Source organism: Peromyscus eremicus, chromosome 15 (assembly GCF_949786415.1).
Source record: "Peromyscus eremicus chromosome 15, PerEre_H2_v1, whole genome shotgun sequence".
NCBI classification, from domain to species: domain Eukaryota; kingdom Metazoa; phylum Chordata; class Mammalia; order Rodentia; family Cricetidae; genus Peromyscus; species Peromyscus eremicus.
In genome coordinates, this window is record NC_081431.1 from 5,581,178 (window position 1) to 5,642,598 (window position 61,421).

Here is a 61,421-nt window from a genome sequence, read left to right on the forward strand (position 1 = left end):
TTATACAAGATGATCAAGTATTTTACCCTAAATTATTTCTTTTTTTTTCCTTTTTTTTCTTTTAAAATTAGTTTTTGTTTTGTTGTTGTTTCGAGACAGGGTTTCTCTGTGCAGCCCTGGCTGTCCTGAAATTCACTCTGTAGACTAGGCTGGCCTCAAACTCAAATCCACCTGCCTCTGCCTCCCAAGTGCTGGGATTAAAGGCAAGTGCTACCATATCTGGTTTGTAAATTATTTCTAAATTGTGTGTGTGTGTGTGTGTGTGTGTGTGTGTGTGTTCCATGCCATGAACATGTACAGGTCAAAGGACATCTTTTAGGAGTCATCTCTCCTTCTACTTAAGTGAGATAGGTTGTCCGTTCTGCTGCATACTTCAGGCTACTTGGCCTGTGAGCTTCCAGCAGACTCCCTGTCTCTGCCTCTCTGGCAGGGATTATGAACGAGTGCCACCAAAGCCAGCTTTCTGTGTGGGCTTCAGGGACTGGACTCTGGTCAACAGATTGCATAGGTGATTCATTCACTCACTGAGCCATCTTCCTGACCCAATTCCTTTATCTGAAAGGTGGGTTCAACATGGGTTTCTCTACTGATACCTCAGCTCATGTCTATCTGGCCAGATTGTCTGCCACTGTTATACAGTCCACTTTAGGGGTAGAACCCCCCTGAGTTTGCTCAGTTTGTCATTAGCCATAATAAGAGCATTGAAATAGTCCGGCAGGAAATTCAAATATTACTGACAAAATGCATTCACTGTGTGGATTTAGTTTCAGTTGATAGAACTCTCAACTCCCAGCAAGCACATCTACTCACTGAGCCATTTCACTGGCCCTGTTTTGGCTTTTGTTACAGAATATCACAGGATATCCCTGACTATTCTGGTTCTCATTACGTAGCTAAGGCTGGCCTTGAATTTATGACAATCCTCCTGCTTCAGCTTCAGGGCTGGATGGCTCAGCTGCTGCTCTTCAACATAATAGGGAATGTGTACAATGTGTCTTCACCTGAGGAGAACACTTTTTCTTTTCTAATCCTGCGTTAATAGGAACTCTGCTTACGCACAACTTCTAAAATGTTACTTTTAAGAAAATGTGTGTGTGTGTGTGTGTGTGTGTGTGTGTGTGTGTGTGTATATATATACATATATGCATATACATACACAGAGATGAACATATATGCATATACATATATACACATATGCATGTATCATATGCATGTATCTATATTATAGACATTATAATATATTATATTATATATTATAATTATATATTATAATATACTATATTATAGATACATGCATATACAGACACACATATATATGGCCGTGGGCACACAGATGCCCGAGGAGGTCAGAAATGAGCTTGGCGACACTGGAACTGGAGTCGCAGGCAGTTGTGGGCTGTCTGATGTGGGCGCTGGGAACTGAACTCAGTCCTCTGCAGGAGCAGTCAGTGCTCTTAACTGCTGAGCTGTCTCTCCAGCCCACACACCTAACCTAAAAGCCACTCATTCTGTCATCAAAGAGACCCCGCAAGTCACAAACTTTAGAGAAAGAGGAAAGAATTTTCATATTACAACAACAAATTTGGTTTTTGTTTCAGAAAGCCAACATAGATGAGGATCGCTCCCGTAGAGAGTCTCTTAACTGCATTCTTGCACTTTGCAGTACAAAAGGTTAATAAATATATTATTGATTAATAACAGAATAATAATGCAACTCAAAATGTGGCCATCCCAGTGCCAAATAATGCAGACATTTGTAGAAGAGCAGACCAGATCGCTGAGGAAAATTAACATACCCTGCAAATGTAGTCATTTGATTGGTGATCTGGAGTACTTTAGATAACTATCAATTTCCTATTTCAGACAGGTAGTGATTTCCTAAACAAAATGAGAAGCAATGCACGGAATATGTGCACAGTGCGGGCCTTCACCGTCTCCCCTCCCCCATCTGCATCCACCGCCTTGGTCATCTGAGGTCATGGCTTCTATAGAGGCTTGAGACTTCTCTCTCCAACTGCCTTTGTGACAACTTTCTCTGGATGGCCCATAGACAGCTCACACTATGCATGTGCAAGGGCCAGCTCCACTCATCTCCCTCAGACCTGTTCTATTCTCACTGGACGGCAACTCCATCTTTCTAGGTGTTCAGGACAAAATGTGGAGCCAGCCTGGACTCAGCTCTCAGTCTCCTGCTGGGTCTGCCATCAAAGCACACATGGTCACAGCAACATCATTGTCACCTCCTGCTTAGATTGTTGCAGCCATCTCAAATGGGAGACCTGTTCCCATATTTGTCCCTTTTACAAATTCATTCCACACCTGCACTTATGTGAACTTGTATGCGCCACTTGTATACAGGTGCCCATAGAGCAGCAGTTCTCAACCTGTGGGTCTTGACCCCTTTGGGGACCACATATCAGATATTTACATTATGATTCATAACAGTAGCAAAATTACAGTTATGAAGTAGCAACAAAATAATTTTATGGTTGGGGGTCACCACAACATGAGGAACTGTATTAAAGGGTCGCAGCATCAGGAAGGTTGAGAACCACTTCCATAGAAGATTGGATCTCCTGGAACTAGAATTATAGGCAGTTGTGAACCACCACATGGGTGCTGGGAACCAAACCTGGGTCCTCTGTGGAGAGCAAATGAAGGCCTGAGTTAATGTGTATTGTTGACACTAACATGGCCATGTCAAGGATACCAATACATCAGACTCATGGGAATGACAAGGGCTTCCCAGGTCGGAATGTGGATGTTGACCAACAGTTGATCATTAAAACAGAACATGCAGATAGTCCCAGACGACTGCATGATTACAGCCCACCCCAGACTGCTCCTCCATAGAGACCCCTTACCTAAATTAGCTAACCTGCTTCCTTGTTCATGCTGTATAGAATAAACACACTGAGAATCTAGGCTGCTGCTGTGTCTCCATGGGAGTGCACTACTCACCCAATCCCAGCTTTGTGCTGCTGGTGCCTGTCTTTCTTAATCTCCAATCACCCCCCCACTCCCCCACCCCCCCCACCCCCCCACCCCCCCACCCCCCCACCCCGGTCAGGTTTCCAAGACCCAGCTCTCTAGTCTGTGGCAGTCCTGTGCAGGAGCAATAAGTGCTCTTAACCACCGAGTCACCTTTCCAGCCCTTATTTAAACCAAAGCTTTCATAGCAACCTCTGCAAGTTCACCCTGTTTTCTCTGTTTCCTGTCACTCTACACCAGCCCCTCTGAGCTTTCTTCACCCTTCTCTTTCAATTTCCTTGGTACCAGGTCAATATCAGGAAATCATATTGAACAAAGCATGAAAAATTGGTGTCTTAGTCAGAGTTTCTGTGGCTGTGAAGAGACACCATGACCTTGGCAACTCTTATAAGGAAAACATTTAATTAGGGTGGCTCACTTACAGTTCAGAGGTTCAGTCCATTATTATCATGGTGGCATGCAGGCAGACAGGTGCTGGAGAAGGAACTGAGAGTCCTACATCTTGACCCACAGGCAACAGGAAGTGGTCTAAGTCACTGGGTGTGGCTCAAGCATATATGAGACCTCAAAGCCCACCTCCACAATGACACACTTCCTCCAGTAAGACCACACCTACTCCAACAAGGCCACACCTCCCATTAGTGACACTCCTTCTTTTAAACCACCACACCTGGGGACCCTGCTTGGAACTGTAGAGTCCAAACCTCAGCTTGGATGATGAATTTTTCTACTTTTCCTTCGCAATCATACTTCCTTCTTTTAGTGTGTGTGTCTGGGCTTACGGCTTGTCACGGCAGGCATGTGGAAGACAGAGAACAGCTTTGAGGGGTTGCTTCTCATTTACTTTCTCTTTTCTAAGACATACTTTTTCCCAGAGGCTGGAGAGATGGCTCAGCGGTTAAGAGCACCTGTTGTTTTGTAGAGGACCCAGGTTCAATTCCAGCACACCCCTGGAGGCTCACAGTGGTCCTTAACTCTAAATCCAGGACAAACAGACTTACATATAAGCATCACACCAATACAGTCATAAGTATTTTTCTTAGACTGTCTGGTAATAATTTAGGGATGTCATCATGATTTTACCCTAAAACACTTTGCTGACTGTCAATTAGGAATAAAGACATTCTCCTGTACAACCACAAAGAAAAGACCACACTTAAGGAAGTGTGTATTCATATTAACAAGTATATGATTCATAAGCAATTTCCTCAAATTCCCAAGTCTCTTTTTGTATCTAGAGACTGTAACTGTGGACAGTGGAACATATTCTGTAGAATCATTCTCTTCCTCTCTTTCCCTTCTTTTTCTCCTCTTCTCCCTCCTTGTCTTTAATATCACTGACATATTTTAAGTATCTTAGCCAACTTCTTCATCATCAAATTAAAGACTTTTGCAAATTATTTTCTTTTTTTGTTGTTTTTTGTTTTTGTTTTTCGAGACCGAATTTTTCTGTGTAGCTTTGTGCTTTTCCTGGATCTTGCTCTGTAGCCCAGGCTGGCCTTGAACTCACAGAGATGTGCCTGCTTCTGCCTCCCGGGTGCTGGGATTAAAGGCGTGCGCCACCACTGCCCGGCGCAAATTATTTTCTTAAAAATTAAAGTTTTAATGCATGACTTCATGCCTATAAAGAGGCAAGTACCATGACATGACTCTAAGCCTGGCCTAGACATGACCTGTGTGAGTTCAAGTCAAGCTATAGAGCTCATGAGCTGTGAGAAAGGCCTGGCTGCTCCCTGGCTCTTTTTCAGCCCCTGACAGAACAGGACAATTGTGCAAACAGATGAACATGAGTGATGCATATAAGAGTACCTGGTACGTGGTGGGTGCTCTGTGAGGGTTGGCTTTCTTTATATTGTAGACAACCATTTCTATTGGATGGCTGAGCTGGAGTGGGACAAATGTAAGGCAGCTTTACATCTTCCCCGAGTACACCCACCCTATGGTGGCCAGGTTTCTGCGTTGGGAAGTGCAGTGTTTCTGTCTCATCTCCTCTTGATACATGACAATCATTGGGGACTCAGAGGTGACATGCCTGTAGGGAGCAGCAGAGGCACCAACAGCTCCAGCCTTGTGGGAGACACTGCGGGGTATTTCTGTCCCCCATTCATGTATACCATTCTCTCCTCTCACAGGTCATGAGCACACACGTTCCTTGAGGCTCTTGGGGGCCTGTCAATCACACGCTGTGCAGCAGAATGGAAGCCACACTCTCTTTCCAGGCCTACACCAGAGCCACCCTACAAGACCAGGGCAAAGCTGTCTCCCTGAGGACTTGGCTTGAAGTACACTCCTGATCGGCTGCCTCCCCTTCCCCATCTAGTCCCCACTGTGACACCACTGGTCTGTCCTGGGTCCACCACATCTCATCATCTGCTTCTGGGGACCTGGGACTGAACCCTTAACTGTGAAAGAGTTTGAGAAGATAGATTATGGCCACACATCTACAAAACCTGGAGGTAAGTGCTTAGTAAATGTGGTTATAGTTGGAGGAGGGACCCACAGCACTGAGGACAAGCCAGGGGGCTCCCCAGGAGATTCAGACAAACACAGATGCAGGCACACAAACTCTTGAAAAGTATTGACGGCTCAGCCTCATCCACATAATTGCTTCCCATCACATCACTGGCTGGCCCCTTGCCCTTAATTACAAGGGAATGAAGGCTCTGGCTGAGTTGTAATACAAAGAGCCTGGTGCCATGTGCCCCCATGAGACCCACCACAGGCATTCAATTTAGCTAATAAGTATGGCTACTGGGAGACTTGAATGTTCTCTCTCCTGTGGACAGCTTCTTCTTCTTCTTCTTTATTTTATTTTTTTTAAATAAGTGAAACTCTTTGGTTCATCCTTTCACCCGGTTTCACAGAGGAGTTTCAAGGTGGCTTGTTTGAAGGTGAGCAGCAGGAGTCTTAAGAACTTAATTTTAAGAAATTCAAAGAGCAAAGAACACACTTTGTTCTCTGCCTTTCTTAAACCTATATTGCCAGCCTTTCATAGTAATTTGTCTTTTATGGATAAAATATACACAAAATCACTGAGAGGGAAAGGCGGCTGATGTGACCTTGGCCAACCAAGTCCTTCTGTTTTTAAACGGCATGCACCGAATGTATTATTAAGATTTCTACATGGTGGCATTCCCAGCGAGTAGGTCGGCTCAGAGGAAGAATTTACCGTTTCTTTATTTTTCAGTTCAAAAAAATAAGGGCAAAGAAACTTACATGGGATTTTTTTTTTTTTTTTTTTTAGTTTTCATTTATCGGCTCAAAAAAAAAAAAAAAAAAAAACTAATATAGGCAGAATCCCAACGTGCTGCAACCAGAACTAAAGTAACAGTGCCTGGGGAACCTGCGAGTGAATTATTGTGATCCTAGGTGCTGAAAAATTGATTCTTCCCGCTTCTCTCATCTGACCCCACTGCAGACCGGCTTTTGTCCACTTCGCAGCACTTGAGCCGGTAATGATCTCCTCCAGGCCAGACTGAACGGTCTCCGCTCCCCGGCCGGCTTTCATCCGTCTGTGTCTTTGTTCCTCTCCTCCACGGCCTTCCTCCTCCTCCATAAGCCCCTCTTCTAATTTTGTCTGATCCTTTAGTGTGTCTGTTCTTTTCTAGTCCATATTTTAAAAATAAAAATGAAAACGACAATTAGAGAAGGGAGGCAAAAAAAAAAAAAGAACCCAACTCAAGCAGTATTATTTTATTGTATTTTCCTTCTTTTTTAGGTTGGTTTCTATGTGTCATGAATAGAATTTTTGTATCTTTCTCTATTCTACCAAGCATTTTCCTTTAATTATTTTATGTATTTATAACCCCTCAAATTTCTCTTAATTTCTGCTCCCTCCCTGACTCTCTTCCTTGGTCTGTTTTCTTCCCCTGTGGGCACTCAGTGCTTGGCCCTCTTCCCCAAAATCCATCAGAGAGCCCCAGCTAGAGCCCATGTTCTCTTTTTCTGTTCATTCAGGTTTTCCTTTTGTTCTCAGAGATGCATAGAGGGTTTTTTAAATTACACTTATTTATTTATTATCTGTGCCAGGCACATGCCATGGTGTTGGGGTAACTGTTGGAGGACAACATGGAGTCAATTCCCTCTGGGGGTCCAGATAGCTGACTCAGATCATCAGGCTTGGTAGCAAGCACCTTTGCCCGATGAACCATGTCTCTGTCCTGAGATGAATCGCATTTAAAAGAAAGATTGAAAAGCCCTTCAGTATAACCACCAAAACCATCCAAACTTTAGAGAGCACTGCTTTCCCTGGACTCTAACCTGGCAATGTACACCACAGACATATTATCTAAAATATCCATCTTTCCTCTAAATAATTCTCAAGATTTTTCTGGAGTGCCTAGAACAGCGGCAGCTCTCCAGATATGCCATTTTGCCCATTCTTGTCTAGATTGGAGAACGATTAACCGCTGATCTTTTTTAAAGGGGGCTATTGCCAGGACTCAAAAAAGTTTGAAAACATTAAACGCAAATTTTCTGTAAGAATTTAAAATATCCATCCTAGCATGCCGCTCTCTGGGTTGGTGTCCTTTCCCTGTTCTGTGACTGTGCTATGAAGCATGAATCTAATTAGTCATATTAATAAAAACCAGGAGTCAGATTTGGGAAGCGGCTGCTGGATATTTGGGAGTTGCTGGCAGGACAGAAACTTCTGATTACAGTGCCATGAGTCTCCAGAGGCACTGTCTGCGACATCTCCCAAATGGAAAGTGACTCCTTTAAAAGATCATTGTTTGAACTAGTTTATTATTTTTTTAATTCCGAATGTTAGCCAGGTGTAGAGTCTCACACCTTTATTCCCAGAACTCAGGAGGCAGAGGCAGGTGGATCTCTGTTTACCACTCTAATTGGCAGTGGAACCTGGGAGGATGGAGCCCAAAAATGAGGCAGACTAAAGTCCCCTGCAGTAGCCAACTTCATTCATAGCCTCAGGAAATTTATACTCTGAGGGTTAAGAAGAGTCACATGTAAGGTACCAATCACAGGGCAAGCCATATGTGACAAACCATGTTTTCCCATAGAGGCACAGGAATAATGACAGCTGAAGTCAAGTCACTCCTACCGGCCACACCTGGGAGGAGCTTGAAACCATCCCGAGAACAGCTCCATGCTCTGAAGAAACTGAGGCACAAGACTTTCGTCTGTGTTCTTGGAGTTTTCTAACAAGCACTCAGAATTCCCCTCACATGTCTTTATTTTTGGATCGTGTTCCAACAGATCTGAGTTAGAGACCAGCCTGGTCTACATCATAAGTTGTAGGCCAGCCAAGTCTACCCAGTGAGACCCTGTCTTAAAAACAAACAAAATCCCAAATGCTTTTCATGTCTATAATCTAGAGGTTGGTTGATTAAACGACAGTATAACAAAAGAGCATGCAGCCATTATAAATAATGATGCAGGCCAACGTTTCCCGACAATAGAAGTCGGTTTGGGGCAGTCAAGGGCACTTGCTGTTCTTTCAAAAGACCTGAGACTAGTTCCAAGCACCCAGGTAGGGCAGTTTACAACCCTCTGTAACTCCAGCTCCAGGAGATCCAATTCCTGCTTCTGGCCTCCTTGGGAGCCTGCACACACATGTGGCACACACACCTATAATCCCAGCACTCAAGAGACTAAGGCAGGAGGATTGTGAATTGGAGATTAGCACGTTATGTAGTGACACTCTGCAAATAAATAAATACTTGAGCACATACAGAGAAATAAAAATTGTAATAAAAGTTATGACCCCATTCAATTGCATGTGGCCTCATGTTTCTTGACCTACAATAATCTAGTGTGTTAAATACCATGGGATGCACAGCAATGTCCTTGACCAGAGCCTGAAAGAAATTAAGATATTTAATATTTAACAATTAAATTAAGGTTTGTTTAAAGTTCAGAGACCTTTTGCTAACAGTTCTGAAGAGTGGAAATGACACTGTGACGCCATTGTACCATCCATGCCTCTAAATTCAAAGACTAATTCTGCGGGATCCGCAGAAGATGGACAACTTTTGTTTTCCCTGGAGCATTTAGTACTGCTCTCTGTACCTACCACCATCAAAAAAGCCATGAGGAGGCTGCAAGACCGCTCAGTAGTTAAGAGTGAGTACTGTTCTTGTAAAGGACCCAAGTTCAGTTCCCAGCACCTGTGACAGGCAGCTCACAACTGTGACTCCAGTTCAGTGTCTTTGACCTCAGTGGGCACTGCACTCATATGTAAACACACACACACACACACACACACACACACACACACACACACACACAATTCAAAATGTATTTAAAAAGCACTCTGCTTTGAAAATGTCCTCATCTCAGATTCCTTTGTCTTTAAGATTAGGGCACTGCCTAGAAGTCCAAGCCTGGACCTCATCCGACTCTGCCTCTGCCTCACCCAGTGCTGCCCCGGGCTGAGACTGCAGACGTAGAGCACCAGGCCCAGCTCTGGGAAATGAGTCAGTTTATATAGTTATGAATAGAAGTGATACATTGAATTATTTTTGGTTTTGTTTTTTTTCCAGCAGACTGGTGCAAATGTAGGCAGCACTGGAGCCTTTTCCTTATTTTTGTTTCTTTTTCTTGGGGGGCACATAGCATTTTTATTTTCATGTATTTTTATTAGCACGTACTAATTATGCAATGTAATAGTTTTTCTTATGACATTTTCATACATGTATATTATGTACTCTGAATATATTCAACACACACACACACACACACACACACACACACACACACACACACACACCATTTTCACATGCCATGGCTAGGAGAAAAGGGGTCCCTTTAGCAATGCGTTCCATCAGAAGCAGAAACCATGTGCATTTGGTCAAGTATCCCAAAAGTTGTTGCTAAACAGTGAAAGATTTAAAAATGTTGAAAAGGCCTAATTGTTTCCCCGGAGCACAGGCATTTTGTTGTTGTTGTTGCAGCCAATTTAAATAATAAAACATTAAAACTAAACTGACTTGAATGAGGTTCCTTTCCACATTTCCCCAACTTGCCATTCAAGTTTTGTCAAGTTTACGGAAGTCTCTTCTATTACGTATTTGATATTTTTCCTTGAAGTCCCGTTTAAATGTAGGAAACTCTCTGAAGTCTGCCTGGAGGGCCAGGAGCACATATTGATCATTCTGCTATGGTTGAAATGCCCCCGTTAGGCTCCTGTGTTTGAACACTGGGTCCCCATCTGCTGCCACTGTTTTGGGAGGTTGAGGAATCCTCAGAGGTGTGGTCTGGGGTTGCCAGGAAGTCGGCTATGACCATCTACGACTCAGCACTAGATACAATCCAAAGTCTGATGTCACCTGAGGCTCTTGCTGCCAACAGCCCAGAATGCCTCCCCTGCCATACTTCCCCCGATAAACTTCCTTCCTCAAAGCAACTGCCTAAAAGAATCCTCCATGTTTGCCCCTGTCTCTACAAGTGCTCTTCTAGTGTGAATCTCTCATTTTCCTGAGGTCCAGGGTGTTAAGCACTGTGTTTACAATCTTTCCCCAAAGAAGTCGAGCAGCTAATGGGTTTGAAAAACAACAGCATGTCCATGAGAGTGTGCTGGTTGGCTGAGCTTCATCTTTCTATGGTAAAAATAGAATTTCAGTGTGCTGGAAAGCCGCCTGCCTCTGTGATAGCCAGTATTTGTTTATAATCCCCAAACGGCTGAATACCATCTGTGTTGTATTTTCCATTCCTTCAAGTAGTGTTTATTGAGCACCTACATTCTGTCTGGCACTGCCCGGGGCTACAGCAGTGATCAAAACTGACGCCCCTGAGAGCCCGAGGCTGAACGGCTAGTGGTTTTTATAGCTTTCTAATGATATGTTTCCTCTCCTAGATTCTAAACTCCTGGAGAACAAGGTCTGGCTTTAACTTAATTTCCAGTCCTCCACAGCATCCGAAGGAGACATTTGGCACTGATGAATCTGGAGACGATGAAGGCCACACAACTTGCGTGTTTATCCCTTACACAGCTCTTCAGTGTTCACCCTCTCTGACTTAGCTAAAAGCTGCTCCGAACTCGTCTTTATCAATTTCTCTGATTTCACTGCATAAAATGTTGATGAAACAAGGCAGGATGGTGCAGGAAAGAAGAGTAGCAATCAATGCAAGAAATTAAAAAGAAGTTTCAGCTGATGCTTTCAAAGTACCGTGCTTTAGAAATACAAGCGAGGAAATGCTTCATTCTTCTGGAGTTCTTTCTTTAAAATGTCTTATTGCATTTGGGTGTGTGTGAGTGTATATGTGTGTGTGAGTATGTGTATATGTGTTGTGAGTGTGTATATGTGTGGGAGTATATATGTGTGTGCCTGTATGTATGTGCATATGTGTGTGTGAGTGTATGCACACATACACCACAGCATGCATGTGGAGGTCAGAATTGGTTCTCTCATTCTAGTGTGTGGGTCTCAGGGATGGAACTTGTCAGCAGGCACCTTTCTGAGTCATTTCTCCCTAGATTTCATAAAATGTAGTCTTTACAGTTTGTGAGATAAAAGTACTTACTTTCCAAAAAGATTCAAATAATCATTTAGTTCTATGCTGTATTTAAGCATAATACACAAGCTTATGAGTTAGCAAGCAAACGAGAAATGCTCTTTCCCAGCTTAGGAAAAAACAAACAACCCTTATATGTTCACCTTTATCTTAATTTGCCAAGTAACAAGTGTTTAGTCTACAGACAGGCTTTCTGAGGATTGCAGTCCCCATCAAGAGGAAACCTGAGCATCTGCTCTGGGGAGGTTGGTGACATTCTGCCACATTCAGTCCCTCAGTGGATTCTTCAACACATAGCAATTAATACTTTTATTTCTGTTTTTTTTTTCTTCCCTCGGACAAAAGAAATCAACAATTGTATTCAAATTCTACGTAAAGATTGAGCCTAGAAGGCAGATAGCCAGCGCTCTGAGACCGAAAGTGTGGGGCTCACAACTGCCTCTTCTTTGTGGGGTTCTTTGCTCTCACATGAGATCCACCAGGATTTCCTGGAGGGCTGAGGAGAAGCTCCCTGAGAGTAGATGGAGGTCATGGCCTCTGGGAACAGTGTAGTTCTGATCCAGCCCCCTCCTGCGGCCACTAGATGACACTGCCACCCCAAAAATAACCAAGTGTTCATGGCTCATAGCAGAGCATGTTACAGGGCTCTGAACTTTGGTGCACTGTGTACACTGTTGTTGTTGTTGTTGTTGTTGATTCTATTATTATTACTAAATGGATAAGAAAGTGGTGAGATTTCCAAGAGAGAGGAAAAAGTTAAAGTTCATGAATCTTGTTCAGGAACAACCATTTTAGTAGCAGGGCCTTTGCTTGGATCTTTGTGGCCTTTTTCTTCAATTTTCAGTATCTGTTTAAAAGTATTATAGTGCCTGAATCTTGGCAGCAAAATCAGCTTAAGCCCCATAGGAGAGCTGAGCACAGCTGGTCACTCAAGAATCAGATAGCTAGGGGCTGGCAAGATGGCTTAGTGCTCAAAGCACTTGCTGCCAAGCCTTATAGCCCAAGTTCGATCCCCAGGACCTGCAGAGTGGAAGTAGAAAACAGCCTCCTGCAGGGTGTCTCTGACCACACATGCCATGGCATGCGGCGCGCACACACACACACACACACACACACACACACACACACACACGAAAGAAAAAAAAAGAAAGATATTTAAGAAGCAAACATATCAGATTCTTGTGTGCACGATTGCGCTGGCTCCCTGCCCCCCAATATGAACAGTTTCTTCTGGGGTACCATGCCTGACAGAAATGCTGTAATGCAGCTGGGCTCAGGTGTCACATTGTGAATTATGCATGAGGGGACTCAGCTCTCACTACAGGTGAGCTCAGAAGCAAGGGCTATTTCTGTTCCTGTCTGCATCTTTGCTAGCTAGCAAGATAACATCACAGGGCAGGGGCAGGGGCAGGGGCAGGGGCAGGGGCAGGGGCAGGGATGGGGCTTTGGCCCTCGGAATGGAATCCACAGACATTCCAACTTGACAGCTACACCCTTCTCACCATTCATGGAAACTTTCTTTATACAGGTGATGGCCTTAAATATTATGATCAACAGTGGCATTGCACTCTCTGTACTCTTCCTAGCTTTGCCTAATTAGAAGTATTTATTGTTTGGTTATGGTATAACAAAAATCTAGGAACTAATTAAAAAACACCACTGGTAAAAAGTGCTTGTGTGATCAGCGTTATCAATGTCATAGATAGATAGAGAGACAGATAGATAGATAGATAAAAATGGATGGATGGAGATAGATTAGATAGATAGATAGATAGATAGATAGATAGATAGATAGATAGATATGGATGGAGATAGACAGATAGATAGATGATAGAGGTAGATCATATATATATGTATATACACATAAATTATAAGCTGATGATTAGATGACAACACAGCACAGAAAAGACTTACCTTAAGCAGAGAGTTTGAGGTGGAGGGTGTTGTGGAATATTCCTTTACACCGTGTGAAGATGTGTCACTGTGATTGGTTTAATAAAGAGCTGAATGCCTTAGTGACTAGGCAGGGGAGAATAGGCTGGGTTTCCAGGAAGAGAGAACTCTGGGAAGAAGAGAGGAGGGGAGATGGCAGTGAGACTCGACCAAGTCAGACACACAGAATGGAGGAGAGGTAAAAAAGCCACACGGCAGGATGTAGACTTAAAAATATGGGCTAACTGAGTTATCAGAGGTAGCTGGGGACAAACCCAAGCGAACGGCCAAGCTTTTGTAACTCAGAAGGAGTCTCCACGTGGTTGTGAGCTGGTGGTCTCAACAGAAAATCAAACCGTGGGAGGATGGTACCAGCTGCTCCTCAAAACAGCAGGGCTTCTGTATGCTTGGTGTTTTGAGACAAGGTTTCTTTGTGTAGCCCTGGCTGACCTGGAACTTATAATGTAGCCCAGGCTAGCCCCAAACTCACAGGGATACACCAGCTTCACCTCCCAAGTGTTGAGATTAAATGTGTGCTACCACACCCAGCTTTTTGTTTGATTTTTTTAAAGATTTATTTAGCTGCCTATCTGTCTGTCTGCCAGATGAGTGCAGGCGTCCACAGAGATCACTTGCTGCAAGGTACTTTTGTTGTCTCGCCTGCCCCGCCCCACCCCCACCCCAAGTCATTGTCCACTAAGTCATGAAAACAGCCTTTCTGAACCAAAATCTGACCCCCCAGCCCACATTCTTCCTTGACACCACAGTGCCCACACAGCACCGTGTACTCTGGTTCCTACACACAGTCACGTCATGCTCTACCCTGCCACATTTATGGGGATGTCCCTGGCCTAGGGCTGGGGCTCTGGGTCATTGGGAAACATCACAGTGAAGCTGTCCAGGGCATGGACTCATTGCTAAGTACACTAGCTTTGGGTAGACAAGTAACTTTTAAATTTTGCAGTCATTCACGCCAGACCCAAGGCCTTGTACATGTCAAACAGGCACAGTACCACTGGGTTACCTCCACAGCCTTGAACACATAATTTTAAGCTCAGGCCTTCATCTACAACATGCCAGTTGTAGATGACTAAAGGAGACTTTTAAAATTTTTATTTGTGTGTTGGGGAGTGGGGGTTGCCTGTGTGTATGTGCACCACATGCCTGTAGAGCCCTAGGTTGCCAGAAGAGGACATTGTATTCCTTGAGACTGAAATTAGAGATGGCTGTGAGCTGCCATGTGGGTGCTTGGAATCCAATCCTGGTCCTCTGCAAGAGCAGCCACTGTTCTAGACCACTGAAGTCATGTCTCCAGCCCCCTAAATGAGAATGTTTTACACAGGTACCTAACACACAGTCAGAGCTCTGTAAATATCTGTTAAATAAAATTATCCCCTGGGTGTCCAATGCTCTCCTACTTACAGAATTTTCAGCCAGTGTCTTTTTAAACCCTCTCTACTCCATCAGTCATAAAAACATCAGGTTCTTCCTGGGGGTTTTCAAGGCAACTTTGTATTGTTTTGTACTTTATATTGCTTTCCTGTGGTTGCTGTGACAAGTGACCACAGGTGCAACAGTTTAAAAAGCAAAAATGTAACTCTCATGGTTCTGCAGGCCAGCCATCTGGACATAGCATACCTGAGCTGAGCTCAGGATCTCACAGGCCGTGTCCCCGCAGGGGCTCTGAGGGAAGACAGGCTTCTCTGCTAAAAGACTGCACTGTAGGGTCACATTAGTCAGCCTGTGTCGCTACAGGATGTGCTGGTTCCTCTTTGGGCCATGTCAACTCTCCTGCCTCGCTGTCAACAGGCCTTGGGACGGAATTGAGAGTCAGGAGGCCCTCACCAGCTCTGGTCTTCAACATATTTAACCATAGAAGGCAGTGTTTACACGCTCTAGGCATGAGGCCCTAATAATATCTTTGAGCGTCGTTACCCGGGTCCTTCAGAACGGTCTTGTACCTTCCTGCAACAGTGTGAGCACCCGATTAGATCTCAGCTGTCTACGGCTGTAGCACCCCGGAATGTGCTGGATCTCTTCCGCACATGCGCAGCAGATAAAGGCCGTACAGAAGAACAATAGCGGGCCGCGGGCCTTGGTCTGTGTTCCTTTCTGGTTGGTCCCTTCTCTGCTAGGGCTTTATTTCCTAGTCCTGAGCTGTTTCTTCCACGTGTTAATCTGCAGCTGGAAGGATGCTTTACAAATGGATTAGATGATCTTCTAGGCTTGGGCGGTTAAGCGAAGGGGGCCTTCATCCTGTGCCATGTCTGCATTTCAGTGTGAGGCAAAGAAGCTCCAAACGTCCTTTCCAACACGCTTTTCCCAAATCATGGGACAAACAGGAGAGGCGACGGTAGACGGGCCCTGGCAGCCATACAGTTTCCTTCACGGAACGTGAGACCGCTGAGTGGCAGAGTGACAAGCCTGAGCTGCATGGAGGGTGCTGTCATCGGTCTGTCCCGGCTGGCTGGGAGCCATGCCCTGGCCATTTATTTTAAGCACGGTTTTTATCATAGCCGAGGCTCCTAACTTTATGGCTCTTGCTTCACTGCCCGTTTCCCCATCTCGAGTCACTCAAGTTCATGCGGATTTTTCTGAAATGAAGCTGCTTGTTTTCCAGTGTTCTCCTGTGACAGCCACCTCTGCCCCACGATGCCCTGGATTTAGTCCTTCGTGCCCCTACGACCCCAGGTGTGGTGGTGCACACCTGGAATACCGTCACCAGGGAGACAGAGGCAGGAGGATACAAAGTTCAAGGTCATTCTCCAGCATATAGGGAGGTTGAGGGCAGCCTGACTCAAAATAAAACACAGAGGGAGAAAGGGGGCAGAGGAGTTACTCAATCGCTTTGCACAGTGAGTTCTCAAAACAATCCATTGTGTACCATTTTACAAACGTGTTGTTTATTTACTTCTGTGTAAATCTTTTCTTCTTTGTACTGGTAAGACACCCACCCCACCCCTAGCCAAAACCAGAATGCTAAAAAGCAAAACAAAATGACCGTCCAAAAACACATTGAAGATCTGCATAGGTGGGTATGTTCAGAAAGTTCCAAGATTTGAGAAAATGCTTAGGCATCCAGAACTGTGAGCTAAACCAACCTCTCTTCTCCATAAACCAGTCAGCCTCAGGTACCCTGTTACAGCAACACAGAACAGGCCAAGGCACTGGGACAAGCATTCTTTCTGAGCAGGTGGCGGACTGTGTCAGAGGAGTGTTACTGCACACCTGACACTCTGAGAATGCTGTTCATCGCAGGGGAGTAGAATGTGTAAAAAGCTTCTCAACTCTTACACCTGTTTTAAGGTAAGTAAGATGTGTTTAATAAATACATTGACTCTATGGTTGGACCATTATACCCAGTAACTAAGAGTAATTGCTACTGAGCTCAAATACGTGGGATTCGATGACCCAGGGCTAAACTTTGCCCAAGTTTCTAGTCCACCCGCAGTCAGTTCACGCTTACTAAAATGGATCAACGGTGCCTGCAAGATGGTTCAGAGTATAAAGGCCACCAAGCCTGACAGAAGACCTGAGTTTGAATCCCAGGCCACATGTGGCAGAAGGAGAGAACCCACTCTTACAAGCTGCCTTCTGACCCCTTCCACACATGTACATAGTGTACATGACATGGGGTATGCTCACACACATAAACTCACATCAGAATATAAACTATTATCATAATGTAATAATAGAAAATAAAATGGAGAAAAGAGCCCATTCCCGTGCTGTTCTGTCTTTGGAAGATTTATTCATTTTTATCATTAAAGGAATTCTATGCAAGCACCACCAATTTCGGATGTTATGATTTACCCTGCGAACAAAAGCCTGGGAATGAACCACAGCTGGCACTGAACCTCTGTCAAACTGATGAAACTGTTGTGGAGGTTGGCATGTTGCCGGTCTGGAGCTTAACGGCAGTTTTTCTTGGGCACTCTTCAGCTCCTTTGATAGCCACTCCTTACCTACCCCGTGTCTAACCTAACATCTTTGTGACTAACAGGGAAAACCTCTTGGAACATTTATCCCGTCTCTAAGAATGCAGTCAGACCGCATCCGAGGCCTACAGCGAGGCTGCCTCTCTTCTCTAGCCAGCCTACCTGATGGCCTAACAGTTGTATTTTTGGTGTCTTGATTTATGACTTTGTTGTGTTATTACGGACATTTTATCAAACTGTTATAACCTTGGAACATGGAATTTGGGGTAACCCAAACCTGGCCATGGTCCCTCATACTGGCTCCAGAATGAACTCTCTCTAGCCCCGCCAGCGGGTGAGATCTGTGTTTTTTGCACCCACAGCTCAACAACTACAAATCACATTCATTTAAGCCCTGCTGAAGCAGCCTGGATCTTAAGGGGGGGGGAGGGGGCGGGTGTGACACCATCTGCTGGCACAGCGGGTGGTGGCCTGGACGGCTTCGGACTGGTGTCTTTCCCACGGAGCAATCGCGTGGGATCAGCCTGGTGGGTGCACGCGGATTCCCCCGCGCGCGCCCTGCGCACCCAGGCACAGCCCTCCCGCCCGCCCGCCCGCCCGCGGCTCCGGGGCGCGGCCAGGGCAGAGCACCCGCCCCGAGCCGAGCCAGCGAGCGCCCAAGTTCCTTGAAGGCCGGCGGCGGCGGCCGCAGAGCGGCCCTCCTCCCACCTTCCCGTGACGCGCGGGCCCCGCAGCGCGCAGCCGCAGCGCCGCCAGCATGCGCGCCGAGGCCCGCGGCGGCCTGGAGCGCTTCTGCAGCGCGGGCAAGGGCCGGGGGCTCCGCGCGCTGCGACCCTTCCACGTAGGCGACCTCCTCTTCTCCTGCCCGGCCTACGCCTGCGTGCTCACCGTGGGCGAGCGCGGCCACCACTGCGAGTGCTGCTTCGCCAGGTACGCGGCGACCGTGCGGGGACCGTGCGGGAGGGAGGGGCCACGCGGGGCCACGTGCGCCGCGCTCCGCACAGCCACGGCCTGCCCCGCAGCCCGGCCCACGCCGCCCCACGCGTGTCCGCTTTAAACTTAGGCGCCCTGCCTGCCCCAGGCCGTCCGGAGATGGGCGGCTCCCCCTTACCCTCCCTCCCCCAAGGAGTGATGACAGGATCAGCCAAGGACCCTTCCGGTCACTCTTTAGGAGGGAAGGGGTGGGGCACGCCCATGAGACTGTGCTCCTTGGATAGGGGCGAGGGGGACACGGTTGCTAGGAGAATATTTGATTGTAGTACATCATATATGACGTGTGTGTGCAGAAGCTGTATCCATAGCCATATGCTAAGCCTTGAGGTAGCTTGGACGCAGAAGGGTACGTTTTCACCCTGTCTCTTCCTTTTAGAAGACACACTTTATCTTAAAGGCCCAGATGAGATCATTTTTACAGTTGGGAAACTAAAGCCCAGAGAAGAAGGATGACTGTGTATACACAAGGCACTAATTAGGGAGCTGAAACCTGGCCTGGCTCAGGGCTACCACTTCCACCCACTTCCGTGCTCAGCGAAGTTTGCTGAGGTAGGAGGTCTGGCTTTGGAGTTCAGCCTGTTCCAGGCCCACCATGGATGCCCGAGGAAGGGACCCTGCCTTCCTTGCTTTGAAAGTCAATGTCTTCATCTTTGAAATGGAGATGCTGCTGGGTTAGATGAAGCTAACCCGAGGTTCTGCAGGTACCTCTTGAGGGCTGGTCTGAGTCCAGCACTCAACGAAGCCCTCAGCCTCCCAGACCCGTGCGCCTCATTCTACAATAAGACAACAAAAGAATGGGCAAAGGCTGAATATTAGAGTAATATCGGCCCGGACTCCCTGCCAGAACTGTCTTCCGCTTGGGGGGACCTGGAAAGGAACTAGACGCAGAACCATGCCGTGGGCAGCGGAAGGGCTGTATGTGATGTGCCTCTTTGAATTGGTGAGCCAAGAGCTAAAGGGTCATGGCACCACTTTGCGACGTTTGAGTGAAGTGAGCATTGGGTTTTCCCAAAGTTAAAAAGGCTGCTGCGACTGGTCCCTTGATCTTCTGAGCCTCGCTGTGGCTGGGAGTCTGCTGCAGTGTGGGTGTCTGCAGTACGGGAGCAGAGCGGGTCACCCTGCACAGAAGGGGCCTCCATCAGGGGTCCCGGTGCTTGCTGGAAGCCACGGAGTGCAGTGCGGTGGTGTGGGCCTTGCTGAGTGCAGAGTAGGGACTCGGGGTGCCTGCCAGTTCTCTCCTGAAATTAAATATCCTTGTTGACAGCTGAGACGTGCTTCTCTTCTGTTGGGAGTGTCCTGATTGTACACACAGGCACACAGGAGTACCCTCCAATCCGTCAGCCTCCCGAATCCTGCCATGTGTACAAACGTTTGTTCTCTCTCGACTTTAATTTTTCTGATTGATGTTTGTTAATGTCCCTAGTTGTTGCTGTTTCCTCTCCCGGGCTGCCCCAGGCAGTCAGGTCATTCCACAACCTCTTCCTGTTTGGCTTACGTAAATGTCTCTCAGCAGCCAGAGTCCTTGGAAATCAACTAAAATTTTACACAAGAACTGAGACCCATACATCTAGAGAAATCTTTGTACCTCATCCAAAGATGGCTATGAAGTGTGATTAGTTTTGCTAGATCGTTCTAATAGACAACATAACTTGGTCTCCTATTTGTAAATGACTGAGACCTAACCTGTTGTTATTAGACGCATGTAGGCCTCTGTGGAGTCTGGGGGTGTAGGTAGGTCCATGCTAACCCCCAGGTTAAAGCTACCTCCATCCTTTCTTGTGCTGGAAGTATAGTGAGAACATCATCACTTAAGAGAAGTGAGCTACCTCTACTATGTCAGAATTTAACTCACTTGGGAGGAAAAACATAATTTCTTCAGGAGTGAGGATATTGTATTAACCAAGAAGTATTGATAATTTTGATCTCTACAAAATAGGATTTTTAGTGCCAAGGGAAATTTTTTTTTTTTTCTGAGAGTTTTAAATTAGTATCACATTTTCTCAGCTTGGTAGGTGACATTTGGGAAGATGCAGCTCTTGCCTCAGCTACTGGGAGACAACTCCCAAAAACATAAATACCTTCCAGGTGAGAGCTGTCACACACACACACACACACACACACACACACACACACACACTTATGTTTGTGTACGTGTTTTGGTCACTAGTTAGCTTTCTGCCAGGCTCTTCAAAGAGACACACATACCTACATGTATATGTACCTTTTTTAAAATATGTATTTCAAACTGAAAATTGGACATTCTGACTCTTGATTTAATTGGCTACAGAGAGAAAGGCCCAGCTGTGACCAGGTGTTGACTAGAATGTACTAGAATATTCATTCTGCCTCTGGGGACAGCGGTCTCTCTCTCTCTTGATCTTTATTCTCTTGCTCCTGGGACACCATGTGACAGGGACGGTGTCTGTTCTGAGCGTGTGGGAGAGCCCGAAGGCCCTCTTGGCCTTTGCAGGAGAGCTTCATGGGCTTCGTCTGGCTCACACACTTTCAGAACTGACGTGATAAAGAATGTCCTGTCATGAGTGGTTAGACTTCTGCCCTCATGTCCCCAGCTTTATTCCTAGTTCTGACCTGGCACAATAGGCTTTAGTGGATTTAATTTTATTAAGGACCGTGAAATCCTGGAGCTGTTTTCTTCAAGTTCTCTGAAAGAGATCCTGCCTCAAACCATGGCATTGGAAGACAGTACGGTGCTCCATACTGCTCTGACTCCAGCTGTTCTTCAAATGGTCTAAAATCATCATGATTCCTAAATGAGGAATTGCGCATATGCACTAATGAGGATTCACACTCATCTGTGAAGTCCTCGCTTATTAAATAAGTAGTCAGATAAGACACACTGGCAAAAGACATGCTCCTAGAGTGACACTCAAGAGTACAGACGGCGGGTGAGTGTGACAGGCTTGCAATCCCAGCTGCTTGGGAGGCTGAGGCAGAAAGACTACAAGCTACAGAGCAAGCTCAAAGCTAGCAGAAAGAAGGCTGAGAATTCAGCTCCATGGGGATCTGCTCCGGGGTTGGGTATGTGTGCAGAGCCCTGGTATGGGGTGGGTTCGGGAGTTGTCCATCTGTTTATCAGGTGAGGAATTCTTGTGTGACCATTCCCGTTGTTTTTAGAGCTAGCAGAGCAGGGGCTTGGCTCTAGATAGAATGGGGTTGGATGCTGGCTGCATGTCATCCCTGGCAGCAGTCTGTGGGCAGTGGGTGCTCAGCCTCTGAGCCACTGGGTTCCTCTGCCTGTAAACTTAGCCTTCAAATGCCCACCCTGCTGAGCTAGCGAAGGTGAGAGGACAAGTCAGGTCCCCTGTACCCTGCAGGCTGAGGACGCTGTCACACTGTAGCCTGGGTTGTTGTGTGATGAGCTCGGTCACTCAGGTTTTCTGACTCCATTGACTTGTATATAAAATACCATAATGCCAAGGACATGCTTTGAAAGGTTAGAGGGGACCCTGGGATGTGTGTGCGAACTCTACTCACTGTCCAAGGGCTAAACCAGCATTTCTCCTGAGTACCTTGGAGTGATAATGGTCTCTGGGGTGAGTTTTCACCATTTCCTGAAACAGTGTCAACACTACTACATCTACATAGGCAGGGCTCTTCCGGAGAGTACCTTACAACTCCAGAGTGCTCAGGCACCTGATTCCTTCAGCACGAGATTAAACAAATATTTAAGGGGAAGGAGAGAGAACAGAATTTTCCATCTAGTGAGGCCACTGGGACTCCCATTTCCTCCCTCCACTGTGATTCTTCCCGGAATGGCTGTTACAGTCAAAGCCTCTGTGTGTGTGTGTGTGTGTGTGTGTGTGTGTGTGTGTGTGTGTGTGTGTAAGTGTACATGTGTGTGTGTGTGAGTGTATACGATAGTGTGCGTGTATACACGTGTGTGTGCCACGCGCTCACACAAGCTCTGAAGCCGAGCCTGCCTGTTCTCATCTTTCACTTCCCTTGATAGGTAGCAACCTAATGTATCTCTCCCCAAGCCGGAGGTTGATCTTAGGTGCCAGGTAAGCACACCACTAAGCTGTGTCTCCAGTCCTTTCCCTAATTTGCTGTGTCTTGTTTTGTCTGAGACAGGGATCTCTATGTAGCCTTGGCTGTCCTGGAACTCACAGAGATCTGCCTGCCTCTGCTGGGTTAAAGGCTAGTGCTCTGAGGTGCAGCCCCAATTTTTAAAAACGTGATTTTACTAGGTTGCCGAGGCTGGCCCTGAACTCACTCTGTAATCTAGGTAGTCCTCAGACTGTCAGTCCTGCCTCAGCCTTCTCAGTAACTGGGATTGCAGGCCTGCGCCACCATACTCAGTGCATTTCTAAAATGTTTAAAAAAATCAGTTGGCTCGGCTGTCCTTGATCTGTATCTTATGTAGATGCTGACGCTTGGAATCTAATTAGGAGCTGCATGCATTCTTCTGTGTGGCCCATCACTGCATGTGACGATGGGGAATGCTTTATGCTGGAAGACACATGGGTCAGCTCCATCTCTGCACCGCACTTCCTGGCGGTCCAGCAGGACAGGATTTGTGAATAACCTCCTTTCCTTTTGTTTAACTCTCAGAACTTGTCTGTGTCCAGGTTGCATGAGTGAGGCTTAGCGATGGGCTTTCTTGTGAGGCTTGAAAGCCATGAGGTTTCTGGGTGGCATTCTTGTAGGACAAGTAGGTTGTCCACTTCCTGTCGAACGTTCTTCAAAATGCTCTTTAAAGAAAAGCCTACAGTTCCTCTGTAAAGACCCAGGCTCAGGGCTGCAGCCTAAATCTGGCCTTCAGAAAAACTCAGGATTGATGAGAATTGAGTTTGTTTTAGAGTTCAAAGTAGGGGGAGATGCCCAAGAAAGTGTCTACTGTATTTCGATGTTTTAGATTCCCTCTTTCGTGCTGGGGCTAATCACCTCTTTCTTCCTGTCAATATAAAAAGGAAAAATAATCACCCTTTTCGACCAACTTTCTTTCTGCCTCCCCCAAGCCCCTAGGGTGGATTCTGCGTGGAGGGGGTCACAACACCTGCTCCCGCTCTCTTTCATCTGTTGCACAGGCCGCTCTAATTTTTTTAAAAAGCCCGTTTTCTGCTTGGCAGAGCTAGCCCCCTCTGGCTTTGGCCAGCTCTTTGAACTGGTGTGTGCCCTGATCCTCCCCTGAAACTAATCAGACCTAGAACAGGGCACCCAGCTTGTGCTCCTAGGGGAGCCTGCCTGGCTGGCCATCCAGCGGGCGGCGCTCTCTGGGGCTGTTGGGAGGCCACCATGCCCAGGTCTCTGTTCCCCCTCACAGACTTGCCTTGGGAAGCGTCATACAGGTGCCTTTCCCACCCACATCTGCAGCCCTCACATCTATGGATTCTGGGAAAATCTGCACTAGTTTAGGGGTGCAGTTCTCAGGCGGGGAATTGACTGAAGTGCCTGCCTTTTCAGGGTTGAACCCCCGACCTCGGCCTCATTAGCTCTCTCAGCTGTCACAGAGCTGCACACCTCACTTTGTGCCACTTCTGCGGACTCCCTGCCTGCCGCCCTCAGAGGCCTCCTTTTCAATTGCAAAGGCGTTCACGGGACACAATAGAACAGAAAGAAATCGCGTCTCTTCAAGACTGCTCCGAAGGACCGGAATATGAAATTTAGCAGGAAAATAATACCAAAAAAAAAAAAGGGACTTGAAGGTTCTAGAAACATTCCAGGGTACACATGTGCTGAGGATACGTCTGTGTTTCCTCGAATCTTCAAACAGAAATTTAAAAATAGTGCACACGTCCTTGTGTCAGTGTGTTAACAAAAAACCTGGTGACTCTTGTGTGCAAAGGGTGGTGGTGTTTTGCTGCTCAAGAGTGCTGGGTGAGCACTTCTGGGACAGAGCACATCTGAAAATTCCTAAGTGCTTCTCTGGGGCAAGTTCACTGTATCCTGACACCAAATTGAGGACTAATCCTCATAACAAGGACTCTTGAGTGTTGGCTAGTAGGCTCTGATTCCCTGGGGCACAAGAGTACCCCGAGGGCAGGAGTAGCTGTGGAGGGGAGGGAAGGATGCTCTCAGGAGAACACGCCAAGGCTCGCAAGCCAGTCCCAGCGTGCCTACCAGGGTGCAAGTGATTTTTATACCCTAGTACTTGACAGAAGTTGTTAAAATCTGTGGCAAAAATGGACCAGTCTGGAGCTAGAGGGATGACTCAGTGGTTAAGAGTGTTTGTGGCTTTTCCAGAGGACTCAAGTTCAGATCCCGGCACCCATGTCAGGCAGTTCACAACTGCCCTAACTCCAGCTCCAGGGATCTGATGCCTTCTTCTGGCCTCTTTGGGCGTATTACCCCCCCCACACACACACACACCACACACTCAGACACCTCTTTGGCACCCCCCACACACACACCCACCACACACACTCAGACCTCTTTGGGCACACCCCCCCACCCACCCACACAACATGCACTCACACATGCACACCTGATACGCATGTGGATATGAAGGACCTCTTCACAGATGTGGGCACCGGCTCCTGCTCTGTTGGCAGTTCCTGTGGTGACATTCCTGTAGGACATACTTCCTGTGAGCCAGGACAGTCTTACCTGCCACTTCACAAATCTCCAGTGTACTCCTGTTGCTGTTCACAGTGATGACCTTCCGGCCTCAGAGGTCGGAGACTTTAGTTATGAGCCCCTACGTTCTGGAGAGTATAAACTATGACTCTTTTTTTTTTTTTTAACTACATATGAGGGTCTTTGCCTCTGGAGCACTTGTGGGGTTATACATCCCTAGAAAAGACTGGGAAGAACCCCAAGTCTCTTATGTTCCAGTAGGATGTGATATGTTGTCGACACGCAGCCCAGCCTTCATCTCAAAGGATAGAAAACACAGTGCAGTTCTTTTTAGAGGATTCTTTTTTTTATTTACTTATCAAAAGACAGAGAGAGTGAGGCAGAGGACAGCTTGTGGGAGTTGGGTCCTTTCCAGCCTGATAATCGCAGGAGGCCTCTCTACCTTCTCAGCGTAAAGCTGCTGTTTTCTAGGCCTCCCAGGAGAAGCCCCATTTACAGAGAAAGGACAAGTCCTTAAACCCCTGTGCAACCCCAGAGTCGCTGTTTCGCTCTGTCATAGTCTTACCAGATTAAACTTCCACTCAAGGCGTCCCCAGAGCACGTCATTTACCTCACCTAGAAAATGAGTAAAGAAGGGAGATGGTTGTAACACGGATCTGAGAAGGTCTATAATAAAAACCCAGAGCGAAGCAGAGCGAACTACAGCCAGCCTCACCTCCCCAACTCCTCAGCCGATCCTGTTTCCATGAATCCTCGGACTGAAAGCCTGTGAGTCCTCACCTGAAAGGATCTCAGCTGAACTGCCTCAGTTCCTGTCTCCTCACGCCTTATATACCTTTGTCCGCCCTGCCGTCACTTCCTGGGATTAAAGGCGTGTGTGTGCTTCCCAGTACTGGGATTAAAGGTGTGTGCCACCACTGCCTGGCCATTTCCAGTGTGGCCTTGAACTCACAGAGATCCACATGATCTTTGCCTCCCGAGTGACAGGCTTAAGGGTGTGTACCACCACTGCCTGGCCTCTGTGTCTCATCTAGTGGCTGGCTCAGTACTCCGATCCCCAGGCAAGTTTATTAGGGTACACAATGTATCACCACAGATGGTGTCTTAGCAACCTTGGGGGATTGAGGGCCCCCAGCATGCTGTGTGTGGTGAAAACTAAGACAGCCGGACACTCACTCTCCCTCAAGGCACGTGTACCCACACTTAGGTACACCCTGCCTTCTGCACACTTCTTTAGAAGCTCACACTCAAGCTCTCAGGTGTGTCTCACTGTCTTCTGAACACCTTTCTTTTATTCCTCATGCTTAAGCCTGGATCTAAATAACTTTAACAAAATCTCCAATTCTACATCATGAACTAGATAATCCTTCAATTCTTTTCAGCCTTGATTCCTGGTGTGGCCTGGGTTGAGGTCCCTCAAAGTCTAAGGAATTCTTCAGGCTACTGGGGGTGGCCTACCTTACACTCTGCACAGCATGCTTTCATTCCAACAGTTTGGAAAACTTACCATATTAGTTGCTGCCTTGTGCCCTAAATTTTTCCTGCCTCCCCCCAGAGGAACGGTCAGACTTTTAACAAGCCTCAGAACAAAGCTCGAGCGGAGGGGAAGGTTCATCCGGCTCTGGGAAGAAGTCCCCCGCTGCGCGTGGGGCCTGATTTACCCGTGCCTCCCGTATTAAAGTGATGTGGGGAACATCTTTCACCGTCACACAAAAACCTGCAGCCCGAGTGCTGTCCTGGTCCCCTGACCAGGGTTATAATAGGGCAGTGCCACATTTCCTCCATCTTTGTTCCTCACCCAGGGGACCACAGGCCTTGCTGGTGTGAGCACCCTCGCCGGGAGGGAAGCTAACTTTGGTTCTGATTGTCTTATTTCAGCCTCTGGTGAAGTTGGGCCTCACCGCTGGGCTTTTGCCTTTTCTCTTTTTCATTTGGCAGGGGCTGCTTCGGTTAGGCGGAGCAGACTTGTGACCGTTAGTTAAAAGTAATTGTTATTGCAAACCCCCTGTCCGCCACTGTCAATTCCTTTCATGGTCAAACCCGGTAAGCATTCATTTCAGCAGCAGAAAGTAGACGGTGGATGGAATCGGATCCTTTTCATGTGGACCAACAGCACCTGTGGAAACAGGCTAACTGGCCGGGCTCCTTAATTACATGCCTAACTTGTTGATCTCCATGGCTTTCGACTTTTAGAAGCAAGAGAAAACCACTGTGTGTCTCCTCCGTGGAAAAAACGGTAGGAGAGTCTTCCACCACGCTCTGTTCCCATCACTCATAATCAAATACTTGCATTTTCTGTAACATTTCATTTTCCCCTTGTGGATAGTCATTTCTTAAGTTCAAAGAGCCCTTCTGTTCACAGCAAGTTATATATTTGCCCATAAAACAAAGGCTTCCAAAACATCAATCCTGTAGCTATGAGTCTGAGTGGGTGTGCTGAAGATATTTCTGTAGTTGATATTACTGTAAAAAAAAAAAAACATAAAAGCACAAAATCGGCTAATTAAAAGGGCCATCCTAATGTCAGCATTTATTGTTCTAAGTGTTCTAAGCAGGGTATTAAAAACTTTGCACATTTAATTTTCATAGCGAAACTTCGAGATTCCAACTATATATTAATGTGTTACAGTGGTGGAAACTAAATTCAGAAAGTATTAACTGCTTATCCGCAGCTCCCCTCCCACGGCCTGCCAGGCCCCGAAAGAAGATGAGGGAGTGAAGCTGAGTGAAGGGAGGAGAGGCTTGTTTCATCCCGCATGTGACTGGAGAATCAGAGCAGGGAAAGAAGGCTCAGGTTTCCTTTCTGGAAGCCTGCACAAGTTTCTAGAGTTTTCTGTTGTAGTTGAAAATCCCAGGGCCAGGCACTCTGTTCTTACCTGAACGTTCATCAGCAAGACAGCTAAACACCCTGATACCCCCTGAGGGTGCTGTTTATTCATGGGGAAAGCAGTACCCACAACAGAGTTCTTAGCAGTGCAGTTCCAACAGATTCTGAACCAGTGACCCCCTCAGTCGTGCTGTATGAATACAGGCCTGTTCTGCCTTCCAGAAGCACAGTAGAATCTCTAAAGAATTTCAACACCCCAGCACTGAGGGCTGCAGATGTCACTCAGTTGAAGAATGAGCCTCGTAGGCATAAAGCTGTGGGTTCAGTCTCTAGCACTGGAAATTGGGACTGAACTTGGAATCTCAGTACTTGACAGGTAGAGGTAGGTGAATCAAAAGTTCCAGGCCATCCTTGGTTATGGTGCAAGTTGGAGGCCAGCCTGGGCTACATGAGATCCTGTCTTTAAAAAAGGAGATGGGGGTGGTTCAGCAGGTAAAGGCTTACTGCCAGACCTAACCATCCGAGTTTGATCTTTGGGACCTGCACGTTAGAAGGAGGAAACCAACTCCTGTGAGTTGTCCTTTGACCTCCACACAGGCATTGTGGCATGTGTCCCCCTCCCCTAAAAAATATATATATATTTATAAAAATCACCCCAGCACAGACCAGGCACAGAATCGGTGCTTCCCCTGCAGAGAGGGCCAGGGCTGAGACCATGAGAGGTAATGAGTGACTTGCTCATGTCACTGGCCTCCTTTATCGGTAGATTTTAAGGAAATTCAGGCTTTCTAGTTTTTATTGGCGCAGCTTCCCCTGGGACATCGGGATTTTTGGGAACAGGTTACTTCACAAGTCAAGATTTAGCTCTGTGTATTCTTCAGGTCAGGCTTATTTCAGTGTTTGCCTGCTCCTGTGGAGAAGAGAGCCCCCGTGAGGGCTCCTGTCGCTCATCCTCAGGCACTCCCAGGCTCACCTCCTGTCTGTCTTCCCCAGCATTCATGCGTCCCTGCTGCCGTGGTGCAGGTTCTGGCTCAGTCCGTTTCAGGTTCAGGATCACCCATGACTCTCCTTTTCTTCCGTGTGTGTCCAAGTTTGTTTTTGTCAACTAGACACACCTGAGAAAAGGGAACCTCAGTCTAGGATCCGCCTCCATCAGACTGTACTGTAGGCAGGTCTGTGGGGACACTGCCTTCATTGATGGCAGTCCCCGCCCCCGGCAGTGAGTGCCGTCCCAGGGCAGGGGATGCTGGGATGTATAAGCAACATAGCTGAGTAAGGTAGGGAAGAGTGAGCGTGGGCAGTGTTCTCCGTGGACTCTGCTTCAGTCTCTGTCTCTAGGCCACATAAACTCCCTTCTCTCACAAGTTGCTTTTGGTCAGTGTTTTGTCACAGCACCAGAGAATCTACCTAGGACAGTGTGTGTGTGCAAATGACTGTGGTGTGTGCCGGTGCGTGCGGGTGTATTTGCATATGGAAACTAGAAGTTGGGTGACTCTTCTCCTGTCACACCTCCCTTTTTCTTTCTCTTTTTGTTTTTGAAACAGGTGTCTTGCCATATTGGCTATATGGCCAGTGATCTCCCAGAATCCCCCTGCCTCACTCCCAAGCCTTTATCAGTGCTGCATTACAGCTGTGCCCCACCTGCCCGGTTTCTGTATGGGTTCTGGGCATCTAAACTCAGGCTGTCACGTTTGCACAGCAGGAACCTTATGACACTTTACTGCAGACTCTTGAAGAGTTTGTGTCTGTTTCCAAGTGTGGGGACGACAGCTGAGCATCTGTTTGCCGTCTCCATCCCAAGCTGTCCAGGTGATGTTTTTTTTTTTTTTCCCTTAGCGGTAGCTATCAAAGCAGCTGGCTTTCCCCACTTCCTGCTCAAGCGCCGCCTTCAGAGCAGGAAGCAGGTGGTATGCAGGAGGTGGTGATGAGACTCACCCAGAAGCAGGAAGCAGCTTTGGGGTGCAGACTCACAGTACATTGTTGGAGGACGTGATCTCGGGAGCCCTGAGGAGCAGGCCGGTGTCCCCCACTGAACAGGGAGGGCCCTTCTATACACAGAACGCACATCAATCACTGCTTCCGGTCCTCTTCAGATCACACTGACCCATGTCACGGCTGATTGAGAGCTGCCTTGGGAAAAGCGATCCTGCAGCAGTACATCTCCAAGTGACATTTCTGGGGTGCCACTGGAACTTCTCAGATGCACTTCTTCTGTGCTCTGTCCTGTGGAAGGTTCTCCCTCCATGCAGGTCCTGGGATTGAACTCAAGTTGTCAGGGTTGGCAGCAAATTCCTTTAACCCACTGAACCAGTTTGCCAACTTGATTTTTTTTTGGGGGGGGGGGGTCAGGGCCTCATGTAGTCCAGAACTCACCATGTATCTGAGGCTGGCCTTGAACTCACTTCTGGTCTTGCTCCCACCACCACCCCCAAATTCTGGGATTGCAGGCATGTGCCACTATGAAACAGTGCCTTTTCTTCCTTTTTCCAGATTCTGGCTGGTGGATTGGATGGCTTGCTGGTCCTAATGAAGGGCAGCCTAGGGTCCAGCATCATAGTGAAACCCAGTAGAGCTCCACCCTAACTCGGCATGCTTTTCTCTCTGGGATGTTCTGTGGAAGCCGAATCATTTCTCCCTCAGTAACCCCGTGCTGGCTTCTGAACTTGAAAAGCTGTATAGTACTTACTTTAAAAAAATACTTATTTTCATTTTATGTGTATAGTGTTTGCCTGCATATATGATTGTGCACCAAATGCATGCCTGGTGCCCAGAGAGGCCAGAAGAGGGCATGGGATGCCCTGGAATTGGAGTTGCAGGTGGCTGTTAGCCACTATGTTGGTGCTGGGAACAGAACCTAGATCCCCTGCAAGAGCAGCCGGTGCTCTTAGCTGCCGAGCATCGCTCCAGCCCTGTAATCTTACGTTTTTGTGTGCGGTCGAGCTAAAATGCTGTAACTTTCTACTCTTTACTTGAGGGGATGGGCTTTGCTTTGGTTTCAGGTGTTGCTCAGTGTTTTGGGAGGCATGGGATTGAGACAGGGTCTCAGGTAGCCCAGGCTGGCCTTCCTTCAACTCCCTCTGTAGCCAAGGATATCCTTGAACTCTTGATCCTATTCCTTCTGCCTCCCAAGTGCTATGAGTAGAAACACAAGCCACCACGACCCAGCATGGAATCTTGAGTGTCCCTTCCTTGGCCTAACTGCCTCTGCCGCACCCCCGGCATCCCTGCCCAGGCCACACCACTTGCCAAGTGCTGACATGTCACTTCACAGTTGCCTTTGAGTACTCTCTGACCTTTTCTGCCTCTGCAAGAAGGCAAGCAGCCAGCTCTAAGCCTGTCCCGCTTCTCTGTCACCAAATGTAGAGTCAGAGTCTGGGGCCTTCAGAGGGGCCCATGGGTGGTTCAAGCCGGAGAATTCACTCCACTAAATGAGTGGGTTCCTTTCTGAACCACTGAAGCTGGTAAAGTTGGTGTGTTTCTGTATGTCTCAGCATCAAGACATAGCTTCCTACTACGTGTCATCCAGCCGTCCCCGGAGTCAGGCACTAACTACTTTGCAAGCTGTAGTAGCCAGCTTAGTTCTCTGGTGACATTCCTGGGTCCCTCTCTCCATCAGGGAGGAGTTTGGTGCCTGGACTGGTGAGACACGCGGCAGATGGCGCAGTGCTAAGATGCTCAGTCTCTGAAGAATTGTAAGCCTCTCTGAGGGTGCCAGCTCTTCTGGGCTGCAGACACTGCAGCAGTGGACGCCCCCCCCCCAGCAGGAGGATGACAGACACTGCAGCAGTGGACGCCCCCCCAGCAGGAGGATGACAGACACTGCAGCAGTGGACGCCCCCCCCCAGCAGGAGGATGACAGACACTGCAGCAGTGGACGCCCCCCCCAGCAGGAGGATGACAGACACTGCAGCAGTGGACGCCCCAGCAGGAGGATGGCAGACACTGCAGCAGTGGCCGCCCCCCCAGCAGGAGGATGACAGACACTGCAGCAGTGAACACCCCCCAGCAGGAGGATGGCAGACACTGCAGCAGTGGACACCCCCCCCCAGCAGGATGATGACAGACACTGCAGCAGTGGCCACCCCAGCAGGAGGATGACAGACACTGCAGCAGTGGCCACCACCCCCCAGCAGGAAGATGACTGACACTGCAGCAGTGGACACCCCAGCAGGAGGATGACAGACACTGCAGCAGTGGCCGCCCCCCCAGCAGAGGGATGACAGACACTGCAGCAGTGGACACCCCCCCAGCAGGAGGATGACTGACACTGCAGCAGTGGACGCCCCAGCAGGAGGATGACAGACACTGCAGCAGTGAACACCCCCCCCAGCAGGAGGATGACAGACACTGCAGCAGTGGACACCCCAGCAGGAGGATGACAGACACTGCAGCAGTGGCCGCCCCCCCCAGCAGGAGGATGACAGACACTGCAGCAGTGGACACCCCAGCAGGAGGATGACAGACACTGCAGCAGTGGACACCCCCCCCAGCAAGAGGATGACAGACACTGCAGCAGTGGACGCCCCCCCAGCAGGAGGATGACAGACACTGCAGCAGTGGACACCCCCCCCCAGCAGGAGGATGACAGACACTGCAGCAGTGGACGCCCCCCCCAGCAGGAGGATGACAGACACTGCAGCAGTGGCCGCCCCCCCAGCAGGAGGATGACAGACACTGCAGCAGTGGACACCCCCCCCAGCAGGAGGATGACAGACACTGCAGCAGTGGCCGCCCCCCCAGCAGGAGGATGACAGACACTGCAGCAGTGGACGCCCCCCCCAGCAGGAGGATGACAGACACTGCAGCAGTGGACGCCCCAGCAGGAGGATGACAGACACTGCAGCAGTGGACGCCCCCCCCAGCAGAGGGATGACAGACACTGCAGCAGTGGACACCCCCCCAGCAGGAGGATGACAGACACTGCAGCAGTGGCCGCCCCCCCAGCAGGAGGATGACAGACACTGCAGTAGTGGAGACACCCCCAGCAGGAGGATGACAGACACTGCAGCAGTGGACGCCCCCCCCCCCAGCAGAGGGATGACAGACACTGCAGCAGTGGACACTCCCCCCCCCCAGCAGAGGGATGACAGACACTGCAGCAGTGGCCGCCCCAGCAGGAGGATGACTGACACTGCAGCAGTGGACGCCCCCCCCCAGCAGGAGGATGACAGACACTGCAGCAGTGGACACCCCCCCCAGCAGAGGGATGACAGACACTGCAGCAGTGGACACTCCCCCCCCCAGCAGGAGGATGACAGACACTGCAGCAGTGGACGCCCCCCCAGCAGGAGGATGACAGACACTGCAGCAGTGGACACTCCCCCCCCCAGCAGGAGGATGACAGACACTGCAGCAGTGGACACCCCCCCAGCAGAGGGATGACAGACACTGCAGCAGTGGACACCCCCCCCAGCAGAGGGATGACAGACACTGCAGCAGTGGCCGCCCCCCCCAGCAGGAGGATGACAGACACTGCAGCAGTGAACACCCCAGCAGGAGGATGACAGACACTGCAGCAGTGGACGCCCCCCCCCCAGCAGGAGGATGACAGACACTGCAGCAGTGGACACTCCCCCCCCCCAGCAGAGGGATGACAGACACTGCAGCAGTGGCCGCCCACCCCCCAGCTGCAATGCCCTTGGCATCAGCCTGTCCCTGCTAACAGTTGGGCAGCTGGTTTTACACATTTTCCTCTGACTTACTTGATAGAGTCATTCCTTACTTTACAAGTAATTAAGATTTAGAATAAAAGCATTTATTTTTCATTAGTGTGTATGGGTGTGGCTGTGTGAGTTGATGTGTATCACATGTATGCAGGTTCCCAGGGAGGCAGAAAGAGGACACCGTATTCCTTGGCATTGGCGTTACAGGCCGTTGTGAGCTCTCTCAAGCATGAGTTTGGGGAACCAAACCTGGGTCCTCTGCTGAAGCAGTAAATAGTCTTATCCCCGAGCCTTCTCTCCAGCTCCCAAAGTTAAGACTTTTATAGTATGTGGTTTAATTCAGTAGCTTCACCATTTTTAAAAGACCTTTGGCTACACACACACACGCACACGCACACACACACGCACACGCACACACACACACACACACACACACACACAGTAGCTCCTAGAAATCAGCAGGCAGCACTTCCCTGTCCTTTGAGAGAAGCAGGAAAATGGACACAGTATGAACAAGCCACATGGACAGAATGTTGAAGAGACAGCAGGGCGGTGAACGTTACCTGTACAAAGTGATTGTGCGTACCAGCCAGCCGCAGGCCCCGAGACCACGTTCAACAGCAGGTCCCAGGTGGCTGTGTGCATTGCTTTTTACACGTAGCTTTGGTATCATCTGTGTCCTGCTCCTGTGTTTCCTGTACTCTAAGCATAGCGCTGTTTCTCACCTGCTGCTGCCAGCCCACAGCTGTGTCCCGACACCTGTTCATGGGCTGTAACAGCCCCACAGCTGTGTACCAACACCCTTCATGGGCTGTAACAGCCCCACAGCTGTGTCCCGACAACCTTCATGGGCTGTAGCAATGCGAGTTCATTGATTTCTGAAGATTCTTAGGAAGCACCAGAACTCCAGGACATACAAGAGTCTGGTACTCTGACTGCAGTAGTACAGGTGATGTTGGGGTTAGGGTCTGGGCGGTGGTTGCTGAGCCAGAGTGTCTGCCCTTGTGTCTTTGGCCGCCTTGGTGAGCGTCGGTGACTGTTCCTCCAGGGCCAAACGTGGTGTAAACCTTCTTGGGAAAGACGCGCTTGCGGGAGGCGGGTGAGGTGAACCTTGGCTCTGAGTCTCTGCCCCCTCTCACTGCCGCAATGGCCTTTTCTGTTTTGAAGGAAAGAAGGGCTGTCAAAATGTGGACGGTGCAAGCAGGCGTTCTACTGCGATGCGGAATGTCAGGTAGGCGTGGGAGCAGCTGGCAGCAAGGCCTTCTCTTTGTCCTGGGGAGGTTGGGACTTGGGTGTCCTCTGCGTGTTGGTGTCCTGCCCCACAGCTCCCCACTCCGTCCGGAGTGTGTGCATGCACCTCCCAGAAGTAGCCAGCCCCTGGGTCAGGCGGAAGTGGGAGGCAGAAGAGGTGGGAAAGACACACACAGGAAGGGGGCTAGGTTAGCGAGGACCACACCGAGGGTGGTGGTCCACACCAAGGACACCCTCAGCCAAAGCTGGGAACTGGAGAGACGTGGGAAGTAGAAACCTGCCTTCAGGGCATGCGCATTGGTTGCTCCGGGTCTCTGGTTTTAGAATTCCTACAGCAGCAGGGCTCCTCACTCTTGGGCTGTTTGAACCCAGCCTCATAGCAGCTGGACTCAGCCCCTAGCCTGGCAGAGCAGAGGGTTGTGGCTGTGATCTGGAACAGAGCTTGTGCCCTGTAAGCAGCCTGAGTTGGGGACTCGGAGGTGGGAGTGATGGAAAAGTCTCCGTTGGCTCCTGCAGTACAGGACTGGAGAGATAAAGGAGGAGGCTGTTGTGAGACCTCTCAGCGTATCCTGAGGGACTAAGGAGGGTGTCCCCTAACTTCCAATAAACATCCGCTGCGCAAAAGATGCTTTTCCTTCATAGAGAAGCATTTCACGGTCAGTGCAGAGGGACGTGTGGTCTCACATCACAACCTTGTCTAGTCACTCAGGCGTGGGATACACTAGGCAGTGTGTCTTTTTAAAGAGTGTGTTTGTGTGTGACACATATGCATGTTTGTTCTCACATGTGTAGGCATGCACGTGTGTAAGTGCACATACGGATGCATGTGTGTGGAGGGGTCTTTCTTGATTGCTCTCTATTTATTGAACCTGAAACTCCCGGGTTCAGCTAGTCCAGCTAGCCTACCTATCTCTCTACCTCTCAAGTGCTGAAATTACAGACTGGCAACCAGGCTGACCCTGCTTTAACCAGGGTCTGGGGATCTGAACTCCATTCTCACTCTCCTCGCGTGAAGCGAGGGTTTTCTCCACAGAGCCATCTCCTCAGCCCTGCAGTAGGAATCCCCACCTCCTCCTGTTGACCTGCCCATCCCCCCAGCCTTGCAGTCCTCTTTTCTTTTCAACAGGGGCTTCTTACCACGCCCTCCACCCCTCACCCCCACCCCGCAGCAAACACTCATGCTCTTGAGGGGATGAGTGGCTCTCCCTGTCCCGAAGCACACCTGCTTCCTCAGAGAACACTTAGCTGTGGGAGTCACTGCTAAGCCCTGAGACAGCAGAGTGCCAGGGACGACAGCCCCTTGCCAGGGTAGAGCAGACACTGCCCTTCTGGCATGGGAAGCTGACACTGCCTTGGCTCAGGAGGCCATGCGCCTGTGTCAGGGCCCAGCATTATCTTTAGATGCTCTGACCTCTTGTGAGCAGGGTGCTTAGATTGCCATGGCATTTGGGAAATACTCAAGGGACTGTCTCTATGTGAGCCAGACACCTCTAGAAAAATTAACTCGTTCATCTCCTGGTTCCTCTGGAAGCAAGTATAGGCAGTGGTGTACAGGCCAGAAGAAAGAGCAGGAAGTATAACGCATGGCCAAGTGGCAGGTCCTGAGTTCCCACTTACAAGCTCTCGGAGCCTGGCAGGTCACAGGACATCTCTGATGTGACCCTTTCTTCAAGTTCAAGTGAGGACACAGTGCCCATAGTGAGGAGTGGGAAGGAGAGGCCTGTGTAAGTGGTGATGCCCTGGGCAAGCATGTAGAATTGTTACAAATAATATTAGACTCCATGGCAAAGCAGATTTTCTGTGATTCAGATGGGATGGAAGCTTAGCTGTGTGTAGAGGATAAAGCCAAGAGGCTTCTCTTTCTAGCGTAGGAAGATGGCTGGCTTCTGAGATTGCCAGGGCTCTGGTGGTATGCAGTGGGTGAATGGTGGTTAGTATAAGGGAAGTCACTCTTCTGAGACATTGAGAACAGTTCAGCAGCAGAGAATCTCAAAAATGTGTGACATGCTGCTTTGCCTCCACGCCCCCTGAGCGCACTGACAAAAATGTATTTCTGTAGGTCTCAGAAGGTGGCAATATTTCAATGAATCATCCCTGTCTGTGTTGGGATTTTGAGGTGTCCATGTGGTTCCTGATGCTCTGGTCTTCTGGGTTTGCAGACTCCAAAAGCTCCTGTGTGGCGGACTCACATTAACTAATGTCTAGACCAGAGTGATAGCTCTTCGTGAAGCACTCTGGGTTTGCACTGTCAGCCCCTGAAGGCCAGCTGGAAGGTGGCTCTGTCATAGTGAGATGGTAGGGAGGAGCCCTGGTGCGGAGGAAAGAGCGCCGAGACTGAACTGTTCAGAGGTGCTAAGCTGTGTTAGACCGGGATGGAGCCTCCTGGTCCCTCTGTCTGAGGACAGGGTGCCTGGGGACAGCCTCTGCAGCTGTGAGTTTCTGTGTTTCAACCGAGTGTCACATGACCAAGTAACCTTGTAGGTGGCACCTGTGGTGTGGCTTCTGGAGCCTCTTATTTCTAAAGGTAGCAGGCTGGATATAACCTTTCTTTTTCTTTTCTTTTTTTCTTTCTTTCTTTGTCTATCTCTTGAAGAAAGAGGCTCATGGCCACAGAGGGTTTTTAACCTTTAGTAATGAAGAACTAAGTGATCATGGGGCTATGTACTGAAACAGAATGGCCACGAGGAGTTGGGAGAAATAAATGCCTTGAAACAGAGAGCAGTGCCAGGGCTGAAGTTCAGGGTGTGTCGGATCCAGTGCTGTTAGGACCCTGCCATTGTTGGGGAGGCTATGAATTCGGCCAGAGTCCTGGGTCCAATCTGGTGAAGCTAGCTCACTGTGGTCTCTTAACCCAGTCCTGAGACACAGCTGCAGTGACCCACTCTGCTCTCTGACTGTCCACAATCAAGGTGGATGTCACTTACCTGTTCTCTTAGCACTTGGGAGGGGAGGCAAGAGTTCAAGGCCAGCCTTGGCTTTGTAGGAGTTATATATTAACCTGGGCTACATGAGAGACTCCGTTTTTTAAAACACACAAAAAACGGGGAAAACAAACAAAATGCTCAGCCATCTGATACTTCTACCAGATTCTCTTTCTCTCTTCCTTTTTAATTTTAACAAATGTGTATGGGCATTTTACCTGCAAGTGTGTCTGTGTTCCATGTTAGTACCTGGTATCCAAGAAGGCCAGAAGTGGATGTCAGATCCTCTGGAACTGGAGTTACACACAGTTGTGAGCCTCTATGTGGGTGCTAGAAATTGCATCTGGGGCCTCTGGAAGAGCAGATAACCACTGAGCCATCTCTTGAGGCCCTAATTTTTTCAATTAAAAATGAACCATGTCATTGGAGTACATGTCTGTCATTCTTCTCTTAGTCCGTATCTCTCACATCACCTTCCAGAAGGAATCCCAGATGAACCAAAGTCAGCTCTAAATGGATCATTGTTGTCACGGCAGATCTAGCTGCATGTGGCTTAACTTCTGCATTTCCTGGTGTCCTGGACTGATTTTACCTCCTGTTCTAACATTGATCATAAACTACTTGAAGTCAGCAAACAAGGCTGGCTTAATTACTAGCACTAATTAAGAGTGGACACGGGCCAGGCTTCTTGCTTCTTGTGTGCAGGCCCCCGGGCAGCCATGAAGTACCCGGTCTATATGAGTGAATACCGACTGTCCAGTTCGAGGGCCTCCATGCACCACAGGCTTTGGGCCTTGGTCCAATTATCACTGTTGGAAGGTGTGAAATCACAGACTCGGAGCTCCAGACCTGCTAAGTAACGGAAGGATCATGTTATTTACAGCCTAGCAGACAGGTGCACAGGGATTAAGAGGCCTGCATGGCCTCCCAGAGCTGGTGCAGAGCAGAGTCCAGATGGGGGTCTCTGAGATTCCCAGGCTGGTGGCCATCCTGCTCCAGGCCCTCCGCTTTCCTCCACAGGGCTCCACTCAGTGAGCTTCTCTTCCCTTGGAAGACAGACCCATCATCAAAGTCAGGGTGATATATTATTTACATGAACATTAATTTTAGATTAATTATTTGAATGAATATGCTATACTGATACAATTGATTAATTTTGATAAACGTTAATGTTTCACTTATTTCTCCAGGGAGTTTTTGCCTGGGAGATATCCAGCTCTGCTCACAGTTGAGGAAACCAAGTGTAGAGACCCTGAGGTTTTTAAGACAGGGTTTCTCTGTGTAGCCTTGGCTGGTCTGGAACTTGTTCTGTAGACCACGCTGGCCTCGAACTCAGAGATCACCTGCCTCTGCCTCCCCAGTGCTGGGATTAAAGGAGTGTGCCACCAGGCCTGGCTTGAGATCCTGTTTTAGGCCAGGCTTTCTTTCATGTTCCTGGAGCCCCAGTAGGCACTTGTCCCTCTGTCCTTCCTGCTGGTGCTACTCTCCCTTAGTTGTCAAGGGCCTCCTCGTCCCTTCCTCTGTACCTTGTGGCTGCTCTGTCTGGGGAGGAGTCTGCTGAACCCGTTCCCTCCTCCACCTCATCCTTGGGCTCTGTGGTTTAGACTCCAGCTAAAAACAGCTCCTGTGCTCCCGAGGGCATATCTTATCTTTATTTCCGCTCCCTGCTCTCAGTTATATCGGGCATGGTGTTATTTAACTCCACAGAGCATCTTGGCCCAGAACTCAAGCCCCAAGGATAAGTACCACTGTGTCCTTCCGCCACCTTGCCCCTCTCCACGGACGGTGTTCCCACCCCTCCACTGATGACTGCGGTCTTCACCCCTCTACCAGGGGCAGAAAGGCTTCAAGGTGATATAGGAAGGAATATAGTTGCTCTAATAAAGGAATCTGAGGGACCTGTGTCACCAGGTCCCCAGTGGATGTCATTGCTGGTGTCTGGGTGCGTGACAGACCCTCAGTCGTACAAAATGGCCTAGAGAGGGTTGTCAGTGATTTGTTCTGACTTGAGACCAGAGGTCGAAATGCAGCAGCGTGTAGACAGATCCCTCGCCCAGGGCCCTGCCCTTGGTCAGTCTCAGCCCACACAGACTTCCAGAGAGGAGCAGCTGAGGAAGGAAACAGGAAGCAGTCAGGTATGGTGGCTCATGCTTGGAATCCCAGCACTCAGGAGGCTGAGGCAGGAGGATAGCTATGAAGATTAGTCTGGAACTACATGGTGAGTTCCAGGCAGCCTGAGCATGTGACCCTTAAAAACATCCCCCAAACAACAACAAGAAACACCTTGACCAAGCTAGAGTCAAGGTTAGAGGATTATATCAATCTTTAAAATATATTGTTGACTATAGTTTGTGAGCATTCTCGAGTTTTCCAAAAGACAGTGTGTTCCACTTGACCTTGACTGGGGGTCTTACTGCAGTTCTCTTCATACTTTAGTCTGTTTGTGTGACCATCCGTGTGTGACTGTGTGTGTATGTTTCTGTGTGCCTGTCCATCTGTGTGTGACTGTGTGTCAGTGTCTGTATTTGTGTGTGTGTGTGTGTCTGTATATTTGTGTGTATGTCTGTCTGTCTGTTTGCCTTTCTCTCTGTGTGTGGATGCTGACAGTTTTATTTAACAAAACTCACCCAGAAAGAAGACTGGCCTCTGCACAAGCTGGAGTGCTCATCCATGGTTGTTTTTGGGGAGAATTGGAATCCTTCGGAGACGGTGCGGCTCACGGCAAGGATTCTGGCCAAACAGGTGAGGAAATGTGATGATGTTCAGCTGCATTAGTTTTCATTAAAGGTCAGAAAGATGAGTGACTGAGCTAGGCTGAGCATGTGGTTAAATATTCCTGGACTTCAGCTCTAGTCACACCCACGTGTAATGGGAGGGCACTCAGGCATAATCCTGGCTGCTTCTCCTGGGCAGTTAGGACATTGCTTACCCTGGAACAGGAACATAGCTGTACCAGTTCACTTCAGAGTTTTTTTGGGATTTATTTACATAGGAAAGCATAGCCGTGACTTTATAGCATGGAAGACCAACCTGGCCTCCTAGAGCTTCTGTGAGCTGGGCAGGTTAGGGGACCTTTGTCCTGTCCCCTTTGTGTGTCAATTTGTGGTCAGTCCTACCCAAGCACTTGAGAATTGCATGCCTTGTCTGTCAAGGCCTTTGTTTTGAAGTCAATGGGAAGACAGAAGGGCTTGTCTTTGTGATCCACTGGAGGCAGCATGCCTGTGGAGGGTAGAGGTCTCGCTGTCCGTGTCAGTGTGGGCCTCTGAGCTGCAGATCTGGTTAAAGCCTGAACTTCATTCGTCTCTGTTTCCCATCCCTACCAGCACCCACCTCCTCTTCCAGTTTGTCTGCTGGTGTTTCAGTCTAAGATGAATATGATTGTAATGGTTAGCATGTGCCTGTCCCCAGATCAAATTTAGGATCCTGGGTGTGTAAACAGAAGAAGAACATTCTAGAACTCTGAGCTCATCTTCCCACTGCGTTCAGCTGGGGTCAGGTGACTCAAGTGACTCTCTGTCCCTGAGTAAGTGGAACAGGGGTGGCCTGCAGAGTAAGACGCAGAGATGAGGGTGGTTTTCCCTGGGGAAGGCCACCTGCCCCTTCCTAAATGACAGTTCTCTATGAAGTAAAGGTCTGTGGCAGAAAGAGGCATGATGTGAATGGCGGAGGTCTGGGAGTGATCAGTCCCTGATTGCATCAAGCTCTGCCCACTGGGAGACCACTCTCTCCCTTCCTCCGCTCACTCTCCCAGGATCTCAGGTGGTGCTGTCCTAAGGACCCAGAGGGAGCTTGTATGCTTTCCTGAGTGAGGTGTCCCCCTCCACCGACAGGATGACTTCTCACAGAAGTCTGCTGTCTGAGTGCTGGGATGAGTTTAGAGGTTCCCTTTAGTTTTCATTATGATTACCACTAATCAACGATTAAATGAAAAGTTACCTGGCCGTCTTTTCATCTCCGTAGGAATAGGTGATTAAAAAAAAAAACAGACCATTTGTATTCTAGGAGCTTGCAAAAGATTAGGGGAGACAGGCGACCCAGGGGAAGCTTAACTTGTTAACTAGGGAGGTGAGAGCGCCCCGCCAGACCAACCACCTGTATCCCCAAATTGAATGGCCAGATTACAAAGCCCAGGCCTCAGGCCAGCTCCAGAGCTCTGCCTTTGAACTCTTGTCAACACCAAGTTTATTCATGGCCTCAAAGCCTCGTGGGTTCACTATTGTTAGCTCCTCTTAGGACGTCTAGAACAAAGGCAGCATGCGTTTCAAGTACGGCTAGGCTTGCAGATACAACCCAAAGTGCTCCTTTTGAAATGTGGAATTTGAGATCATTTTAGCCTATGCTTAAAGAAAGTGGAAAATGGACGGGGGTTTTCATTTTGTTCTTTTTTAGAAGGAGAAGTAATAAATAGGATGGTTTGTCTGTAGACATGGTCCTTTTAAGTCGGGTCCCTAAAAAGTTGTTTTCTGGCCCTGTTCTTTTCTGTAATGAGCATTTCCGAGCCTACTGTGTGTGCAGTGTGTTAGGGAGAGTGTGGGCCTTTTCAAAGCTTTTAAAACAAGCCCTTTGGATCTGGAGGTCGGGTGGGCAGACTCAGAGCCAAGTGTGGACTCCTTGGGTAGTGTTCTTCCTTGAACATGGTTGTCTTGTCTTCACTTGGACAGAACAAGGGAAGTGCTGGGTTTGAACCCAGGCGTTAACGTTTCTCTCTGATTCTGTCTCCAATTACTAGAAAATCCACCCGGAGAGGACGCCTTCAGAGAAACTGTTGGCTGTGAAGGAGTTTGAATCCCGTAAGTATGTCTCTAGTGGATGCTCTTTTAATATGCATCAGACAAATTGAAGGCAGAGATAACTCATTCTCTGAGTAAGGATGGCGACTTCTAAAACTGTTAGTTGTATTTTGACTCACGTGCTATTTTGAGATATGTTCCTAATGTTGTTTCTCCCCTGGGTTTATAAGTTTATCAGGAAATGTTAAGGGGAGGTAGGAGCTCATGCAGTGGTCCTCTCTGCTCCCAGCATGCTGGGTGTTTTTGGGTAGTCGCTGCTCTGCAGTCTAGAAAAACTGATGTCTGTGTGTGCACGTATGTGCTGTGCACGCATGCAGGCTGTGCACGCATGCAGGTGCTCACGCACACATGTACCAGTTTATGTGGAAGCCAGAGGACAGCCTTGGGCACACAGTTTACCAACTGAACTGTTTCCTCAGCCCCCAGGTGATGGCCTTACCAAAGGGCATTAAATCAGGGCTGTCAGCTGCATGACGGCGGCCCGGATCCCAGGGTCCAGAAGGGACACTGAGGTTGGCTGTCACTCACAGCTGCTTCTTTCTAGCCTCACTACTCACGGCCAGAGGGAAGTTTGTGTCTACATGACCTTTGATTGATGGAGGAAGAGACGGTTTTTCATTTAGACCGTGTCATGGGGAAAGTATTCTCCAGGCTCGGTGGTGCCCGCCATGATGTTTCTAACAGGAAGGACCCAGGGTTTCTGTGGTGATGGATTGTTTCTCACAGATCTGGACAAGCTAGACAATGAGAAGAAGGATCTGATCCAGAGTGACATTGCCGCCCTCCATCAGTTCTACTCCAGACACCTGGAGTTCCCCGACCACAGCAGCCTTGTGGTGCTCTTCGCCCAGGTAAGGATGCCAGCGCCCGGGAAGGCCGCCTTTCCTTTCCCTTCCCTTCCCTTCTCATGCCCTCCCTACGGCACCAACTCATGAAGACACATGGAGATGGTGACAGTATCTACCTGACCAGGTCCTGGACCCTGGGGAGGTGAAACAGGTGCATCCCTGGGGCTCACTGGCCCAGCCAGCCTAGCTCACTTGTTGAGGTCCAGGCCAACGAGAGACCTTTCTTTACTCAAGAAGCAAGGTGGGCTGGGATAGAGAGATAGCTTGGAGGTTAGGAGCATTTGTTTCTCTTCCCAAGGACTTGGGTTCAGTTCCCAGCACCCACATGGTGGCTCAGAACCATCTGTAACTCCAGTTCTGAGAGACCCTATGACCTCTTCTGACCTCCATGGGTACTAGGCATGCACTGTACATACGTACAGGCAAAGCATTAATACACATAAAATACAAAACAAGAAAATTAAACAAGGTGGACATTGCCTGAGAAACAACACCCAAGGTTGTCCTCTGGCCTTCATACCTACACACACACACACACACACACACACACACACACACACACACACACACACACAAATAATGAATGAAAAAGGTAAGAGTGCAATAAAAATTATTATAAATGGAAGGGGGAAGTGAGTCTTCAACCCCAGTGAGAAACACTGTTACTAGTTGGGTGAATTATCCATGGACCTAATGTTTATGTAGATATATTTCAACCATGTGATTATCATAATAGGAAGTTCCTCCTTGTAAAAGGAATCCTGGGTTCCAGTTAGGAATGTTCAGGTGGAAGCCAATGGTCTTGCTCATTTCCACACTCCCCTGCATCTGGGTCACTTTTCTCACAGCTGTGGGGAGACACCCAGCAAGAGCAGCTTGTGGAAGGAGTAGTTTGTTTGGGCACATGATTTGAGGGTGCAGCCCATGGTAGGAAGGCAGGTGGCTGGGGCTAGACAGAGCGTCAACGCTGCATGCTTTTCATTCAGTCCCGGACCCCAGACCATGTCATGTCACCACCCATGTTCAGATTAGGTCTTGCCACTCCAGTGAACCTAATCAGGGCACTCCCCAGACATGCCCAGAGGTTTGTTTCTGGAGCAAACCTAAATCCTGACAGGTTCGCAGTCGGTATTAATCATCACAACACCCGAAGAGGTTGGATGTGGGTGTGGGGCAGAGAGTTTTGGGAAACTGTGTATGCAGGAAGTTTTTCTTACTGAGACGTGGTTATATGAGAAAGTAGAACAACCAAGTGAAGTTTGTCACAGGCGATGGCAAAGAAAACCTTTAACAGAGTGATGCATGCTGGTAGGCCTTCCGTGTGCTGATGTGCTTGGCTCAGATGAGACCACATGTCCACATCAAAGGTCAAGTGTACGTGTGGGGAAATAGAATCAAGTGTGTGTGTGCCTGAGAGAACACACGCACACAGGTATGTGCATACCAATATATAACAAGGTAATTTATTCTTACAACCTTTATATTGATTACATCTTAGTATCCATTCCCAACCTCATGTGACACGTGCATGCTTCATTCCTATTTTTCGTTTAATAGGATCTCATGTAGCCCAGGCTAGTCTCAAACTCACGGTGTAGCCAGGAATTCTGATTCTCCTGCCTCCACTTCCCAAGTGCAGGAGTTACAGGCTTGCACCACCACACCCAGGGTTACCTGTATTCTAGGCAGACACTCCACCACCTGAGCCACATCCAAAGCCCCACACACCACATATTCCATGTGTGTGTGTTTTAGGGGGATTTCAGTACCCCTGAAGAAAATGCTAAAGCACAAAAGAAATATGGCTCATACCCACCTTGCCCCGGGGCCTTGCCTGGGCCCCCAACTGTGTGTATGCTGTTCTACCCTTTCCTCCAGCTCCGGAGGCTCTTGTCGGGTACCTCACAGCAGCAGCTGGCAGCTGAGGGTGACTGCACTCCTCTGAGCTGTTTTAATCACTGCAAACCTGTGCATGGCTGAGAAGTGTATTTTTGGTGTGCGGCCTACATCTAGTTTAAATGCTAATTATGAGAATAGCTTTAGCAAGGCACTTACGCCTGATTTGACTCGGAAAAAAAGCACCATAGTCCATGCATCTTTCTTAATGTGCAAGTTCACTTTTCTTCTCTAGGGATATCTCAGAAGGGAAGGAAAGCTGGCAGGAAAATTGCTATGCAGTTTGGCTCAAAGACCATCACGGCCTCTCCAAAAGGAGGAGTGAAGGCCATGGGCTCACAGGAGATGCATGCACACTCCCACAGTATAAGGGGATGGAAAGGGGTGGAAAGCCAGGCATCAGAGGCTGACCCAGCCAGGGTTACCATAGCAGAGGGGCTGCAGACCAGAGGACCAAGAGCTCAGTCCCCGAAGACTGGGGAGCCGACTCTCCCTCCATCTGTTTTGATATCTCTCTATTTTCATAGTATTTTTATTGATTGCTTGGGAATTTTGCATCACGAACCCCAGGAATATCCCATTCACTCTTTCATTTAGCAAGCATTTCATTGTGGGTACCACGAGGCATGAGTCCAGCAGGAGAAAGTTGTTGCCCTGTACCTAACCAGTGACACCGAGGAATGGAGTTCACACTCAAAGACATTTTATTGAATGAAAGAAAATCCCAATTCATCCTACCTAGTGTGGATCGGCAGCCACTGGTTAAAATTCCAGTGACGCGCTTGGTCAGGATGCATGGAAAGATAGCGTGCAGTCTTCCACTTAGGAACGCCTAGGTCTTTGGGATTGGTTTATGAACCTGTAGTACTCACCTCTTCCTATTCCTTTCCCCTTCTTATCCCTCCCCTCCTCCTTTTTCTTTTCCTTCCTCTTCTTTCTGGTCCTCAGTACTGCAAGTAAAGTTATCACAGCCTTTACTGTGGTATGCACCAAGACCCCCACGCTTTTCCAATAACCCTTTAGTTTATTCAAAACTGCTACATTTACAGGTAATAGATGCCGCTTATCATGAGAAATGGCAGGCCAGGGATGATGGCTGAGTGAACCCACAATGGCTGACAAATGCTTGCTAAATGAAAGAGTGAATGGGAGACTCCTGGGGTTCCTAATGCAAAATTCCCAAGTAATCAGTAAACATACTATGAAAACACAGAGAGATATCAAAACAGAAGCCCTGGCCACGCAAGTGTGAGGACCCAAGTTGGGATCCTCGGGCCCCCATTAAGCCAGATGTTGTCACCAGCCACCCGTCATCCCAGCAGTGGTCCTAAGGCAATGTGACAGGTGAGAAGGAGAGCCCCCAGAAGCTTGCAGGGCAGCAAGCCTGGCTTATGCTGCAGCCAACAGGAGACCCTGTGTAAAGTGAGGTGGAGATGAGACCTGACACCAGAGGCTGTCCTTGAACCTCCACACACCACCTTCCCACCCCAGTTCTCTCACAGAGAAAAATTTTAAAAAGGAGCAAGCATTGTCTGGTGTGCAGACCCTGGACTTTGTCAGAATGTCCTGTCCAGATTCTGGCTCCCTTTATGCCACTCACATCTCACACATCCTTGAACCAATCACTCAACCCTGGGGACCTGGGACCCCTGGTTTCCATATTTGTAAGGTGGGCTGCTACATTCATGCTAGCAAGATACTGAGGGGTTATGAGGTGGTGGATCTGGGGCACCCAGCATGATGGTGCCTGGATGGAGGGGGCACTCAGCAGTGCTCTTTGGAAGAAACCGTCAGAGGTGTAGCCTTGTCTCCAGGAGTGGGAGGAAGTGGGGCCTCTGAGAGGTATTGGGGCTAAATCAGTTTGCACACATCTCCCAGGCCCAGGAGTCCCCGCCACCTCAGCCCTCGTCACTGACTGGCTTTGTGACTGTAACTCTGGTTCCCCTCTCATCTTCTACAAAGAGAAGAACTGAGTCTTCCAGCCCTGAGCTTCAGTACGTACAGAGAACACCTGTGGGATGTTCTCCTAACCAGCTGAAAGTTGCCCTGGTTATCCTGTGTCAAGGGCCCTACACATGCTTGTTACTGTGTGTGGAAAGAGAAGTTTGCAGAACTGACATCCATAGCCATCATTTTCAGCCTGTTGACCTTGAGTTAGACCTCCAGCATGGTGACAGTTGCCATTGGAGGGAGGGAGTGTGTGTGTGTGTGTGTGTGTGTGTGTGTGTGTGTGTGTGTGTGCGCGCGTGCGCATGCAAAGGCCAGCCTTGCATGTTCTTTCTCTAGACCTGTCACTGGGATCTGGGGCTCACTACTTAGGCCAGGCAGACAGCCAAAGAGCTCCAGGGATCTGTCGGTATTCACCTCCCCGGGGCTGGGATTTACAAGTGTACACTGCATGCCCAGCCTTTTTTTACATGGCGTCTGGGGATCAAACTCAGGTCCTCATGCTTGCAGGGCTTATGACTGAGCCATTCCCCCAGCCCAACTCCAACCTTACATCCTCAGTACTGTAAATACAGCGTTTCTTCTCAAAGATGAGACGGGGCCAAAGAGTGATTTGTCTGAAACATGAAAGACAAAGTCATTGCCTCAGGGTTTTTGGTTCCTCTACCTCTCAGAGGAAGGGACCACAATTCCATAGATGAGGAAAGGCTTTTGAATTTACCATCTCACCTTCTGAGGTAGACGTTGGTCACCAGGTTCCTTTTCTAGTGGCAGATAATTTGTGGATATGATCGAAATATCACACACACACACACACACACACACACACACACACACACACACACACGCACACACGGTCTCATTGGAGCTCATGACCCGAGGTAGTCTGACTCCCAAGCTTCAGTCCCAGAAGCCCCATGGCATGTCCCCACGGTGTCCCCACACCACTCTGCGACTGAGGGCAGCCACACGGAGGGCTTTGACAGCAGCACGTCTGCTCTGTTCGTTGAAACTCAGAGCTGATGACTAAATTTATGAGGACACAGGGTGCCACGCTGCAAGAACAGCCTCCACACCACCACGCCAGAACGTCTTGGATAATTTGTCGAGGCTGAAGCTGAAGAAATGACGGGCAGCTGGGGGTGGGGAGCTGTAACTGGAGCTTTCTTACTCCCCCCCCCCCCCGTTTCTGCAGGTGAACTGTAATGGCTTCACCATTGAAGATGAAGAGCTCTCGCATTTGGGATCGGCGATATTTCCTGAGTAGGTTGAGTCTGACTCCGTTCCTTTCCCTTTGTACTTATTTAACACTAATTTGATTTTTTTACATAACCCACCTGACTGCGTGTGGCAGACATGAAACTCCAAGTGAATTAAAACAGCTTTTTAATCTGCCACATTTCAAAATATTTCCCTACACTTGAGAATCTGAAGGTGGCAGTTAGCAGAGCCCTGGCGGTGGCGTCCCACCAGGCCCGGAGCTGTGGTTAAGGAGTGTCAGTGTGCAGAGGAGCAGCCTGTGGCCCGCTGGGAAGCGAGCTCTCTGCAGGCCTGTGGCTCTGGAAATCTTGTTTCTTATGCTCCAAGTGAGACATTAATTGCTGATGCAAGAATTAGCCATGGTTTGAGTAGGGAATATATGAGCTTCCTTTTGGAATATGCCCACGGAAAGTGGCACAGTTTGGAGGGATGCTAGGCCGAGAGTGAGCTAGAGAAAACTTTGAAAGCGTTATTGAGGGTTTTTTTTTTTGTTTTTTCTGGTGCCTTCAGGAATATTTTGATAATTCCTGAAAGGCTAGCTCACGTGGAGGTCTTTAGGGCTGTGCTGTTAATGATAATTCCAGAATGATTGGTCCCCATTTCCCAGGTGGAGCCAGGGAAGCCTTCATGCACCCTGAGTTAATCCATACTGTACCGAGGATGCCTTCTGCTCTTCCCTGCCATGCACCAATTCTTGTGTGTGTGTATCTGCTACAGCCTGCTGACATCAGGGGAGTCTGAAGGAAGGGACCTGAGTGAGCAGAGCCTGATTCCTGCAGCTTGCACCGGAGAGAAAGGTCCTGGCACTGGCCCTGAGGCCACAGTGGTCAGCTGCAGGCAGAAACATGGCCAGGGTCAGAATACCTCTCGGCAGAGACTCTCAGGCTTTTGTAGTTGGGAAGAGAACAGAGAAAAGAACAGGCGTGGGACTCTGTGAGGACAACCTGGACAACCTTGGTACTGAGCTGAACTCGGCACGGTGGCCTCTGTTTATGAATGTCTGAGGGTGTCTGAATTTGAGACCTCACCGTCTCCCATGGCGGCCAGAAGTGCCAGTCCTAAATACCATATTGCTTGGCTATCTGTCTTAGTGCCCTCCCCACCACATTCAGCAGTCTGTTCAGAGAGAGATAGCCTAACACTTCTCCAGGATGGTTCTAGAAGCCTGCTCTGCTTTGCTTTTAACATGACCTTTGGGAGCTTTGCTTAGCAGATGTTCTGTGGCCTGATGCCCTGTGCATCCCTTGTCAGGAATCTAAGGCTGTAGTACAGGGTGCAGATGTTCCTCCCCAGGAACAAGACCAGGAACCGGCTGCCTGTTTATCCTGGGTGTAAAGCCAGTCACCCACTCTACTTACACCTCTAGCAGGCAGGAGAGCGGGAGGGTCACTCCCCTCCAGAACAGGCACTCTGGTGTGGTACCCCTTCAGTGGTCCTGAGGCCCCTTCCCTTTTCTGCATCCTGGGGCAAGCAAGCGAAGAGCTCTGTCTGGCCTCTCGGGGGTCAGGCAGTGCTGGCCCTCTGAGTGGTGAGACACAGACAGGTATGCCCACCAGAGCATAAGCCCCAGTTTCTGGGAATTTTTAATTGGGGAAAAATCCTTTGGGGCTGAAATCACATGAGTGTGTGATTTCAAAGGCAGCATTTGTGAGATCAAGCACTTTCCCCTGTAGTTTAGAAATTTCTGTTCTCAGAACTTTGACCTTGATATAATCAGAAAGCTCAAAGCACCTCGCCTAGGCGAGTCTCTCTCTGTCCTGTCCCTAAAAAGCAGACAGTGAGCAGCAGGAGTGGCCATGTCCCAATTTCCCGGATTTGGAGATTGAGGTGCTTCTCTGGGTCCTTCGGGGGTCACAACCCCCTCCCCAAGCAGCTGGGATTTCTCAACATCTGAAGGGGACATTTGAGGAGTGATCCACTTAGACAGAAGGACAGCCCCTTTGTCCTGTGTCCATGCATACCTGGGGGGCAGTCAGCAGCCCATTGTCCTTTGAGTCTACCCGGAAGGAAACTCAGGAGAGTTGTTTTTCACGTAGCGCTTAGAGGTCCTCTTTCATAGGAGGACTTCATGTTTGCGTACGCTGAAAGAGCAGCACGTTAGACATCAGGGCTGAGGTGCAGCTCACTTGGTGAAAGTGCTTGCCTGGCATGCATGAAGCCCAGGGCGAGCTGCATAAACGGGGCATGGTGCCACAAGAGGATCCAGCCATCAGGGTCACCCTTGGCGTAGTGAATTCTAGATCAGCCTGGGCTACGTGAGACCTCATCTCAAAAAACAAAAGAAAATAAAACAACAAAACCCCAAAAGGCTAGGTGTTAGTCTAAATGCACAGAGAACATTCTCTTAGAATAGTCTGAGCTGGCTCTATACTTTAGCCATCTTACAAAGACGCAGTCCCTCTTAACCCATCAAACAGGTAAGCAATGGGCGGCCCCGGCAGTCTGCCCGCCACCGCCTTCAGTCAGCTGGGTTTCCTCTTTTGATTGACAGTGTTGCACTGATGAATCACAGCTGTTGTCCTAATGTCATTGTGACCTACAAAGGGACCCTGGCCGAAGTCAGAGCTGTGCAGGAGATCCACCCAGGAGACGAGGTGAGAGTGTAGCCATGGTGGTCGGGCACTGGACTCAAGCTGTTGACAGGCAGAGCTGCCAGATCCACGTGACCACCGTGGTGACTCCTGCAGATGAACGGTATCGGTCCCTGGGTCTTCCCCCTGTTATCGATCAGATTTGGGACCTGGCTTGATGTCCCTTGCTGAATACATGGGTGCTTTGCCATTTCCCAACACCAGCAGAAACAAGAAATAAATTTGGGTTAAAGTCTTTTCCCCCCAAATTCATGTATTTTACTTTGTGTATCTGAATGCTTTGCCTGCATGTATATATGTATGTGCACCATGTGCATGCCTGCTGATTCCCCTAGATCTGGGGTTACAGCACCATGTGGGTGCTGGGGATTGAACCTGGGTCCTCTGTAAGAACAAGTACTCTTAACTACTGAGCCATCTCTCCAGCCCCCTTCAGTTAAGTTCTTAGCCAAGGTTTTACAGTCCGTGTTTCCCTCTTTTCAGACAATTGGCTGGCGAGCTCCTTCCTGTCCCCTAATACTTCCCAAAGCTCTAACATGGTTGTCTGTATTTGTTGCTTTTCTTGTGGTGACAGAATACTCAACAAAAGCAGCTAAATTGCTGGGTGGTGGTGGCGCACACCTTTAATCCCTGCACTTGGGAGGGAGAGGCAGGTGGATCTCAGTGAGTTCGAGGCCAGCCTGATCTGCAAAGTGAGTTCCAGGACAGCCAGGGCTACAAAGAAAAACCGTCTCAAAAAAACAAAAACAAACAAACAAACAAACAAAGCAGCTAAATGATGGAGTGTTTTCATTTTGTGGGTCCAGCTGGGTCCAGTTGACAGTCAGTGTTAGCGATCACATTATTGAACAGATAGCCCAGCAATACTGATGAGGCACCGTTCCAAGTTGCATCTTTGAGGTTCCTTTCTTAAAGGGGAACTCAGGTGGCCAGGTGCATGCCCAGATCAGGGAAGTAGAAGCACTTTGGGGACAGGAGGTGCCATCAGCCACATTCCTTAATGCAGAGAGTAGAGCGAGCCACATGCTCCCTATTCCCTGAACGGTTTCTCTTTCGGATGCTGTGGTCACCTTGCGTGACTACCCTTTCTAGGTTCAGTTTTGGTTGGACCAGTACTGCTGTTTTGAGGGACAGGTCTGAATATTTAAAAACTGAAGTAGAATTATCAGGGCTAAGCGACGAAAGCTTTGATTTCTCTGGAAGGTTTTCAGTTCAGAGCTGACATTCAAGCCCCCTTCCTTCTCTTTGCTAAGTCCTGTGTGAGGTGGGAATCCAAGTCTGGAGCTAGGATAGTGAGGTTCCTCAGTGTTTGTGGAGATGAGCCTTCGGCCTCTTTTAAACCGAAGCAGACTAAAGTGCCCAACCCTGGCGGCTGTAGAGTGGCCTGAGAGGCTAAGGCCTGTCTTCCCAGATAGGCTGTCTGAACCTCTAATGGCGCCACTGGGGTGGCCTTTGTCGCCATCTTCTGGACGAGTCTGTTTGTTGCACTGTCTACCAGTCATGTCAAGGAGTCAGGCCTGGCCCAGCACACTGGTGTTGCGGGGACGAGCTGGCTAGTGTTTTCCTTCTTTGTTGGCATGCAATCGTGGATTGTTCATGTGGTGACTTCAGTTTGGGGACGTCGGTACTTCCGGGGTTATTTTCCCTCAGACAGAAAGGAGCCAATTCCTCCAGGTTCCAGGTGTTAGATCAAGATATGCCCCGGGCTTGCCCCTTGAGTCAGGGACGCCCCAGTGAGGCACTGGCTGCCACAGCCTCTAGCCCTGAGCTGTTGTTCCTGACTGGCTGGCAGGGCCCATGGACCTTGCTTGCCACACTGAAGACTTCCAGACAGTGCCTGGGTGTGTGGGATGCAAGCATTGCTGTTCCTCTGAACGGCTGATGGCACTACCCAGCAGGCCACATGTGACTGAGGAGAGCTATGAAAGGCCCCAACACAAATTCGTAAACATCTTTAAAATATTATCAAATCTTTGTGATTTTTTTTTTTTAAAAAACTTGATCGTATGTTCTCAGGCATGAGCTATATGAATAACATCCTGTTGCAATGTCAAAAGGTCAGGCATACCCAGAAGGGATGACCTTCTCTGTAGGCTTCAAATCTTAGTTCCAGACTGTTCTGTAACAGGCAAGGCCAGGAGAATGAAGGAACCCTTCCATGTTCCCTGGCCATCAGGGTCACAGCTGCTGCTGAGTGAGGCCACGGCCACTTACATCCTGGAAGCCATATTTGCCACACTGCCCTGGGGGCTACTCAGAGCACCCCGCCCCCCAGCTCTTGGTCTATTACATGATGTCAGGAGGAAAAGTGAACAGACCTGGTGGGTAAGCCTTTGTTCTCCCCTGCACATGCCCAGCAGAGACATCAGTGAGAGCATGGAGCCATCCCACGTTAGGATATAAAGGGGGTGAGTCCTGAGGCCCCTGCTCCTGGCCCTGAGCCCAGGGCAGGTCCTTGGCCTGATGTTTGGTGAGGGAAAGTGAAGGGTCCTTCCATCTCTTAGCTTCTGGTTTAGGGACTGAGCCTACAGACCTTCTTGACACCACAAGGAGATGGACACAGTTCCACAGCCTCTAAAGAGATCCAGTGTTAGAGTAAGCAGTGTTTACTTGCTTGCTTTCTCTCCCTATAACCCCACCTCAGAGGTGTGCAAAGCCACAAGAGTGGTAAGAATTGTGTTCCCTATCGCAGACCTCCAGCCTCTCATACCCTAGGTGTTTACCAGCTATATTGACCTGCTGTATCCAACGGAAGACAGGAACGACCGGCTGAGAGACTCCTACTTCTTTACCTGTGAGTGCCGAGAGTGTACCACCAAGGACAAGGTCAGTTCACTGATGGGGAGGAAGAGAAGGGTGCACACTGGTGCCAGGGTCCCTGCCGTGAGCCTGCTCTAGCCCTTCCCCACACACTGGGTATTTTGACCCTTTTAACCTGGGTAACAAAGACAGGCAGAGGGAGTCCAGGTAGACAGGCTCTACTCAGATCTGCTGTTCAGCTGGAGAAACATCCGCAGTCCGCTGGGCAGGTGGGAGAAGGATCTACTGGATTTCTGTTCCAAGATGGCCCTCAGCAAAGCGCTGCCTCCGCAAACAAAGACCTGAACTCAGTTCCCACAGTGCACATCATAAAGACTGATGAGATGAGGTGAACTTAGAATCCCTGCCCTAGGGCCGAGGAGAGGTAGGAGCAGAGACAGGTGGACCACTAAAGTCCAGCCTCCCTGCTTGATGAGCTCCAGGCCAGTGAAAGACCCTGCCTCAAAAAGCAAAGTGGGGGCTTCTGTGATTACCTCGGGGGAAACATGAGGACCTGAGTTCAAATAGTAGCACATATAAAAAGGCACATGTTGCTGTGTGTGCCTGTAACCCCAGCGCCGGAGGGTGTGTGTGTAGGTAGCACAGACGTCAGATTGTTGGCACTTGGTGCTTGCCAGCCTGGCTTCAGGTGCAGTGAGGGACCCCATCTGAAGGGAATAAGGTGGAGAGTGAGAGAGCAGGGCACGTGAGACCCCCCTCTGACCCCTTGTGCCAAGGCATGCCCCCACCCCACCCCCCATGCTCAGCAAAAGCAAAAACAAGGTGACATCTAAAGTTGACCTCTGGCCTGTAACTGAAAGTTTTCCTGTGTCCCACCCGGTCCGCAACCGCTCAGACCCAAGTAAACACACAGAGGCTTATATTAATTAAAACTGCTCAGCCATTAGCTCAGGCTTACACTGACTAGAGCTCTTACACTTAAACTCAGCCCATTTCTGTTAATCTGTATGTCGCCACGTGTTCCGTGGCTTTACCTGTGTGCCATTACATGCTGCTCCCTGGACAGAGGGCTGGTGTCTCCTGACTCAGCCTTCCTCTTCCCAGAATTCTCCTTATCTGCTTATCCTGCCTATACTTCCTGCCTGGCTGCTGGCCAATCAACGTTTTATTAAACCAGTGTACAAAAGCATTATTCCACAGCATTGGCCTCTACATGGATAGACACACACAGTCAGGCCCAGGCTTTTTTAACTTGTCTCCAGGTTCTACACGGCCCACATTGTGGATTTTCAGGGCCAGGCCTGGTCACTGGTCTCTCCTGACTTATAGATGGGCAAACACTGACCTCCACCCACAGAAAACACACTTGGGATCCAGCCTCGGGAGGACTGGCCAGAAAGCCAGTTTTATGGTTTTGTAAAAAAGGAACAGAGTGTGGGGTTTCTTTTAGACCCGGATACGAGAGCCTCGGCCTCTGGGTGGGAACACAGGTATGATTTGAGCAGTTTGCCCTGGAGGGGACACTCCTCACTCTGGGGACATCCTCCTCAGGACAAGGCCAAGGTGGAAATCCGGAAGCTCAGCAGTCCACCACAGGCGGAAGCCATCCGAGACATGGTCAGATACGCCCGCAACGTCATTGAGGAATTCCGAAGAGCCAAGCACTACAAATATAACCTTTCTGTGTGTCCCGTCTGGGCATACTACCATCTCTGGCTGGCAGGGGGTGGTGGGAAGCTGGGAAAAGGGAGGAGGAGGAGAGTTGGGAGTAGGGGTTTGAATATGGAAGGAAGAAGGTCTCCTGTGCGTGTCTATGGGAAGATAGATGGCCGTCATAGCAGTGTCAGCTCTGCCTGACGTCCAGGGCACTGTCCTCACTACACCACAGTGGTTAGGCATGCCGCGTGGGGAAGCTACCCCTGGGGGAGCCGTGTGTGTTGATGCTGTAGTTCAGGTAGGCACAGCGCTGGGAGACTTGCTCAGCCCCAGTCACAGGGACACTGACAGCCGCCATTACCACCTAGAGATGAGGGAAGAGCTTCATGGACAGAGGGACACTGTTGGTGGTAGCAGATTCAGGGTTTGGATCACCAGAGTCCGTGTTCTCCCACAGCACTGCACTGTGTTCTCGGGATTTGAAAAGAGCTGGACTTTGCATCTCAGAGGACAGAGTTTAAAACCTCTCCTTTCTCCCCGTCCCCTCTTCTTCCCTCCATTCTTTCTTACCCCTATATCAGGGTTTATATGTTGTATATGCTGTCTCTGAGCTCTGTCTCCAGCCCTTCCCTCTTGGTTTTTGGGTTTTTTTTAAAGTGGTTTCTTGAGAACCATGCAGGAAGATGGTGGGCTGGCCAGTAACTCAAGTGTTGCCCACAGTCTGTTTTCAAGTTTTGAGACATGTTTTCATGGTGTGGTCTAGGCTGACAAAGAAGGCCTTTCACAGCCCAGGGGGGCTTTGAACCTGTACTTCTCCTTGGTCTCCTAATCAGCCTGGGTGGCGACATGAACCACTAGGCCCGTGAGATACATTGTTTCCTAACATTAGAAACCTCTTGAGAGGCAGGGTTGTGGGGTCCTTTCCTGTGCATGGGAAATGCTTCTGTGGGGCACAGCTTCCTAAAATGCTCCCCCGGGAGACACTGAGGTGCCCAGGTTCACAGCCTGGGTGAGATTGGAATTTCACTGAAGATGGCGGGCTCCATCCTCACTGTGGGTCTGTGCTGAGGCTAGCACTGGCTTCACAAATAAGGGGTTTCCCTAGTTTCTGCAAGGAAATTGCAATTCCCTTTCATTCTGTTTGCCATTCTGTACTTTACTCTTCCCAGAAGTGAGGGGTGGGTGGAGGGGGAAGAAATAATACTGCCTGGCCCACCTGGGATGCCCCGCCCTGCCTGGGATGCCCTGCCCACCTGGGATGCCCCGCCCTACCTGGGATGCCCCGCCTCACCTGGGATGCCCCGCCCTGCCTGGGAAGCCCTGTTCACCTGGGATGCCCCGCCCCGCCTGGGATGCGGTCATTTCCTTGACCTTCAGCACCCCCTAGTGAACTGCTGGAGATCTGCGAGCTTAGCCAGGAGAAGATGAGCTCCGTATTTGAGGACAGCAATGTGTACATGTTACACATGATGTACCAGGCCATGGGCGTCTGCCTGTACATGCAGGACTGGGAAGGAGCCTTGAGATACGGCCAGAAGATCATCAAGCCCTACAGGTGAGTGCTGAGTGGAACTAGGAGGCTCGGAATGAGCATGGTGGTTGTGTAGTCCTTCATGCCCTGTGTTGGAGGACTCCGGCCCAGAATAGGTACTGCTTCTTGGTACCCACATCTGGGTGTAGGTCCAAGGCTCAGCCCCACTGAGCCAGCTCCTTCATCCTTCCAAGGAGCTCCCTCAGGAGGCAGAGTAGCACAGGTTACCCACAGAAGTTCACTCAGGCTAGAGTTGGAAGGCCAGTAGTTTGCATCTGTGCCCACCAACCTCTTCTGTGTTAAATGGTACTTGTGACTTGGTAGGTGGAAGAGTGTGTGTGTGTGTGTGTGTGTGTGTGTGTGTGTGTGTATGGGGGTGGGGGGCGTCTCAGAAGCCTGCTTCCCACCACTACTCATACACACCATCCGCTTCTGCCAGTGGCATCTCACGGACCTCCGGGATCAGTGGGCTGGCCGTGGTTCCTGGTGTCTTCTCAGAGTCAAATAAAACAAGATGGGATTCCAGCCTGTAGTGATGATGACTTTGAGAAATGGCCCACCCTAGAGGGTTAGCAGACATCAGTGTGGGGGACAGGAAGCTAGCTGGCTGCCTCTGGCCAGCCACTCTAAGCCTGAGGCCCTATCATGGCAGAGCCCCCCACAGCCTGTACATTAGGCATTTTGGGAATCTGCTGTGAACAGTGTAGGCATTAGACTGGAACTCTTCTTCCCCCAGAATATGCTGGGTAATCCTGGTGAGCCTGAGAAGCCCTGGCTCTAAGACTGAGGCCTGGAAACTTGTCCCCCAGATCTCTGCCATCCACTCACCCACTGTACCCTCGATTGCCAGCAGGGGGAGCCAGCGAGGAAGACAGCTCTTAAAACATGCTCCTGGCCTGAGCTAAATGGGAGATCTCTGACCTTTCCCCTGCTCCTGGGGTGATGAGGAAGTTCTCTGGTCTCTAACCTTCCCCTGAGAGAGGGGCACAGGCAGACAGCATCCCAGCTCAGTAGCCATTGGCCCCTTCCTCAGCTTCAGGGGGTTAGGGGTGGGTGGACTACAGACTCAAGGCTTCTTAGGCAGCTTGCTGCCTCCTGCCTGGGAAGTCAGCCTTCAGGACAGACAATCAGCATGGACAGAAATGAGCAGACTGCCTGTAATAAGTACATCTTCCATATTTGCTCAGACACTCACCCACAGCTATATCCTGGGCTCCATTCCCAGGGAAATGGCTCGCTTTTAAGCATACTCCATCAAGCAGACCTGAGTTCAAACCAGAGAGAACACCTGACCCGGACACACGGTCCCCTGCTAGAGAGCAGAGAGAGACAAAGTAATCAGAGGTGTTCTGGCTTCTGAAGGCTTAGGGTACAGCAGGCAGTTGGGCTCTTCAGATACAATGTGTTTATGCACATGTGTGTGAGTGTGCATGTGTGTGTGTGACCTCTCTGGTTTGATGGGGGGCGGGGGGAGAGGCCTGGTTGCTGCCCCTGTGAAAGCAGTACTTGCTTTGACAGTTCCCCAGTGCCTTGCTCTGAGTGTAGCTGAAATAGAAAAATCTGGGCTGGGTGTGTGTTTGCACACCTCGTGGTAAGATTTCCCCAACAGTTTTGATGTAGCTTCACCCGAACGCCAACTGCAGAGCACTTCCAGTGTCTCTGGTGGTACATGCTAGCCCATCCCCACCCTCGGCCCGGGACCTGGTGGACTCCGGGGAAGCCTTGCTGCTGCTGTAGAGAGCTGGGCAGCCTCTGATGTGGTGACGTGCTGTCTCTTTCCAGTAAGCACTACCCCGTGTACTCCCTCAACGTGGCCTCCATGTGGCTGAAGCTGGGAAGACTGTACATGGGCCTGGAGAACAAGGCTGCTGGAGAGAGAGCCCTGAAGAAGGTGCGTTTCGGGCTCGAGGCTGGGGCGTGCCGGCAGTGAGGTCCGCTTTGCACTCACATGTGCCCCAGTGCCAGGGGAGGCCGGTGGCCACAGGGGTTGAGGAGGGCGACCCGCTGTAGACTACCCTCTGGCCATGGCCTTCTGGGGTGGTTTCAGCAGATGGAGGCGGGGTACGATGTGAAGCCTGCGCTTGGTCTAACCAGCCCTTCAGGATAGGCATCACACAGCAAGGGGGCTGAGCTGGGAGCGGGGGAGAGTTCTCCACCTGCCTGCACCTTAGGACTGAGAACCCAATGCCTGGTCTGGAGTCAGAGGGCTGGGTCTAGAGAGTCACTCAGGGTTAGGATGTTGCGTGGGCAAACTCTGAAATGAACTTAACTGCTGTCTCCATTCATGGAAGCCAGTCACACGTGGGCTGCTCTTAGAGCAGTGAGGTAGAGTTTCTTGATGGGGAAGGCCCAAGGGGGCCACCTGAGGAGTCCAGGGTGCACGGTGGTCCTTCAAGTAGGATCCCTGAAGCTGGAAGCTTTACCCTCGCCAGCCGAGCTGGGATAAAACACTTGTGCAGAAGGCCCAGGGACCCCAAGCATGTGCCGTCCATCCGTCCGTCCATCCGTCTGTGTGTGTGTGTGTGTGTGTGTGTGTGTGTGTGTGTGTGCGCGCGCGCGCGCGCGCGTGCGTGCACATGTACAGGTGTACTTATAAATAGAAGACAACCTCAGGTTGTCCCTCAAGATAGTCCACATTGTTGGCAGAGTTTCTCAGTGACTTGGAGGTCACAGGTTAGGGTAGGCTGCTCTGCCATTGAGTTCCCAGGATCCTCCATCACCAGTACCAGCTTGGGCCGCCCACCATGCTCAGCTTCCTTCTGTGGGTCTGGGCCTGGGACTCAGGTCTGGGCCTGAGACAACACTTTACTTTCTGAGCAGTCACCCCAGCCCTGCTGTCCCTGTGGAGAGCCCCTTCTGGAAGCTCATCCTCCTGAGGAGGAGTCATCCTCCTGAGAGGTCATCCTCCCTTTGTTTTACATGGATGTTGACAGTGCAGTGTGACTTCGGAGTTGGTCTGCCCAGTCCCCCACATTTCCCAAAGCGTCTGTGGAGTACTTAGGGAAATGGGGTCACACCCCACATCCCAGATTGAAGAATCAGGGTCTGGCTAAGGTGACGTGTAAGTTGTGTGAGTGTCTATTGGTGTCATGTCCATTGTCTCGGTGACGTCAGGGAAGAACACCCAGTTAGGTCACCACCGGAAAACATCAGTGAGTCTAAAATGTCTAGAATGGTGGGTTCAAGGCATGGTGTGAGGTGAGGCCCTCTGGGTCTTCTCCTGGGTATCTGCGGGGTGAGGAGGAGGCCGTGAGAGGCGGCTTGCGTGCTGTGTCTTGAAGTGCTGACGTGCAGCCTGGCCTCGTGCTGAACTGGGTGCAGTGGGCCAGGAGCCTGGGTTGGGTTCAGCTGTCCCTTGTCTTGCTATCTTCTAGGCCATTGCCATCATGGAAGTAGCTCACGGCAAGGACCATCCGTACATCTCCGAGATCAAGCAGGAAATTGAGAGTCACTGACTGTGTACCCCAGCTTTCCTTCAGAAACTTCATAGGACTTGAATATTTCCAACCTCACGGGTCACCCCAGCCTTCTGCAAAGCCTAGCTCGTGCTGTTTTCAGGTTCATGTTCAGCTCTGGCCTTAAATTCATCTCCAGTGCTTTCCTTTTTAGAAAGGGTCATGGCATGATTTCATGTAATATAGATTTTGGGGGCAGATTGAGCTTTAAAAATGCAATTATTTTTCCTCTGTGCCTGCTGGAATGTTCTGCACAGAGCTGAATGAGGAAAGAATAAAAGCCAGTCCTTGAAGTGTTTGTCTTGTTGCATCTGTGAGGACATGCTCGTGTGTGCATGCGTGCGTGAGTGTGCGGTGGGGAGGCTCTCTCAGTCCTTGAGCCCAGGTCTCTGCCCAGGAGTGGGGCCAGTCATCTTTGGTCCGAAGTTACTTTCACAGAACAGTGATTCTGGAGGAAGCGAGCAGGCAGGAGGGAAGGTGCTAGGCGCAGTCATCCGGCCTGGGTGCCCCTCCCTGGCAGGACTTGGCCTCTTCCAGGCTTCTCTTTGGCACCTTCTAGAGATGCTTAGTGATGCTTCATCTCCCTGCCATTTCCCCTCTCGTTCCGTGGACTGTTCCCTGTGCATGACTCTCCTGTTTTGGAAAGACTCCAGGGTAAGCTTGAGAAGGAAAAAATAATTCCTTACCAACGGTGTGTTGTGAGCAAACACTGGTCTCTACCCCCACGCCAGCAGGAGTCCAGCTCCTTCCAGCCTGGCAGCCTAGACCTCAGCAGGCTTGGCCTGCTGTTAGCAGTCCCTAGGCCAGGAGCCCACGGCACCCTGAGGGCAGGGATGGTTCTCAGGAAAGTCTGCACCCCAGAGAGAGGGGTTTCCCCACTTGATGACCAGTAAAACTTAATAGAGGCCCCCTCTGGTTGTCACAGTCACCGTCGGAAGATGGCTTCAATGACTGATGGTAGCACCCGTGTGCCCCCCCCTCACCTACATATGGACAGCTCTCAGTTTAGCACACACAGCGGGTGTGGTCCTTCAGTGACTGTCTCCAGTATGCAGGACACTGCATACCTCTCCAGTGCGTGGAGAAGATGGAGACAGTCCCAGTCTTCGTATCGACGCGCAGTGTTCGAATAATGCTGATTCAGTGTACGTGCTACGGC

At 49.5% G+C, this 61,421-nt stretch overlaps 1 protein-coding gene across 2 annotated transcripts; it reads left to right on the forward strand.

The window, feature by feature from the left end:
• The first annotated feature begins 18,088 nt into the window (after nucleotides 1–18,088).
• Smyd2 (SET and MYND domain containing 2) lies at nucleotides 18,089–60,555 on the forward strand. 2 transcript variants are annotated; one of them, XM_059280638.1, is made up of 12 exons: nucleotides 18,089–18,266; nucleotides 34,524–34,587; nucleotides 40,160–40,270; nucleotides 42,258–42,318; nucleotides 43,045–43,169; nucleotides 48,205–48,272; nucleotides 50,761–50,863; nucleotides 53,576–53,686; nucleotides 55,172–55,292; nucleotides 56,657–56,831; nucleotides 58,590–58,698; nucleotides 60,182–60,555. In XM_059280638.1, exons 1-12 carry the CDS (start codon nucleotides 18,094–18,096, stop codon nucleotides 60,260–60,262), a joined length of 1,302 nt encoding a protein of 433 aa, XP_059136621.1. In that variant the 5' UTR covers nucleotides 18,089–18,093; the 3' UTR covers nucleotides 60,263–60,555. The 2 variants fall into 2 exon arrangements, with proteins under 2 accessions (XP_059136621.1, XP_059136622.1); XM_059280639.1 differs by lacking the exon at nucleotides 55,172–55,292 and having other exon boundaries at nucleotides 56,782–56,831.
• Nucleotides 60,556–61,421: the final 866 nt, after the last annotated feature.

Excerpts from the sequence above, each read along its gene's own strand:
- Smyd2 (XM_059280638.1), top strand. The coding sequence starts at position 18,094 with ATGCGCGCCGAGGCCCGCGGCGGCCTGGAGCGCTTCTGCAGCGCGGGC. Across the intron at positions 50,864-53,575 it reads AGATCCACCCAGGAGACGAG|GTGTTTACCAGCTATATTGA; the intron begins GTGAGAGTGTAG and ends CTCATACCCTAG. Across the intron at positions 55,293-56,656 it reads AAGAGCCAAGCACTACAAAT|CCCCTAGTGAACTGCTGGAG; the intron begins ATAACCTTTCTG and ends GACCTTCAGCAC.